Here is a 72,089-nt window from a genome sequence, read left to right as displayed (position 1 = left end):
AATCACATGTCGCATTGACAAGTTTGTCCGACATGACGACGTCGGGAGGTGTGGGTGCCGTTTGTCCCCCCCCCCTGTTCTCGAGAGGCGCCACTGATTGCTCCCCGGCCTTCTCCCTATCATCTTCCTCCAGGAAAGTCTTATACAAGTTTTCAAGGCCGGTCACTTCGGCAGACATCCCCACTGCAAACAAGAAATGAACAAATTAGTAACCAGCATACTAAGGCAAAACAAGCAACCATGCAAAAAAATAACACGACGTAGATGACTCATGAATATAATCCTGGGCGACCTCCCGGCTACCCATGAGAAGGTGGGGATTCACATGGTTTCTCCTGAAAATAGCCCATAATACGTCCGCTATTTTTCGGTCTACAGCCGACATCCCCTTGTAAGTAACCTTGACAAAAGTATAGGACCCCGCCCCGAAACTCCAATACGTCGGGATGAGGCGTTCTCCCTCCAACAATAACCAAAAAGGGTGACGACCATTAACCGGACGAACCTTAAAATACTTGTCCTTGAACCCATGGTAAGAGTCCTCGAATAAGCCGAATATCCTCCGCCCCTGGGCAGATCGGAAGGACATAAACCCCTTCCTCGCCTTCCCTTCCTTGGAAGGGTTCGTAAGGTTAAAGAAGAAAAAGAAGACGTCGACAGACACCGGCAGCTCCAAATACTCACATACCATCTCGAAACAGCGGATTGAAGCCCAACTGTTCGGATGCAGCTGCGACGGCGCCACGGAGATCCGACTAAGAAGCCCCATTTGAAAGGCAGAGAAGGGGATGCGAACCCCACTTGGGTGAACATGGCTTTGTAGAACCAAATCCAATCGGCAACGCAGGGGGCATGGAAGTTAAGCTCGTATAACCGCTCATAAGGAGCAGGAATGTAGACGTGATAATTGGCCCCCTCGTCAGTACCCCCACATAGGTACTTGGCCTGACGGAACTCGGTGAGCTCTTCATCACCCATCTGGTTTGGGGAGTCCCTAAGGTCAGAAACCACCCAAGCATATGGGTCATAACTCACGTCGGAGGTAGAAGCCTGGGCGACAACACGAGGCATACCTACAGTGGGGGCACCACTCGATTAGTCTATGAGGTCGGGAGCTCGAAAAAACCCAGAAACTACACTTAACCTATTCTACAACTCAAACTAAGCATGCCTAAAGACAAAACCCGACGAAAACCTACCCTGGAATGGCAACCCCCCTAACAATACACCTACTCGACACTAAAGAAGATCAAGCAAACAACATGCATGCGATAAGAGGCAGTAGCAGGAGCTAAAACAAATGCAAGGCAAAAACAGAAAACCAAATGTTTACCTAGATTAGTTTTAAAATATCAAGGAAGGAAGAAGAGAAGCAGATGCATAAGGAAGCAAGAACAGCCCTCTAGGAAATCTGGGAATCAAGAAGAGGGAGATGATCGAATGAGGGGGATGGAGATAATCAAACATTAGAAATAGAAGCGAATGCAAAACGGTTTTAAAACTGCTCCTCAAAGGAGCGCGAAAAGGCCAAGGGTAAATCGGTCTTTGCACGCAGGGTTTCTCAACCCATTATGAACATTTAATGATCTGTGCGAAGAACGAGGCGACGAATGATCGTCCCAACAACGAACGGGCACGCACACAAGAGGCGCGTTCCCTCCACGGACGACCGACCTGGCGACAACGAACGAGAAGAGATAACGCGCCACCAACAACCCGTGCGACTATTGCCGGCGCGTTGGGGGCACTGTTACGGCTTGGCCCAAACCACTCGCGGGCCAACCCGACCCACAGATGACCCGACCCAAACGGTCGGGCACATTCGGCTCACTTCGCGACCCGGACACGCGTCCTTGACAGCTCTCTGCTACAGCTGTGCGAGGAAGCTTCGAGGAAGGTGGACCTGTCTTTGCAGGGCCTACCTCTGACATGGTATAAATGGGGAGGGACCTATCCCTCCCCCAAGGTACGTCACACACTGCCTTACCCTCTTTTTTGGCTGCACATTCGACTGACTTGAGCGTCAGAGTGTCATTGCAGGTGACACCCCCCTCTTCGTCGAGAGCTCGGAACGTCAGTTCCCCGTCTCGTCCTCACGACCCATTCCAGATCAAGCCCCAGCTATCCACACGAGGACCACTCCGAACCGTCCGGTACCCGACCTACCGAACGTTAATTATTATAATAATTAATAAATACTAAATAAGATAAATTATAATTATTTTTTACTAATTTATTTTGATTACCAAATATTTTCATTAATCGCCCTGTTTATAACTAAACATGGTCCTTCAAATTTTTACTTTACTCGTTTTAATTCCTTAACTTTCAAATTTTCAATTGATCTAAAAGTGTTAGTCTCAAAGAAAAATCATTTTAAAAGAATTATGCAAATTAATTTTTAAAGTTTTTAAAAGTGGACATTTTAGTATTTTAAAAAAATTAATACACATATCAATTTTTATTATTTTTTTCTATTAAACATAACAATTTTCAGTTTATTTTCTGCATTACTTACTAACAAAAAATATTGAGTATAGAGTTGGTACATTAATTCACACACGTGATCGTTAAGTGTTCACATGTGCGAGTAGAACAAAGCAGTTATTGGTCTTGTAAAAAAAATTTCATTGTGACTCATAACAACTGTCGACTAGCAGTTGACTTTTTCATCTGAACCTTCTCAAACAATTGCAACGACACCAACAATAAAAAACCCCTAAAATACAATTCTCAGTTTCTAACCTAACCACGCACAAAATAACGAATAAAATCATCACCCACCTGCTTCAACCAATACAATACAAAGCTATAATTCTACGACCTAAAATCCCATCACGCAAAAAATAAAAAACAAAATCAGACATAATAAATCAATAACCTATAACTAAGTTGCGAGCTTAACAACATCGATGACAATGGCATTCTAAGGCATGGCTTCCTGCGCCTAAGCACTTCTAATATTCGGAGAACCATTGTTAAGTATGATGTCGAATACGGTACAACAGTAGTTGGTCAAGAGCTTCTTGATGTGACTCTTACACTTGGGCCTAGTGATATCCTCGTCAATGGTGATAGCGCCACGGATGGGGCGATGGACACAAGGTCAACACTGTAACAAGGTGGTCAATGGTGACGTACTTGACGACAACCTATATTTATCCTCCGGGGACAGCACAGAGGTCGAGGACGATGGAGGTAGATTCAAGAAAGTTGTACTTGACTTCTGTTACGGACCGCCATAATCCTGCCCGATGACCCGACGGGTTGGAACACCACCTTCGACCCAAGCCTCGAAACATCCTCCACAAATAGGGAGAACCCGACCTGAAGCATGCGCGACTTGCCACCAGGTGGCTCAAGTTACCAGGCCCAGCAACTGGTCGGGTCGGTATCCTCGGGACAGCACCCGAAGCCCCGACCCTGAAACCAGAATGACCTGACTCTATCTTCGTGTTGATTAGGACAGCTCACAGAAGTTTCCTGGCCAGTGGGCTAGGTCACCTACGGGCCCACCCAAGTGGCCAGCTCTCCCCCCAAGGTACGTAACATCTTACCTAATTTGTCTATCTCCTCGTACGGACACTGACTTGATCGTCGGAGTGTCCTTGCAGGTGGCCACCTGCCCCCCCCCCGGTCCACACCGCCTCCGGCGACACTAGCTCTCAGCCCGCATCTCTACACCTGCTCCAAGTCAGTCCAAGGCCTCACCCGCTCATCCTCTCATCATCACTCGACCCGTCGAGCACCCGAGGTCTCCCAGGTAACGAACATTGGCGCCATCTGTGGGGATCCTAGAGCAGACATGGAGCGACTCCCCACGTTGTAGGAACTTCGTGAAGGAGTAGGGGCCTGCCTGGGTAGGGCGAGTCCAACCGCTCGCGCCAGCGAACAACCACAACCCTCCGTTCAGCCAAACTAACCAATCTACACCAAGACCCCTGAAAGGCGTCCTTTTAGAGGGACGAGAGCCAACAGTGCCAAGATTATGCAAGAACTTAGACACAGAGTACAAAACCTTGAAAGGGAGCTAGCAGCGAGGAGTCAATCACACGGAGACGTCAGCCGATCCTGCACCCGCTCCCCCTCTTGATAATATGAGAACCGAGAAAGGAGCCCAACAAAATGCGAAGATGAAGCGCATACACAGGCGACCTCCCGACCTACCCAAGGTAGGTCCAAGAGCCACGAGGAGTCCCAAAGAGGAAGAGCCAAGAAAAGGCTCGAACCCGTCATCATGTGAGCCACTCCTTTCCACCCCTCGATCCTTAAGGTCCGGCTTTCGAGAAATTTCGACAAGCCAATGGACATGAGGTACTATGGGACTAAGGACCCCCAAGAGCACCTCACAGCATTTGAAGCGAGAATGAATTTGGAAGGGGTAGGCGATGTGGTTAGGTGCCGAGCATTTTCCGTGTTGCTAGCCGGCCCATCCATCGTGCTCCCAAGAATCCATCACGGCCTTCACGGACATCTCCCAAAGTTTCCTAGCTCGGTTCACGACACACATAGCCAAGGCAAAACACTCGATTAACTTGCTTGGGGTTACCCAAAAACCCAGAGAGCCGACCAGAAAGTTCTTGGACAGGTTCAACGACGAATGCTTAGAAATCGACGGCCTCACCGACTCGGTTGCTAGTCTCTACCTAACGAACGGCCTGCTAAACGAGGACTTTAGAAATCACCTCACCACCAAGCCTGTCTGGACCATGCAGGAAATTCAAAGCGTGGCTAAGGAATACATCAATGATGAGGAGGAAAGTCAGGTCATAGCAGCCAATAAATGGCAGCTCTCGAAACCCTCAGTTCGGTAGGCCCCCCAGGTCGACAGATATAAGAAAGCTCCCAGGGACGAAACCTTGGCCAAACAACCCAAACAACCCCTACGAGTAGGGAGGTTCACAAACTACACGCCACTCACGGCGCCCATAATGGAAGTCTACCAGCAGATTGCGGACAAGGGAATCCTATCCAGACCTAGACCATTGAAAGAGTGAACAGGAGGCAACAAAAGCCTTTACTGTGATTATCATAAGAGGTTCGGTCATAAGACCCAGGACTGCTTTGATCTCAAATATGCTTTAGAGCAAGTGTAAACCCCGCTAAAACTGGTAAATAATTAGTCAATAAATTGAATTTTAAATAGGAATATTAGAAATGTGAAACTAATATCAAAATAGGATAGATCTCGTCAAAATGAGGATTTTGATACTAATTTCGAAAATTTGGCCCAAAATCAAACCGGAAGGGCCAAACCGGTTGAACCAGGGTCCAAACTGGGCCTGTGGGTCCAACCAGACCCAAACACTTAAATGAAACAGCAGCTTTCTTCTTCCTCATTAGCTGTTGGACGCCGTAATAGAAAGGGAGAGGAGGAGAGCTCCCTAGCCCTAACCAAATACTCCAACCACCATATTTTCCTCGTTTAAGCTCCGATCGCCGCACCGTTTGCAGCCACGTACTCAGTGCGTCGAGCTCTACCTTTCTATCTGAACAATTTTACCGGTAAGCCTCATATTTGGTTTAGAATCTCTATCCCTCTTTCTTTGGTAAACTTGAAAACCTATGGTGAATCTTGTCCAATTTTTGTGTTCTAGGTTCAAGTTAGCTTCCGGGACTTGTGGGCTCAAGCTATTGAGCATATGGGTATGGTAAGAACACCCTAACCCTAGCTCAATCTTGTATTTATGATGGAAAAACTGAAATTGGAACATGCATATGTGTTAGGTGTAGATTAAGTGGGTATATAAGCATTGGAATTGACTTGGGAGTAATTGGAGGCTTGTTGGTGATCAAGCTTGGTTTGGGGTCTATTTTAATTGAGCTTGGAGGGGCTGTAATTTTGAGTTGTGAGGCTGCCTTGGGTGAACTAAGTGATCGGCGAAGGTATAGTTTAAGTTTCGCACGTTTAATATTTACGGTGTTGTGAAAACTTAGGTTAGAAGAACCATAGGATAAGTTGAATTTGTTAATGGCATTTAATGAGTAGCTTTGTATTGTTGTTGGTATAATTGTTGATGAACATATATTGGAATTATGAGACATTGAGGGTATTAATTTTATGCTCTTGGACTTGCTTATAATGGGTTGTGTTGATGTTGATGTATTGATGGATTGTTGTTGGTGTTTGATACTAAAATGTGTTATGTAAAGTTGATGGATTAATGTGTATGAAGGGTTGATTTATGTTAATGACATTTAATTGGTATATCTTGATGGAAGGTTGACAAATATATGATGAAAGTTGGTATAGGTGAAGAATTGATATGAATAAATGAAGGGTTAATGAGGTAAATGTGGATAATTATGGATAATCAAGGTTGGTTAAGTTGATTATAGATTATATTGGCAATGGTTGTTGATGAATTGGGTTGATATGGTATTGTAATTCAAGTTTAATGATAAGAAACTTAGTGAAAGTGAGGTTTTGTTAGAAATTGGTTAAAACCAAATTTTGATGAACTTTGGATGTCCATAATATTCTCCTCAAATTTTGGATTGAATTGTGGTTTGTTGCAAATAAAAGATGGTTTTAAGAGATTTTGATTGATATCAACTTTGTGGAAAATGGGATTTTGTGGAGAAAGTTATAGACGTTGAAAGTTTAGTGTTTAAATCTGTGTTCAGGATGGCCAAACAGGTTGCTACAAGCTTTCTGGGCATTCTGCCCATTTTTGAAAAACGCCCACCCACGCGTACGCATGGAATTTTGGTGACTCATGTGCGAGAGGCATGCGTACGCGTGTGTGCATATTCACGCGTACGCGTGACTTGATGTACACTCCACAGGTGCGCGTGGCCTACGCGTACGCGTGGATGCTGCCTACTGCAAAAATCGGTTTTGACTATTTTAAACTAATTTTCCACTTCTAAACCTCCATTTTCTTCCTTTAAGGTTTAAAGTATGGTTTTAGGTCCAATGGATAAAAGAAGCTAGGAAAATAAGATATCTTAAGGGTGAAGAAAGTTGTAAATGGTGGCTTTTATGAAGGAAATGATTATGTTAACGAAGTTTAACGCTAAGGCTTGATAAGTGATGATGTATTGATCATGAAATTGTCATGGCTTATGAATAATTATATCTGAGATACGAGTTTCCTTGGGTAAAAACCGTGACTCGCCACCACGTGTTCCAGGTTGAATCTCGATACTCTGTTGACCCTACGTCATAAGGGTGACTGGGCACATATAAATTCCCGGGTATGGATAGCCCCCATTGAGTGATTTATATGATGATTGAATGTGAACTCTATGCATAGACTCTAGGGGATGCGCGACGGGGGACAATCTAAGGTTTTCGGACTTGTCGGGTTGGCTAGATAACCGACAGATGGGCCCCATCAGCCATTGGACAGGCATGCATCATATGCATTTGTTTGTTTTGATTGCTATGTATTTCCTGGGTTTGCCTAATTGATATATATCACCTGCTACCTGTTATACTTGCTATTTGTACTATCTGTTCATTACTTGTGCGTGAACTTGTTTGGTTGCTTGTTTCTATTGCATTATGGTTGAAGGAGGGATGGAGGAGATGGAGAAATGGTTTGGTGTTAGATTAGAATTGAAATTGAGTAAGTTAGGTAGATTTAGAATACTTACCTCTGTTTATGGCTTCTATTTAGTAATTAAGTTGGATAATTGAATAACAAAGTTCTAGGATTGCTTATGGCATTCTCAGGACCTTATTTATTATACGCATGGCACTTTTACCATGCTGAGAACTTCCGGTTCTCATTCCATATTGTGTTGCTGTTTTCAGATGCAGGTCAAGAGGCTCCTCACTAGGCGTCTGGATCTTGAAAAGAAATAGTTCTTGGGTGTATTTTGGGTTTATGTTTGTATATATGTATATATGTATTTAGCTTACTCTCCAAGTAACTTGTGTATGCTGCTCCTCCTAGAGGTTGAGGGAGAGATAGGAGTTTATTTTGGTTTTTTGATGTATTTTGGGGATACTTATATATATATATATATATATATATATATATATATATATATATATATATATATATATATATATATCCTCTGGCCAGCCTTAGCTTCGCAGGCTGAGTCAGGGGCTAGTTGTGCTATTTCTTTGGCTTTCCTTTGCTCTTTTGCTTATCTTTATCATTTTTCGATTAGTTTTCTTAGCACGCAAGTAATCCTTTCTTTTGAGCGTTGCGCTTTTCATTTTAATGATTTTGTTTTACCCATTTTTCAAGACTCCTAGTTAAGTATTTCTTTTCCTATTATTTTATATACTTTTATTATTAGAGGTCGTAATACCTTACTATCTCAGTCTTATGACTTAAGCATAAGATTAAGTATGGTAGGGTGTTACATTATGGTATCAGAGCAGTTCATTCCTATAGAGTCTGAGGACGGACTGAGTGTGCTTTTGTACATTCTCTGTATATGTGTTTATGTGCTGTTAGGATATCTAACTGATATATGTGGCATAAACGTTCATGAGCATGCATTTGGGACTTAAAGTACTAAACTTGCAATATTGAGACTTATCAACTTGATATCACTTGTTTGGTGTGTATAGGGACCAGATGTCTACTCGTGGACGCGGACGCGGGCGGCTAGAGGCCGAATAGGCAATGCTATGCCTGAAGCATCAAGAAACACTTCTAACCCTATAGACTTCATGGCTGCATTAGGCAATATGGCAGTAGCAATGCAAGCGATAGCTGAAGCCCTGGGAAACCAAATTAATAATGGGAACAATGGCAATAATGGTGATAATGGTTCAATATCGCTCTCTTCCTTCTTGAAGGTTCACCCTCCAACTTTCAGAGGGACCTCGAATCCGACCGATGCTGATAACTGGATATAGGCCATTGAGCGAGCATTACAGGCTCAACAGGTTCCGGATGAGCAGTGGGTTGAGTTTAGAATCTACCAGTTGCATGGTGAAGTTCAGCACTAGTGGCAGGGCATGAGGCGCATTCTGCAGTCTAATGGGATTGTGATCTCTTGGGAGTTGTTCCGAGAGGAATTCTATAAGAAATATTTTCCCACCTCAGTCAAAAATGCCAAAGAGCTCGAACTACTTCAACTTAAACAGGGCCAAATGACTATTACTAAGTACATCAGTAAGTTTGAGGAATTGTGCCGCTTCTCATGCATCTGTGAGGGAGCTCCTGAGGACTTTGTTGAGTGAAAGTGTATAAATTATGAAGGAGGCCTTATGAGTGACATTCAGAGCTTTGTGGCACCTATGCAGAAGATCAATGGTTTCACGATCTCCCCGAAAACCCCCCATGGTAATCACATCAATGGTCGGAACAGGGTTAGTTAGACGAATTCTCGTCGATACCGGGGCTGACTCCAAAATCCTATTCAGGAATGTATTTGACGCCATGGGACTTAAAGAGTCTGACATCAAGAATTACCAGCACAGGGTCATGGTTTAGGCGATAACTATATAAAGCCCGACGGGACGATCTCCCTCCCAATCTGCCTAGGAACCAGAGACAACAGGAGGTCGATTATGGCGGACTTCATAGTCCTCAGAGACTCCACAACCTACAACATCATCCTGGGGAGAAATACCATCAATGAGTTCTCAGCCGTAATATGCACTAAATTTTTAACAATGAAGTTCGTAATGGACATGGGAACCGTTGGCTCCATTAGGGAAAGAATCTAAGAAGGCAGTCGGCGTGTTCTTGGCAGACCTGGACGTAAGGATGGAGGACAAGCCAAGGCCAGAACCAGAAGGAGATATGGGGAGGTTCTAGATAGGAAAATCGGCAGAGCAGTTTACCTTCGTAAGCAGGAATCTGCCTCACGAACTCAAGGTCCCCCTCATGGAGGTCGTAAGGGCGAATGGCGACCTCTTTGTATGGACACCGTCAGACATGCCGAGCTTGGATCCCGAAGTCATGTCCCACCGGCTAGCCATCAAACCAGACGCCAAACCAGTAGCCCAACGACAAAGAAAAATGTCTCAGAAAATAGCCAATAAGGTTGCCAAACAAACAGCCAGGCTACTAGAAGCCGAATTCATCAAAGAGCTCGAATACTCGACATGGCTGTCCAACGTCGTCCTAGTCAAAAAATCCAGCGGGAGGTGGAGAATGTGTGTCGACTATTCCGATCTGAACAAAGCATGCCCTAAAGACTCTTTCCCCCTCTCCAACATCGACACCTCGGTGGACTCAGCGGCAGGGTATCATTTTCTCAGCTTCAATGATGCGTACTCCGGCTATAACCAGATCCCGATGCACCGACCTGATGAAGACAAAACAGCGTTCATAACACGAGGATGCATCTATTGCTACAAGGTAATGCCGTTCGAATTGAAGAATGTAGGAGCCACCTACCAAAGGCTAATGAGCAAGGTCTTCCACGGTAGAAGTTTACATCGACGACATCTTGGTGAAAATAGCAGAACCAAGCAGCCTTATAGACGACCTCCAAGCTGTCTTCAAGGCACTAAGAAAATTCAAGATGAGGCTCAACCCACTCAAATGCGCATTTGCCATGGAAGCCGGGAAATTCATAGGCTTCATGATAACGCAAAGAGGGGTAGAGGCCAACCCAGCAAGTGCGAAGCCATCCTCAAAATGACGAGCCCAGGGTGCGTCAAAGATGTGTAGTGACTCACCGGGAAACTCACGGCTTTATCCCAGTTCCTCGGGGCCTCGGCAAAGAGGGCTATCCCATTCTTCAACCTAATGAAGAAAGGAATCGCCTTCGAGTGGACCCCGGCATGTGAAGAAGCATTCAGCCATTTCAAAAAGATACTCTCAGAACCTCCCGTGCTCAGTAAACCCAGAAAAAGAGAACCTTTGTACTTATATCTGGCGGTGACCACACAAGCCATGGCGGCAGTCCTTGTCCGAGAAGAAGACAAGACTCAATGCCCAATATACTTCATCAGCAAAATACTCCAAGGGGCAGAGTTGAAGTACACTAAGCTGGAAAATTTGGCTTACACCCTACTAACCTCATCTAAAAGGCTAAAGCAATACTTCCAAGGACACATGATCATCTTAAGAACCGACCAGGCCATTCGACAAGTCCTCTATAAACCCGACCTTGCGGGAAGAATGATGGCATGGGGTAGTAGAGCTGTCTCAATATGACTTGCAATACGAACCTAGGCAAGCAATCAAAGCCCAGGCAATGGCAAATTTCCTGGTAGAAGTCACAAGGGAGGCACCCAACATATCGAGCACACGATGGAAACTCCACATTGACGGAGCATCCAACCAAACATTCGGAGGGGCTGGAATCATTCTCGAGAACTCGGCAGGAGTAGCTTACGAACAGTCAATCAAGTTCGACTTCCCAGTCTCTAACAACCAAGCAGAGTATGAAGCACTAATAGGTAGGTTAATCCTAGCTAAGGAAGTCAGAGCATCAAGGATAGAAGTTAGCAGCGACTCCCAGATCGTCACCTCCCAAATAAACGGTAGCAACCAGCCAGGGATGCGCTTCTACAAAAATACCTAGAGAAGGTAAAAGAGCTATGCAAAAGCTTTGAGGAAGTCGTAGTTCAACATGTCCCTAGAAAGAAACGCCCGAGCAGACCTCCTCTCCAAGCTAGCAAGCACCAAACCCGAGACTGGAAATAAGTCTCTAATCCAAGGGCTAGCAACTGAACCAGTAATCATCTTGTGTGCAACCCAGACGCCGAGCCCCCCTCATGGATAGACCCCATCCTCCGATACTTGGAACACGGTGAAACTCTCGAGAACGAGAAGGAACTACAAGCTATCAGGAGGGAAGCCCTAAGTATGTGATAATACAAGAGCAGTTATACAAGCGAGGGCTCCACCAACCCATACTCAAATGCTTATGCCCCGACCAAACAGACTACGTCCTAAGCGAAGTCCATGAGGGGTGTTGTGGTCACCATATCGGTGGAAGGTCGTTGCCAAGAAATATTATCCGAGCAGGATATTACTGGCCCACAATGATGTCGGACGCTTAGAAGTTCGTCAAAAAATGCCAAGAAAACGCCAATTTCCATAAAGTTCCACCTGAAGAACTCAGTCTGCTGTTGGCACCACGACCTTTCGCCCAATGGGGAGTCAACCTCTTAGGACCATTCCCACCTGAGCCAGGACAAGTAAAATATCTAATCATAGCCATAGACTATTACACCAAATGGGTGGAAGCCGAACCAATGGCTAGCATATCTTCGGCCAATTGCCAAAAGTTCATGTGGAGACAAGTAGTCACTAGATTCAGAATTCCAGAGTCCATCTTATCAGACAATGGGTCGCAGTTCACCGACAAGAAGTTCAAAGAATTCCTCTCAGGACTAGGAATCAAGTAGAAGTTCTCCTCAGTTGAGCACTCTCAGAGCAACGGCCAGGTAGAAGCAGCCAACAAAGTCATCTTAAAAGGGCTAAAGAAACGACTTGAAGGGAAGAAGCACTCATGGGCAGACGAGCTAGCCTCAGTCTTATGGTCTTACAGAACCTCCCCCCAATCATACGGGGTTGACGCAGTCATTCCAGTCGAAATCGAGAAGCCGAGTCCAAGGTTACTCCTCAGAGGGGAAAATGAGGCAATCGAAAAAGATTTGGTTGACGAAACGAGGCAAATGGCACATCTGGCAAAGACAGCAATCAAGCAAAGGATAGCCCTAAGGTACAACAACAAAGTGCTTAAAAGAAGCCTCGGGGAAGGCAACCTGGTCCTACGACGCAATGACATAGGACCGTCAACTCCTGGAGAAGGCAAGTTTGCCGCGAACTGGGAAGGACCTTACAGGGTAAGAGAAGTCCTCGGCAAGGGAGCCTACAAGTTGGAGATGCTGGATGGAAGCGAGGTGTCGAGGACATAGAACATGGCAAAGCTAAAAAGGTTCTACTCATAAGAAGAAGCGACCACACAGCCTGACGACCTCTCTCCCTCAGCATTTTAATTTTCTTTCCATTTATTTTTCCACTTAATTATGTATTACATCATTCCTTTGTTTTAAGTTCTATATATGCATATGTAGTAACTTCATTTTTTGCAAGATATACATCAATACAACAACGCAATAAAATGGCAAAATAGCGAACGGTCGACCTAACGGAAACCTGGGACTGATCACCTTGGGAACCAAAGGGACCCAAAGTTAAAACATGCAAGTTAAAGCAACAAAGACGGTAAATACCACAAAAATGGTAAACCACACACCAAAAAAAGCCACGACGGCCCGGATAAGCAAAACAAGAAAGTAAGCAAAGCCGCGACGGCTCGAGCAAGCGAATATCAATACAAAACCACAAACGGCCTAAATTAAAAGTAAAATGTTTAAGTATTCATTACAATTCAAAGGCACCACAAACAGGCCCAAAAAGCAAAGGTAAGAAGTACAAAAAAGAATAAAGAAGGAAAGGCGAGCCATCGATCTCAGGGCATGGGGATATCCACGATCTTCCCATCCTTAACCGTCTTGAATGCCCCAATCTGGAAAAGGTCAAGGTCAGGAGCTAACACAGCCACCTAATCCTTAATCCCCTCTTCAGTAAGCTTCACGGCCTCCCGAGCCCCTTTTGCAATCTCCCTATTCTTCTTCTTCAAGGACAACACCTCCTGACGAGCAGCCTTAGCTGAGCTCTCTGCCAAAGCAAGTTTTTCCTCCAAGTCCTTAACCTTTTGCTCAGCAGCAGCAGTTTCAGCACAAGAAGCATTCAAATCTTTCATTAGGGAGAGGTCCCGCTCCACCAACCTGTTAATCTCTTTGGCATCCTCCTCTGCCTTTTTCTCCTGCTCAGCCAATTTCAACTTTAGAGACTCCTCCCGAGATCTCAAGTCCGTCAGATCCTTCTGGGAGTTCCGAAGTTTTCCCTCTAAAGCATGGACATTTCCCAAGACAGGCTCTACCTTCTTTTCAATCGCAACGGCTCGAAGAAGGCTCTGATAAATCCATCTCACCTGACCCGCGAGATCGGCATCCCGAAAGAACTCCTCGGTGCCAGGAAGCAGCTGGGACTCAATGAAACCCCCAGCATCAAAACTCTTTTCCATAACAGAATGAGTCTTTCCCGCGTCCAGTTTTCTCTTCTTCGGGTTACCAACAACCTGCAGGTCATCATCTCCAGACCCCGGTTCCTCCTTCTCAATGGGGACCTCCTTCTCAGCATTCACGGCACCAGGGTTAGTTTCAGGAAGGACTCCAGCCGACTCCACCTGACCCTGGTCAGCCCCGTCACCCCGACCACTACCCTCCCCAGCATCCTCCTGACCATGATCAGTCGAAGGAGTCACCGAAGAGTCCTCATCACTCCCTTGTATGAGGTTCATCAACTCAGCCATGGTAGTTTTTCCACCAGCCATGGAAACTGCAAACAAAAAGCAAAGACGTGAGCAAGGAAAAATAAAACACTAAGCCAAGGATACAAGTAAACAAAAAGCTCACCTATATAATACCGACCGGTCTCCTGATCCCCCATAACCATATGAGGATTAATATTTTTCTCACAAAAAATAGCCAACAAGACGTCGGTAATATTACGCTCCTTTAAGCTCAACCAGTCATAAGAATTATCAAATAATCGGATCCCGCCCCAAAACTCCAATAGGTCGAGATCCGTCTTTCCCCTCCGCGGTAAGCTAGAAAGGCTGATGGCCCTCAACCGGTCTGACCTTGAAGAAAGTTGATTTGAAGCCATGAAAAGAGTCCTCAAAAAGACCAAAGATCCTACGACCTTGTTGAGCTTTAAAAGACATATACCCTTTCTTTGTTTTTCCCTTTCGAGAAGGGTTGGTAAGGAGGAAGAGGTAGAGAAAAACATTCACAGAGACCGGGATCTCCAAGTATTCATAGACCATCTCAAAACAATGAATGGCGGCCCAACTATTCGGGTGCAACTATGACGGAGCAACGTCACACCGATTTAACAAGCCCATGACAAAAGGAGAAAAGGGTAGACGAACTCCCAAGGTGGTGAACATGGGTTTGTAAACCCACAACCAATCAACCACTCATGGAGATGCCAAGTTCTTTTAATAAATACTTTCTCGGTCAGCCGGAACGTAAACCTGGTAGAACGCCTCCTCGGGACCACCTTCGCACAAGAGCCTAGCCTGTTGAAGATCCTGGAAGCTCTCCCGGGTAACATTGGACGAGGTATCCTTCACATCGGAAGTAACCCAGGCATAGTGGTCGACAAAATCGGCCAGCGGCCATTGAGCCATGTTCGGAACCACGGGGCGCTTAGCCATACTTACAGTGGGGGCACCACTTAGTCAGCATGAGAGTTCGGGAACCCTAGTAACAGTGAAGATAAGCTACAATTCCCTGAACCACCCCCTACGCACCCTCATACTAACCCAAAACTTAAACAAGAATTAAGAAGACACCCAGTGGCATCCCCTCTAAAAGAGGACGTAGCCAAAACAAACAAAACCCAGGCATGCACAAAAGAAAACGCACGAAAATACCAAAGGAAACCAGAAAATAAGAAAAATTGTGAAAACAACATACCAGAAAAAATGTAGAATCCACGAAAGTTGAAGGAAGAATCCAAAGAAGCGAAGCAGCAGTGAAAGCAGAAAGAAGGTTGAACCAGTAGTGAAACATAGAAGAAGAACAAGAAGAAACAACGAATGAGAGAAAATAGAAGAAGAAAAGGAGAGTAAGTTACGAAATTAAAAGGGGGCATGACCAAAAGACATAACCACCAAAGGAGTGCCAAAAGACAGGGGCATAATTGTCATTTCACGTGACTTTCAAATCATGAAACGATGAGCATTTAATGCCTAGCGCAGAAGCCAAGGAGACAGCCCCAAGGGAGAAACGAGCTGACCACGCGTGGGGAACATGGACGCCATCAACGAGCTCCCGAGAAGAGAAACACGTCCCAACTCGGCGAGTAAGTCAAACGCACCCAGCCACGAGCTTCAAACCTCAAAGCTGGCGCATTGGGGGCACTGTTACGGACCACCACAATCCAACCCGATGACCCGACAGGTCGGAACACCACCTCCGACCCAAGCCCCGAAACATCCTCCATAAACAGGGAGAACCCGACGGGTTGGTCCCCAACACCCGACCCGAATCATGCGCGACTTGCCACCAGGCGGCTCAAGTCACCACGCCCAGCAACCGGTTGGGTCGGTACCCTCGGGGCAGCACCCAAAGCCCCGACCCAAAAATCGGAACGACCTGACTCTATCCCCGCGTGGATTAAGATAGCTCACAAAAGCTTCCTGGCCAGTGGGCTAGGTCACCTACGGGCCCACCCAAGCACAGTATATAAGGGGAGAGGCCAGCTCTCCCCCCTAAGGTACGTAACATCTTACCTAATTTGGCTATCTCCTCGTACAGACACTGACTTGATCGTCAGAGTGTCCTTGCAGGTGGCCACCCCCCGGTCTACACTGCCTCTGGCGACACTAGCTCTCAGCCCGCATTTCTACACTCGCTCCAAGTCAGTCCAAGGCCTCACCCACTCATCCTCTCATCATCACTCGACCCGTCGAGCACCCGAGATCTCCCAGGTAACGAACAACTTCCCTTGGCTTTCACTTTTCTCAATGTTGCTACTTCACTGAGCTTCCAAGGGTTTTGGGATCGCCAAAAAGAAAATTCCCAAGTGGTGCCGCTAGGTGATAAATGCAGCGTTTCATACCATTATTAATACCACGCCATTTTTTATTAAAAGGTTAAGGACTGTTTTGTCTTTCTCTCACACTTGGATATTTAACTACCATGTGTGTAGATTAATATGTCAACTCAACATTTTTCGTTAGTGAATCACGTTGAAAAATAGATTAAGGACTGTTATGTCTGATGAAAAAAAAAACGATATAGAAATTAATTTTTGTATTAATTTTTCTTAAAGACTAAGATCCAGTTTGGGTAAATAACTTAAATAAGTTCTTTTAGAAAAGGAGCTTCAAGTATAAGGACTTTTATTAATAGCAGCTTATAAATAAGTTATTTTGTATTTGGATTTTTAACTATATAAGTACTTATTTTAAAGTTGTAGCGTTTGGATAAATAACTCAAAAAATACAATTTTTTTTACACAAGAGAATGGATATTAAAATAACGATGATAACAAATACTTTCCATTATTGAAGGTTGATTTTACATAACCAAATCACTAAAATTACAATCGATCAGGCAATTGATTCTTTATTTGTTCTCTAATTAGTTCCATTTTTCTATCACTTCCAGCATTCGATTCTTCCCACATAATATCATTAGAAACTGGTTCTTCTACTTCACCTTCACCTTCACCTATAAGATCAAAATTTTCATGAAATTCTTCAAATTGTTCATCGCTTGTGTCATTCCGTCAAATAAAATTGTGTAAAGCCATACAAGCACCAATAATTCTAACTTGTGTGTCTAAGAAAAACGATGGCATGGCACCTAAATTTTTTATCTTGCTTTACAACATTCAAATGAGCGTTCAATTGTACATCTAAGGCTAGAATGATAGTAGTTGAATACTTCATTTCTTCCTTTTGCTCTGGGACCCAATCTAAAATGCGAAAGATGGTATCTGTGACCTTTATAAAGACCTAAGAACCCCATAAAACACGGATAGCCAAAATCTACCAAGTAGTACTTATCTAGCAAAAATTTAGTACACCAAAAAATCAGTTAATAAAAATAAAGAGTTTAATCTAATATAAATAATATCTGTCTCACATATGCTAACCTTTAGGAGGAATAGAAAAATGAAGACTTTGTCTATGCACAGCTTGATTGAAAATTTTAGTATCGTGTGCAGATCCCTCCCAACCTGCCCATACAAATGTGACACACATGTTAAAATCACATACTGCCATCACATTTATAGTTGTGATCCCCTTTCTACTAATGTATAGAATTTTCTTGTCTGCAGGAACAACAACAGGTATATGAGTTCCATCTATTACACCAATGCAATTTTTAAAATATAGATAATATCTTTCATCATTTTTAATTTCCACTAGAGTATCTGTGAATTGTGGATCAGTTGGTTGAATAATATGATGAGCAAGCTTGCAAACAGCATCCAATACACAATGAAATTGTCTAGAAATAGTTTCTCTTGAATGTTGGAATTTTTTTTTACATTACGTATTGAACCTGGTTGTCCAATGATATATAAAAATATACCTACTTGTTCATGAATTCTAATCCCTTTTGTTGTATTCAGATTGTAAGTATTTTGTAAACATCACAGAAATGAAGGAACACAAGCTTTTTCATCCTAAATTGCTGGTAGCAACGAATATGATGCCCATTTAAACGTTCATTTACCCAACTACTTCCTGTCAACCTTGAAGTTTTTCATGGATTTTTCGCAACGTACTTTAGAAAATAATCAATACAAGTTGCGATTGTTATTAAAGTCATTGTTGTCTTCTTACGTTTGGCTGCGACCTTTTGTTTGTTTTCAAATTCTTCGTCTGACACATTTGTATTTGATATCAAACTTTCAATTGACAAATTTTTAGTTGAGCTATTAGATATCCTGTTATACAAATATTTTAAACTAATATCAAATAATAAACACTAATCACACTTGTGTGTCAGCCACAATCTTCAAATAAACACTAGTTCACATCTTAAATATAAAATAGCAAACAACTATAGAAAATAATAAAAAATATAATCATAGAAAATATTTTTTGAACAATACATAAATATATTAAAAAGAGACATTCTAGCAAAAAAACTTTAAGAACCAGACACATCTGCTAAACTATAAGTTTTCAACCAACTAAGTTGTAAGGCAGAATCTTCTAGTCCCATAAAAATCTCTCTATTTGACCTTTTTGCCATTAGTCTTGTAGTTATAAAGAATATATCACTCCCCACTTCTAGCCTAGGTAATTGTTTGAGAACAGCTAAACAAGTAGATATAGTTGGTACGTTATTTCTATGAGCTATTTTGTTGGCCTTTTCTTCTTCAAACACATTAATTATACGTTCTAGTTGAGTTGAAAGTTGAGAGGCTCCAGACCCTTTTCCAACCTTTCTTCTCTTTTGTCTCATTGCACTAGGAGGCGTTGATTCATCATTTAACTCATCTTCTAAACCTTCTTCTTCATTACCATTATCTTCGTCATTATATCTATCGTTATAACTATCATTTATATTTTCAGAAGGTGCCCATGCACCTACACCAGTAGCTACAACATCTTCAAAAAGAAACTCCATTTCATCAAGATGTTTTGGACCTTCTTCTCTAAATTTTGCTACATTAGGATTTTCCTATGAGACGATAAAATTGCAATTAAAAATCTCTCGATGAAATTGATATTTCTGAAATAGTTTTAAAAAATGCAACATACCTGAATCTTAGCATCTCACCAATTATCACTTGTTTGTATAGTCTTCTTAATAGGATTCTAACCAAGACCGATCTCCTTTCCTTTTAGTTTAGCCTATAGTCCCCATTCTCTTTTCATAGCCTTCCACTTGTTTTTAAATTGTTTAGACTCATAATTTAAACCAGTCTCTTTCAAGAATTTTGTTTTCAAATTTGTCCAACCAATTTTGTTAAAATGTGTTTCAGGTCTATTTGTAGCCACCATCTCTTCTTTACATATTTTCATGAATATAACAGTATTTTGTTCATTCCAATCAACTTTAAATTTTCTTCCGGACTTGCCACTTTCATGAATTTGTTGGGGAAGAACATAAAAAAAAGAAATCAAACAAACATTTCGTACATGAAGAGATACATAAAAAGTGGAGAGAGATATATAAAAAATTTATTACTGTTTTTTATTTTTTTTACTTTTATTAGAACTCTCTCCTTCTTTATTGGAGTCAAGAACTTGTTATAACTAATTATAAAAATAATAGCACATTGTATAAAAATAAAATCACATATAAAAAATAAAATTAACACTGAGATTTCATAGCATACACAATGTTCAATACAAATTTAATAATAAAAATAGAATGATAAAATGATAAAAGAATACATGGAAGAAATATATGCTGGTTCAGATGGAACAGAAAATGGTGGTGGATGGTCAATAATTCCAATAGATGAATCATTACGTGAAAATGGTGGTGGAGGGCCAGCACTTCCAGTAGATAGAACATTTCTTGAAGATGATGGTAGAAGGTCTAGAAGATGGAACCTTGCGTAAAAATGGTGGTGGAGGGCCAGTATTTCCGGCAAAAACGGGAAACATTTTTTCACAGAATCAAGAATGAAAGTAGATTTTTTGGTTTTGAAATCAATTTTTTTCGCAGAAGTGATAAAATGACTTATCGAAAAGGAGAGAAGTCATATATTTCTACTTCTTCAAAAGGCTATAAATTAACTTTTTGAAAAATTAAAAACTTTTCTTTAAAATAGTGTTAAACACGTGTATCCTGACCTTTCATAATTCAAAAAAAAAAAAAATAGCTTCTGTCACTTCTCAGACGGGCTCTAAATTATCCACTTTTAAAATTCTTAGAGATTGATTTAGATAATTACTCATTATTTTATTTATATGACTAAATAAATCCATTTTACAAAAATAATAAATACTACACAAATGCTAAAATTTAGTTTTTAAATTAGTTATTTTATATTTGTTTATATTTATATTTTAGAGTAAATTAATAAAAATATACAAAAAAAATTTTGCAGTGGATAAAAATACGTAATAAGGATTTGTAAATATCAAAGTATTAATTTTTTTATTTTTATATTAGCTCTCTCTTGAATTTTTCTCTTTACTAGTTTTTTTGTTCTTATAATTCATTTTATATTACAAAATCTTGCTTGTGATGAAAAAATTGTTATAGTAAAATAATTAAATTTTTTTAGTAATAAAGTCAATTTTTTTATGTATACTAAATAGATGTTTTAATAATTAATATATATATATATATAAAATAATAATTTTAAGCTTAATTGATTTTTATTTTTAATTTTTCTAACTTTTAGCATTTATTATTTTTTATGACAAAATCTTAAAAATAAAAATAGATATCCATATGTTTTAACGACAACGTGACACAATTAAGAATCAATCTGTGTCACAATTCTCTCTGCAAAACTCGCCAGTTGATAAAAATGGTGGCATAACAGAGGAAACTTTAGTAGATGGAAGCATGACAGGTGCAATGTTAGGGGGTTCGAAGGTGGCAATTATTGAGGATCAGAGTGTGCCAATACCGCAGGACAAACCACCTATTGAGGTTGGTGATTCTGTTTAAAGTTTATGTTCTTATTTATTCTGTCCCTATTATTTATGGCCATTTTAAATATGATTGTTTAGAATATTAAGGGTGCTTCTAATAAATTAGTCTGGGTGCATTGTAAGGAACTTGTTAGAAAATTTAGACTTGTTTTCTTTATTGTGGTTGAAACTCACTCTCCTTTGCAGCATTTAAAATTGTTTTGGGAAAGGTTGGGGTATTACTCTGTTGGTATAGTAGAAGCAGAGGGGCATAAGGGAGGTATTTGGTTTCTATCCTCGTTGAAGGGTGTTTGTTGTAAGTTTATTGATGCTTTTGATCAGGGTGTTACTGTTGAGGTTCAATTTGATAATTTAATTTAGAGGTGTGGTAGTATTTATGGCAGTCCTCAATTTAATAAAAGGGTTCTCCTTTGGGATTATCTTGTTGCACAATCCATGGTTTTTCAAGGACCTTGGATTGTTCTTGGTGATTTTAATGAAGTTAAATTTTCTCATGAATCTAAGGGCTGTCAATTTTCTCATCAAAGAGCAGACATGTTTGCTACTTCATTAGGGGATAGTGGTTTGTTTGATCTGAAGACTATTGGGAGGCGGTTTTCTTGGTACAGAAGGGTGAAAAATTATGTTGACGTGGCAAAAAAGCTTGGTAGAGTCTGTATAAATAGTAGTTGGTTATCTATCTTTTCAGAGGCTTATGCAGAAGTTTTAAATAGGCTTCAGTCTGATCATTGTCCTATTCTGGTGCGTTGTGAAGGTCGTCCTCAGCCTAAAGAGAATCGACCTTTCTGATTTGTTGCTGCTTGGGCTACTCATCATGGGTATAGGGATATTGTGAATCAGTCATGGTGGTCTGGTAATAGAGGAATTCATGGCAAGCTTTCGAAAGTATAGAAGAATTTACTAGAGTTTAACTAGAAGGTATTTGGTAACATTTTTGTTAAGAAATGTGAATTAGAGCAGCAGATTAATTATTTACAAAAGCGTTTGGAAGTGGTGGATAATATTTATTTACGTCAGAAAGAGCAACAGTTGCTTGATGATTATAATAATACTCTAGTACAAGAAGAGCTCCTATGGTTCAAAAAGTCTAAAGAGCAGTGGGTAAGGTTCGGGGATAGGAATATAAGATTCTTTCATATTCAAACTCTTGCGCGAAGGAAGCATAATAAGATTCATGGCATTTTTCTCAAGGATGGAGTGTGGAAAACTGATCCAGAGGTTCTGAGTCAAGAAGCAAAGTCTTTCTATAAAAGCTTATTCTGTCATTTGGATGATGTTGATTTGGGTTGCCTTGGTGATGTGCCTCTTCCTTCTCTGAATGAGGAAGCTTGCAATAATCTTACGGCACCAGTTACTATGGAGGAAGTCAGAACAGCTATTTTTTACATGAACTCCTTTAAAGCTCCGGGTACTGATGGGTTTCAAGCTTTCTTCTTCAAAGAATATTGGGAGATCATTGGTCTTGATGTTTGGAAGATGGTTAAGCAGGCATTCTCCGGTGTTACTCTTGATCCGAGAATGTTGGAGACTTTACTGGTTCTTATTCCAAAGGTTGAATCACCGGTATCTATGAAAGATTTCAGGTCGATTAGTCTCTGCAATGTAGTTTACAAGATCATCACGAAGGTCCTTGTTAATAGGCTTCGTCCTCATCTTGCGGAGATTGTTGGCCCGCTTCAAGGAGGATTTATTCCGGGATGAGAAACTCCTGACAACATTATTATTGCTCAAGAAGTCCTCCACTTTATGAAGAAGATTAATCAAAGAAAGGTACACTGGCCTTTAAGATTGATCTGGAGAAAGCTTATGACAGAGTTGACTGGAGGTTTTTAGCTCATACCCTTAAGAGCTTTGGTTTTCCTATTCCTACAATTAATTTGATTATGAATTGTGTCACTGCTTCTTCCTTATCTATTCTTTGGAATGGGAATCATCTGAATGGCTTTACTCCTAGCCGAGGTCTTAGACAAGGAGACCCTATATCACCCTATCTTTTTGTGTTGTGTATGGAGCGATTGACATGCTTTATTAGTCATCAGGTTGATTTGGGCTTGTGGGAGCCGGTTGCTATTTCCAGAGAGGGACCAAGAATATCCCACTTAATATTTGCGGATGACTTGCTTCTATTCTGTAAAGCTATAAAGAGACAAGTGCAAAATGTGATGTTGGTTTTAGAGACTTTTTGCAAAGCATCTGGGATGAAGATTAATGTGGAGAAGTCTAAAGCGCTTTGCTCCAAGAATGTCTCTGCAATAAGGAAAGAGATTTTCACGGGGTATCCTCTATCAAATTTGTCCAGGACTTGGGCAAGTATCTTGGAGTTACCCTTAGCCATTCTAGGGTGACTCGTTCAGCTTTCAATGGTGTCCTGGATAAGATTCGGAGTAGGCTAGCAAACTGGAAAGGGAGTTTACTCAATCGGGCTGGTAGACTCTGCTTGGTTAATTCTGTTGCAGCCGCTATTCCCACGTACCAGATGCAGGTCTCTATTTTTTCCAAAGGAATCATTAGTAAATTGGAGTCTATGATGAGGAATTTTCTTTGGAAAGGACAAGTTGATGGAAGATGATTGAATCTTGTTAGTTGGAAGATACTGGTTACTCCAAAAAATATGGAGGTTTGAGGATTAGAGATCCTTATTGTGTAAATATTGCTCTTCTTGGGAAGCTAGTTTGCACTTTTTTTCGGCAGCCAAATAAGCTATGGGTCCAATTGTTGGATGCCAAATACCGATCATCTCTATATGACTGTTTTAGTTATCCTAAGAACAAGGACTCTCCCATTTGGAGGTGTCTTTGCAAGGCTTGGGAAGTGTTGAAGGATGGGTTTGCTTGGTGTATTGGATATTTGAAGCAGAATTTTTGGTTTTCTAGCTGGAGAAGAGAAGGACGGTTATCTAATGAGATGGATTATGTTCACATTTCTGATTCGAATCTCCAGATACAGGATATTTGGTCGATTGGTAGGTGGCATTTGGATACTCTTTATTATCCTTTATCTCAAAATCTAAAAGGTAATATTCTCTCTTACAATCTAAATGAACAAGTAGGTTTAGAAGTGGGTTGGTATTAGTGTGGGTCTGCTGCCAAAGTCTATGACTCACGCAATGGTTACTTGTGGTTGTGTAAGCAGTTGTTTGGTTGGGAGGAGCGGGAGAATCGGCTTTGGCTTTGGCGTTAGCTTGTTCCGGAAAAGCATAAGTTTTTGGCTTGGTTGTGTCTTAAGGAGGCTCTTCCTACTGCAAGTTTTCGCTTCAGAAGAGGGATGTCGTCATCGGATAGGTGTCCAAGATGTCTTTCTAACCAAGAATTGGTTTTACATTGTATTCGGAATTGTCCAAAAGCTCAGCTTGTCTGGCATAGGTTGGATATTTCTTGTCATCCTTTGGATTTGAAGAACTGGTTCTTGTATCATAACAAAGAGCATCTGTTTAAGTTCTTTTCGGGACTTTGGTGGATATGGCGAGTAAGGAATAATGACATCTTTAATCATCATGAAATTTGGCCTCCGAAAAAAGTGATTTGTCTGGCATTAACTTCAGAAAAGGAGCTTAGGAATATTTTTGAATTACAACGTATGTCCCTTCCCTATACTCTAAATGGTTTTTGGAATCCCCCATCCATTGGTACTTTTAAGATTAATTATGATGCTAGTTATTTTGGTTCGGGTGATAGTGTTGGTTTTGCTTGTGTTATTAAAGATTGTAATGGGAGTTGGCAAAGGGGGTGTTTGGGAATGATTGAGAGTAATAGTATTCTTCAAGGAGAATTGTTTGCTATTTGGAGATGATATCTCTTAGCTTGGGATTTGGGTCAATGAGATGTTATTCTTGTTACTCAAGATGGTTTTGGGTTTATTGATCCATTAGTGCTTAAAATAAGAGATATCATGCATTGGAATTGGCGTGTTGACTTTCGTTTGATTACGAGAGATACAAACACGGTGGCAGATACTATGGCAAATATGGCGATGAAGTTACAACTTTCGCATGTGGAGCTTCTTTCACCTTGAGAAGAGTTTAAGAGTAGTTTTAAACGGAACTGTCCCTTTATTTAAGCAGTTTCTTGTTTTATTTTTCTTTATTTAGTTTATTTCGGTCAGGAAAAAAAAATCTATGTCACAATTTGTGGATTAGTTGATTAATTTTTTGATATTATGAACTAAAAGGGCCAATTTTACGAGGTTTATTTAGAGTTTTACTTATTATGCATGGTATAAAAGATAAAAATTATTTATAAATGTTTAAATTGCTAGCTCTAAAAAGTAAAAAGTAAAAACCGAAGATGCTTCTCAATTGTTCTTGTTCTCAAGTCTCAACTAAAGTTTGCACTTTTGCCACTCTTACCTCCAAAGTTCAAACCACAAAAACACACAAACATACTGATTATTTTGTTGAAGCTGGTTAATTGCTGCGTCTCTGTTTTCAGTTATGGATCCTGGAACAGCTTTGGAGCTCGTTAAGCACGGCGTCACTCTTCTCTTCCTTGACGTCCCTCAGTACACTCTACTCGGCATCGATACTCAGGTTAACCTAAACCTAAACCAAAATCGACATTCCCTATTTTTTGGTTTGTTGATGTTGGGCAATTCATATAATGTGGATATTCCTAGTTCACAAGAAGTAATTTTATGGTGTATTAGGCTATTAGCTATGCTGAATTACTAGTGCTTCTTTGAGTTGGGAAATGGGGACGAGTAGAGAGATAGATGAAGTGAAATTACCAACTTTTGTGCCTTTTATTCTTTTGTCAAGATTTTTGGATTAAGCGAAGTAGGAAGTGTTGTGCAAATTGATTAGGAGGGTTTAGGAATGCAAAATTTTGCTCCGATTTTGTCACGTATAGTGCAGGAGTGTATTTAATGTTGTATTTTGTTATAGTATCTGAAAATTGAGTGAAACTCAGAAGTTTTTTTGGAAGTAAAATCTGCCTTTATTGGTGCTTTCAAGCATCAAGTCACTCATCATTTTGTTTTATTATGCTCAGATGTTCTCTGTAGGACCTTCTTTTAAGGGTATTAAGATGATTCCTCCAGGAATTCATTTTGTCTACTATAGTTCTTCAACCAGGTTTGCTCATGCTTCTTGATTATCCTGGCCTAATTCTTCTCCAAACCCACCTCTTTTATTTTGTTGGTATATGTTGTAACAATAGGGTTTCTGACACCACTCAATTCTCACCAAAATAGTAAAATACCATTATTAATTGAACCCTTTCCCATCATACTTTGTTGTTTCAAATTAGATAAATAAGAATGGCGGGTATGTCTTTGTTTGTTGATGCAATGCTTTTGTAAGAGTTCCCCCTTCTGTGTGGTTAGTGTCTTATCTTTCCAATTACAATTGTAAATAATGTCCCTTGTTTAAGACTTCTCTATATTGTTAATTTGTTATGTTTTATGACCATTAAATATTATGCATGAGATATTACTTTTTTGTATAATTTTTAGAATAAATCAATAAACGATGCTTCTTTCCTCTGACATGCTTTTTCAATTGTTCGGTGCATTGTTATCTTACTTCGATTTTTTTTTTCTTATATTTTGGCCTCTGGCAGAGAGGGAAAGGAGTTCTCACCAATCATTGGATTCTTCATTGACGTTGGTCCTTCAGAGGTCAGAAAATCAATAGTTCAATCTCAATATCTGTTAAATCATTCAGTTACATTTACATTATTTTTTTTCCATCAGTTTTGTATCAATCCTTTTTCCTTTCTTGTTTGGTCAACTGTCACTGTATCTTGATGCTATAATTTGTACTATACCTATCATTTGACAACAGAATCACTTTTGAGATGGAGCAGTGTAACGATGAATTATAACCTTTTAAAATGTGGAACATTGATTTTCTATATTGGTCTCATGGCCATGCAGGTAATTGTTCGAAAATGGGACAAACAAGAGGAAAGGCTAGTCAAAGTGTCTGAGGAAGAGGTATATGTTTGCTTGACTTTATAAAGACATCAATTCATGTCTAAATTCCGAAATGTGGCAAATAATTATGATTGATATGATTATTTTGAAAGATAGTTGCTTAGTATTTAATTTACACTTTGTTTCTCAACTAAGATCACTTTGAGAAAGTATCCGGAAAACCCATGGATCATTAGATTTACCTTCATAGAACTTCAGCATTCTTATAAAATGTTTTTATCAAATGAAAGTATGCAAACTTTGAGGCAGGTTAACAATGTTTTGAGCTGCCTCATTGATACTTCCAAATCAGTGTCTATTATCTCTATGTCTATGTTTTTTTTTCCCTTGTACTTGTTAAGTCCTACATTGCCATAATAGTCTTTATAAGTGCTTGGCCATCTTTTTTTTTATTGGGTGGAGCTGGGCTTATTATGTTAAGATTAATTTAAATTATTGGTTTGTTCTTGTCTGTTGAAGTATTGTTGAAATGAAAAATGATGGATATCATGCTACAATTTTATGCTAAGGATACTGGTATCTGTGTAAATCAGTGCAATTTTACTTTGTATGTCTTACGCCATTAAAAAGTTTGTATGGTGTTAAACAAGAAAGTAAGAAATATCGCTCAAGTGTGTCAATTCTATTTGTTGAAATCCCTGCACTTCCATGTTTGGGATTTTTTTTCAAATAAACATTTTAAATATTTTATTTACTAGTATAGGTAATTTGGACACAATTGTGTTAATTCTATTTGTTGAAATCCCTGCACTTCCATGTTTGGGATTATTTTATTTACTAGTATAGGTAATTTGGACACTATTACTAGTAAATGCAATATTTAAAATGTTTATTTAAAAAAAATCCTCTATGTTTGGTATTTATTTAACTATTATTTTGTTTTCTCTACTTTTTCTTTAGGAAGAAAGATATATCCAAGCTGTTAAAAATTTGGAGTTTGACAGGCAACTCGGGCCTTACAATCTTAGCCATTATGAAGAGTGGAAGCAATTGTCTAATTTTATTACAAAAAGTGTAATAGAACGACTTGGTATGCTATTTTCCTTACCGAGGTGTTCTTTCTATTGATAAATAGTTCTTTTATATGGTATGAATTTGTTCATTTATGAGTAGAGCCAATTGGAGGGGAAATTACTATTGAATGTGAAAATGATGTGGTAAGAAGCTCAAGTGCTCAAAAAACACCAATGGAGAATGCACTAGACAAGCAGCTTAAGGAAAGTAATTCTGCAACATCTGTTGGCGAGTCTCAGAGGAAGGGCTGTTACTATACATCTATTCCCCGTGTTGTAAAATGCAAGGGGATTAGTGGACAGGAACTTACTTCTTTGAATCTTGACAAGGTAGATATACGGAACTTCTGTTCTACGAAAGTAATTGTGAGAAAAGGGTTATCAGTAATTTAATTAACATTTTTATCCTGTCATTTGCTGACTTTTGCATATGTTTTTCTCTTGGTTTGCGATCACAGACACAATTGTTAGAAACTTTACTGGCGAAAGAATATGGATGTTCTGAAGACTTGCTTCTTGGAGAACTGCAATTTGCATTCATTGCCTTTCTGGTATTTTTATGACTAAACACAATTTCTTTGGAAGTCTAGTGATATTGTCGAAATCAAAATGACATTCTGCAATGCATGCAGATGGGTCAATCACTAGAAGCATTTTTCCAGTGGAAGTCTTTAGTTAGCCTTTTTCTTGGCTGCTCCGAAGCAGTAAGTATGATGTTCCAGTTCTACCTACTCTTAATAGCGCATGCATACACTCTTGTACTTTCTGCACAGGTCTGAAAGTTTCCAGTTCCTTTTTGTATTCCTGTGCTATTTTTCACGAGAAAATGAAATTGAACTGCTGATGCTGAAAACTGGATTTTAAATAAATATAAATGTTCAAAAAACTACGAAATGTCTGAGACTTGCCATTATAGTTTACTTCAACAAACTAGTTATAACTGGTCTTCTGCTTTAATAATTACACCAATCCCATTCTTCTGTCCTGTTTAACAATATGAACATTTAAGTCAAATTGTTCTGTGAAATGTTATATGTCTTCGGTGCCTTGTTTTTCATGTGAGCTGTGTTAGATGCCTCTTCAGTCTTTCAATTTGGGTTGAACCATTTCTTAAGGTCTTCCTTCTACCTCTGAACCCATGGCTTAACATCTGTTGCTGGCATGTTCCTCTCATATTTAGTGGCGTGTTTGAGCTACCCAGTAGATTTGTAAATGATGAGAGTAACCATTTTCTTTTGTACAAATAGTACTATGCTAGTTTTCCCGCTATGAAGATTTTTTTCTGTTTTCTTGGGGGAACACCCCCCCCCCCCCCCCCCCCCCCCGCGGGGGCCCCTTCTCTCCTCTTTTCTTCTTTTGTGGGCATTGACTTTGTGTAACTTGTTGCAGCCTTTCAAGACACGAACTCGACTATTCACAAAGGTAACCTTTATAAATGCATTTATCTTTTTTTTTTAATTAATTCCGTTTTGGTTAAACAAAAGTCCTGGAATTCTGTTAAGTTCACTCTAGATAAAAAATGTGAGATGCAACTTAAATCCGATGTCATATTATTCATCGAACTCTTGTCTATGTTGAAATCAGGACTTTTGGCTTCACATTAATTTTGGGTGTTGGAAGATGAGTGCTAGGGAAAATAAAATAAGATCTGTTGAATTGATATTGTTTATATGCATTTTTGTACTGGATCTGAGAGAGAATTGTGCAGCAAATTGAACTGGTTGTGATGCTTGTATGTATGCAGACAGCAGTCATCGGAAAAGATCTGCAAATCACATACTTAAAATAAGGGGGGGAAAAATAATGATTGGCAAAATTATTCAAGAGTGAAGTGCTCCAAATAATCCAAGTATATTATTGTCCTAATGTTCAGTACATGACAACTTGGACACCTAAATTGATATTGTTTTGGTAGATGGCATAATGTAAAATTTTATTCCATAAGTGGTACATGTTATTGCTTAACTTTTATACAAAAATTCATATAACTGTTTTTGTGTGCCTGTGTTTTTCAAGTTTTGATTTAATGATGGTGTTTAATCCTTATGCCTAACCTCATTTGATTTTTTTCTTTTTCTCACTGTACTTTTAGTTCATAAGAGTCATCTATTATCAACTGAAGTACGGACTACAGAAAGATCGCATTGATGAATCAGGACCATCATTGTTGGATGATTCTTGGCTTTCTGCTGATAGCTTTTTGCACCGTCTCTGCAAGGTATTTTGCTGATGCCACGAACTCCGAAATCTCGTTAAAATTTTGATCCATTACCTATTTATTTTTATCATGTTATACACGAACCAATCTTTCAGTTTATGCTATTTGGTCATTGTCACTCTTATCACGATACAATTTTTATATTGTATGCTTTCCTGAATTCGGTGTAACAAATGGTTTTTGTCTATATTTGGAACTGCAGGATTTCTTCTCATTGTTGGAAGATGGATCAGTCGTAGACGGGGATCTTTTATCTTGGGTATGAACATTGAAACTAGGCCTTCAACATTTTAGTTAAGCTTAACCGTTGTATTTGATTCCAAGTCAACCATATGTTTTGTCGGTCTTAAACTTCGTTCCAGCCTTCCAGCATTTGCTGCTAACTGCAATACTTTTGGTGAGACATACTGAATTATAGTCTCTCTCTCGTGTAGGCAAGAAAATTTAAGGAGCTGTTGGAGAACAATCTAGGGTGGGAGTTCCAGCATGGTAGTGCTATTGACGGAATGTATTTTGAAGAGGACGATGAGGTTAGTTTGAGTCTTGGTTTTTTGTACTCTGCATAATATGTGTAGAAAAATTCTTGAATGGACTCGAGTCTAAAAACTCGTAAAAAAGTTGGTAGGATCCACATATAAGTAAATTTGTGGGGCCCTTTTTTGACAAGATTTGTGATCATGCAAGAATGTCTTTGTCTACTGTTTTTTAATCTTGAATGGTTGTTATTTTGCAGTTTGCTCCTCAAGTTGAGATCATGGGTGATGAGGCTTGAGCTGTTTATTAAAGTGGATCATTAACTCTCAGTTTAGAATACAATGCACTTGGAAATTAAAGCATGAAGTATCATGCTTTTTGTGCCCTATGGCCAAGTTATTGTCATGGTTGATCTCATTCTCACATTGTACAGTTGAACATATGTAAATGCACTTCACCAAACAATAGAAACTCAGCTTAGAGCTTACAAGATTTCACGTGCACTTCCAGCTTCCATTGTGCCTAAAGTCAACGGCACCTAAGGTACAAAGAGAAGAACACAAGAAAATTATGGTGCGTTTTTATTTTCTGTGTTTTCTGTTTTTTGGATTTTTTAATGAAAAAAGTGAAAATAATAAAATTTTGTTTTCTGTTTTCACCTCCTATTTTTATTTTTTTCTTCACAAAATTTAAAAAATAGAAAATAGAAAATGAAAATGAAACCAAATACATTTTTAATTTTCCAGATAATTTTCTAACCGCCATAACACATTTTGCGGAGTTGAAAACCGCTGCAAATCCATAGTGATATTTTCGTTCGGCATTTTTAAATTCCTAAGATATTATATACGTATTTATTATTCTATTTATTTTAAATTTCTTGATATAATTGTAGATAATTTTAAATTGTTAATTATCTTTTGTATTTCTTTGTATATTATTTATTCTCAAATAGTAATTCACCAATTAAACCAATAGCTTGTAAGTTGTGACCTAATAATTCAACCGATTCAGTTAATCAATTTAATTCTGATAACAATGGCACCAGAATGTTGATAATCATCACACTTGCTAAATTAATCTAATTCAAATTGTACTTAAATTTTGATTGATTTAAATGTAGAAACTTGCAACTAAAAATCTTCTAAGTTCATCATACTTCCTTCGGCATATCTAACTTGCAATCCAAATTGATTTTGACATTTTCACACTTTTTAAAAAAAAATTACAGCCATGGCTTCAACCAAAACATCTGTTTATGAAGGAGACAGAACAGAGAAGGCTTTTTCTATTACACAAGTAATTTTGCCACACTTCAACTTTTTTATTAATGATACAATCCTTTATATGGGAGCAAACTTGAGAGATGTTACTATGTTTTATATTTCTCAGATATTTTTAAAGATTTATATATTTGGCTTAAATAAAATTTTGAATTAATGTTATGGGACAGGGTAATACTACTCTTTAATTAATAAATTTTATTGTAAATGTCTTTGGTATTAAGAGTAATATGTTTAAGTCTCTCAAATTATTATATGCATTAATCATTATTATATTTTTGTCATTATATATTATATTAATCAAAATAGTTAACCAAGTAATAAACACGAGTTAAATTATTTCTAAATATGAGTTAAATTTAGAAACTAATATTTGTTGAAAATAGTTATAGAAATTATTCTGATTTATTAAAACCTATACTAATCAAAGTGACTCCTATATCCAGAGATCAAACGAGTGTCAACCCATATGTCTATTGTCATTACATAAATTTTGACTTTGAACTTTGTAACTCTTATTAGATTTTAATTTTTATAAAATTTATGTTTTGATATAGTTTTATAATTCTTGTAACCACGAAAAAAATAAGATAAAGTTTCACAGAAGTTGCATAAAGGAACTCTTTCTAGGCATCCAAGTATCCAACTATAAATGATAATTAAATTTATATGTGAAGAGGATATATAACATATAAGCTTATTAAAACAAAGTTGAATAGTTGATGGATGCATATGCAGGACCCCCAAATGTTTTCAAAAAAAATTCAAATTACGAAATAGCTGCACCTAATGATAAGCTTGCACAATCTTGCAAAGATAATGAGGATTGGTTTATTTATTCATGTTAAATCAAGAAGCTTTGTTTTGAATTAATTAATAAATTAATGCTGTTACAATCATTGTGGTCTTTTCTTCTCCAATAATACAAATTATTGCAGATAAAATTTGAATTTAGTAAATTTTTGGAGTTCGAAAATATAATTATTTTTTCTAATAAGTCCCGTTATCATAATTAACCATACACACTTGAATCATGAGTTTGGTACTCCCAATAGAAAAAAAAAAAAAGAAAATAACCAAAAAAATATTTAAAATTTAGATCCATACTAGTGTATGAACAAAAGTAAAATAATTATTATTTTAAGAAATTTATAAAATTATTATCAAAATCAAAGTTTAACTTAAAAAAAAGTGAGTAATAATTATTTTATATTTTTTAAGGTAAAATAATTATACACTGATACAGAATTTAAAATAAAATTAAAATATTTACATTAGAATACTATTTTTTTAAGATTTCTCTATAAACAACATTGATGGTTAAATTTGCAGACATTCCTACGTGATTCATAAGTAAAATTTTTAAATATCTCTTACTCTTAACTCTTAAAAGTGCCATATATAGTTAGCCATATGTAAAAACTGGTTTGGGCAAGTACAATCCAACATGAGATAAAGTTTGTCTCTGAGACTTATTAATTGTCATGGCAAATGATACTATTATGGAAAATTGTCTTCGTTGGAATCTAATTGGGACGGTTTCATTTGTTGGTACCATATTCATTTTTGGAATCAAAGCAATATGACTAACATGGTTACCCGTTAAGACTTCACATTCTATGACATGATTTCCAAACTTCCTAACTTGTAGCCTTGTACCATTACAAAGACCACTGGATTGGTCAATATTCCTCAGTAATATCACCAGAACACCAACCTTGAGTATTAATTTATGTGAAGGCAAACCAGAGCAATTTATGCTATTCAGTAATTCAGGACCATAGAGATCTAGTTGACTCTCCATATTCCCTTCATCCATACAAATGGAATCCGAACTAAGATATAATTTTTTCCCTCCAGGAATGATAGCCATCAGATGGTTGTTGACCTCTTCAACGATGTCTAGTGTAGGAGCCAGTATAGTTCTTGCTTTGAAAAAATATTTTGAGGGCATGTTTTTCAAAATATTTGGATAAGAAAAATGAACCGACTCATCAAAGGCCTAGTCCAAAGAAGGAATAACAATATCTCCTGGAAGACATATCTCAGATTCACCATCCATATTGTCACCTATTAGACCATCACCAACTTTCAATAACTACTCACCAAATTGCTCTGTCTCATCTTGATCTGAAGCAGTCGTCCCTACAGAGAGTCTCATATTTTTTGTTAGTTTGAGCACCTGACAAAACTTTCAAAGGTAAGACGAATTCACGATTGAATGAACGATATCTTGTCTCGATCCTCATGGAATGACAGAAAGAATTTGTCTAAAGTCTCTACCTAGAACAACCACTTTTTCTCCAAAGGGCAAATCTTTGCTATATATTGGAGAACACCTCATGATATCACCCAAGCATTTATCAAGCGCTTCATAGCAGTACTTACTAACCATTGGAGCCTCATCCCAAATTATAAGTTTGGCTTTCAACAGCAACATTGCTTGAGGAGAACCAGGTTTGATGTTACATACAGAATCCTCAGTTATATTCAGCGGTATTTTGAACCCTGAGTGTGCCATTCTTCCATTGGGAAGAAGTAAAGATGCAATACCACTCGAAGCAACGTTTAATACTATATCACCCCTCAAGTGAATCTCAGCAGACATAAGGTTCCAGAGAAATATTTTTCCAGTACTCCCATGACCATACACAAAGAAAAAGCCCCATTCATCACAATACACAGCTATAATAATTTTATCGAATGCATATCTCTGCTCAGGTGTTGTGATGGCTAACATGTCTGAGACATTTTTATTTGAATCATCCTTATTAAAGTTTATCTCTTCCCTAATAACCCTTTCGGTTAACAAAGAACTATCAACTTCAGTTGCTAAAGGCATAGGAGGATAGTCTTTCAAGGTTTTACCATAGGAATGTAAGATCTTATCTATATCCATTAAGCACAACTGCTTAATCTCATCATTTGATATTGTTAACTCTGCATATTATACGATACTGTAAAATTCAATCAAACTAAAAATGATCAATAAGGAAAAACTTTTATCATTGTAATTAATAAAAACTCACTGCTCATGTTCATCACGGCTCTCTGTCGATACGAAATATCATCTGAGAGTTCATGTCAACATCTATCCCAGACATGTTCTGGTCTTGAGATATTGTTGGATGTTAATAGAATGACAAATAACCTCCTAATATATGATCCTAAGGTTCATGAGCTTGCTTCCTTAATTGCATCAATGAATTCTTCGTCATCTTGCAAGAGACTAAGGGCGAAGCATGCATCTCTATACGTAGCATAAATTGTTCTTCCTACTGTTCTTATATCTCGAAAACTCATACATCCTCTCTGAGTATTCAAGAGAAGTCGTTGATAATATTCTTCGGTATTTGCTGCAAAAAATTGGTTAAAATCCAACTTTTAAGTTGTTAAATGGATTAAGTTTCGCTATTTTAATTATTATGTAGCTACACATCCGCATAAGAATAATTTTCATAAAAAATATAGAAAAATAAAAAATTGTATAATCTATAGATTATAACTGTTGAAAGTTATTTGAACACTTATTTTCTAGTGTAGATAAATCGAATAAAATGGACGTGAGGTACAGGCTGTTAAGATTTTAAATTTAAATCATTAAATAAGTAAGATCAAAATTGAATATAAACTCGTCATTACCTGCAGGTACATGAGTAAACCTTCCAATTGCGAAGTCTTTCTTTCGAGGAAACCACTTTGAAGAATTGTCCTTCCAAACAAACTTGGTTGAAAACTCAGCATAAGTCAGACTTCGAGCATAGGGATATGACATGTTCGCCGCCATCCATCCCAAAAATATGGACTTATGAAATATTGCTCTTTCGACAATATCATTCACATTAGAAGTTTCACCATAAACCACAGGTTGCTCATCCTCCAAATGGAATGGAAGTCTAATCACAAATGGTTCTTTCTCTTGGATTTTGTATCCAAATAGACGTCAGACTGCCTCACATGTCGAAATATACCTATAATCGTAGTAATTCCTAATTTTGTCAACATCTTGTGTGGCTTCTGATGGATCACCAGCATTGTATAGAGTAGCTGTTATGCGGTCATTACCTTTGTGTACATACTTAAACATATACTTAATAGAACTTGCTTGGCATGTGTATTCCACATTTATGTGGCACCCGAACTTGAGCAACAATTTTGGATTATACGGAATAATGAACTTATTGTCTAGTACACATTCCCTTTCTTTCACTGTTTGACCGTTATCAGTACGCCTATATTTGAAAAATTCGGCCTCATCAATGAGTGTTCATTGTCTAAACTCTTTAGGATAGAACTTTGAACAGGATCCATTCTTCATGCAAGGTGAATTCTTATTGTACGGACCACATGGACCATGTACCATGTAATTTTGAACAGCTCCATGTAGATTTGGCCTTTCATTTTCATCAGGAATTTCAGCTGTTATATGTTTGTCTATGTCATCTGGTGTTTGTGGCTTGAAATCGTTACTTATGAATAAAAGGATATGTGCATGCGGAAGCCCTCTCTTTTGAAACTCTACAGTGCAAATGTCTGAAAATTGAAAAAGACAAATGAGCAAAGCATTATAACATAAGATTTTAATAAAGCGTTGCATAAGCACAGACTTACATCCCAAAATTTTGCCAAAGATTTTTTCCTCTTTCAGGTCATCAATCAAACCATCAAACTTGATCTTGAAAACTCAACACAATATATCAGAACGGTCTTCTGTTTTCAATCCAATGGAAGTCACTTCTCTTTTTATCTCATCCCATTCAGCGTTACAGGTCATGGTGATAAAATAGCTTGAATATCCTGCATATCTGCAAATTACAAAATGCATCTTTACAATTATTGATCATATACCTAAGTCCACCGGTAAAAGTACTGGGAAGAATGATTCTTTTGCCAAGCCTTGTAGCATCTACATCCTCGTTTATAAGATTTTCATGCAGAAATTTGTATTTATCAACCCTCAACTGTGGTTGTTTACACCTAAAGAATTGTAACCTCTCTGATTCCACCATTGTGTAGGCATCTAACAGAAACTGTTGGAATAATCTCTTTGATCTCAGAATTAACAGAGATTCACCTGTCCTTTTTTGTAGTCGAAAATCAAAGAATTGTCACAAAGTGATTGTTTTATTTTTCTTTGTAGGCCTAGCGGAGATAGAATCTGATGTTGCAATACCCAAATGAAATCCATCCTCTCCATACGGAAACAACAATGGATATTGCAAGGCTAAATAAGATGGATGAAAAACATCAATCCGCTGGAGCTTTCTAGATTGACTCTCTATAATAACATCTCTATCTTTGCTAAGTTGTTCGACATCGCCAACAATCAATGCAACCACTTCAGATATAGATGACAAGTTATATGTCCTACCATCTGTAGTCCTTTTACTAATCAACTTAAACTTTATGTTTGTGCAATTTTCCTGTTGGTACCTATCTCTTGTATAGCAAAAATTCTTTGCCAAACTATTATATTTTTCTAGCATGTTTCTTAATATTGCCACAATTTTCCTATCCCGCTCATTTATAGCTTCATTGGAACTGCAAAAAAAAATAATAAAATTTATGTTATTTTTTCTCACAGATAAGAAATAACTAAAAAATTTGACTGGTTGCATGAAAATTACCGAAGTGTGCCTATTCGATTATCAATCTCATTTTCTGTGTCATAGATATATAGCTGAGAAATATTGGTCGCAAATTATCAGGAGGAAGTAAGCTACCAATGCTATGGTAGTTTTGACCCCCCAAGCTTAAAATTGGAGGAGCAATCCCATCGGTCAATTTTTTTTGCCATTGATGTAAAACAAAACATTGAATTTAATATCCTTATATTTTTTAGGAAATAAATACTTCTTTGATCTCCTCCAGTATGAAGCTGAATGAGCTCATCAGGAGGTACAGAAAGTAGAGGAAGCTCAATCTTTCCTTCTATACAACATAATGAAAACTTTGGTTGAGGTAACTGTTTGAATTTAGCAAGCCTTTCTCCAGAACACATCCATGCATTACAGTGTTGACATTGATAAATAAGATTTCCTATATCCCAGACATTTGTCGAATGAACTCTCTTTAGATACTCAGTTGTCATACCGATGCAATTTAGTCCATGATGTACACAAAGATGCAAATAAACATACAGATAAAATTTTTACATACTGTTTAAAATTTCTGAGGATGGTATAAAATTATCTTCCATATCCACATCCAACATTGAATCATCATAACCATTCAAAACTACAATAAATAAAAATTATAAAAAATACAAACATATATGTTGATGTATTACTAATATATAATTCATATCTCTTGCAAACTACAAACTTAAATTCTTGATATAATGAGAAATTACCTTCATCATTAACAAAAGGGTCAACATTTTGGCCACTTTGTGTGTCACCGCTTGGTGGGTGCATCTTAACAGTCAATAAATTTATATCTTCATAAAGTTGTGCCAAATTAATAGCCACCGAAACAACAACAGAGGAAGATTATTTTTTTTGCACTCCAATTATAGTAAAACTTCTTTACAAAAAGTTCAACTTATATTCAATTAAATGTTAGATACTATAGGAAAGAAAAGAATATAATAATGATTATCATCTTTTCTAAATTACCTTTCTGTTAGGCACGATATGTGGAAACCGCAGTGTGATACAAGCTGATTTTGCGGAACGACTTCTGTTAGATTATTGGCGGGTTCTTGTATACTGGAGTATGCTAGAATTATAATAAATCTATGTTATATGAATGATTTCCAATGAAGTATACTTTTTGTTAAATATTGGTGTATGAATCATTTGGTAATCATTGATTATACGTACTATTTATTAACACGGACAGTGGAGTTCTTGTCAATGAGGGATCCGTCCGTAGAGTCAAAGATTTAGATCTTATCTCTGATGTAGAATGTCTTTTGTAATTAGAAGTATTTTCCTGTCCAATTCCATGCGAGGCACAGTGTGCACCATACATAAATAGTTGCTTTCTTATGAATGAGTAATGAGAAATATATAGAAAATTTTCGTCATTAAACTGATATAAATTAAATTTAGATAAATATGAGTCAATTACAATGAGAAAAATATCACCTTTATCTTCACTGGATTGTAAACTGAGAATATTAGATGAGATACCAGTTTCTCGACACACTATTCTTTGACTTGTAGTAATATAATGCACATTTTTATGTACGTCAAAATTTGTATTATTGTTGTTCTTCGACACTATTAAGTCAAGAAAAATAAATGAAAAACAAATAATAATTATTCAATTAACTAATCTCGTATTTGATTTTATACAATTTTAGTAGTATACTTTCGTAGTTAAAATTTTTTTTGTATTGGTTTAGTTTTATTGAATTTTTTTTTAAATTATTAAACTAAATCAATGAATATCTATATCATATTATTTAAAATATACCCAGTCATGACTTAAAAATAAATACAATTCAATTTAAATAATAAATAAAACTCTGAATTTAAATATAATTTTAAAATTTTAATTTATTTAAATCGAATTAAATAGATCTACACAAAAGTATCAAATTTTATATTTTTTCAATTAGTATAAAGTTTTATGTATTAATTTAGATTAAATAGTATATTATTTTAAATTATGACAGAGTATATCTTAAATAATATTAAATAATTAATTAACCTAAATAGTACATGAAGATTTAAAAATTGCATAGTTTTTATGTAATTTATAGCTTATTAAATATGAACTTAAAAAAATTATAAAGATGAATAGCTATTTACAGTTTTTCAAATTAAAATATTTAAAAAATTATGTATAGTACAAACTATTTCGTTAATATTCTCAATAATGATGATAGTTTAAACTGTATTTCTCATAAAAAAATAGAAATTAAAAAAGTTTCACAAGAATACTTATCAGAAGCACAAAAAAAAGCAGACTCATTATCATCAAGTCTTTTTTGTTTTCTTGGCAAAATTATCCTTCGTCTTAACCTTGCAACTTTGGATTGTGTGATTGGAGTGGGATACATTATCGTTGTTAAGTCACTTATCTACAATGTACTTCTCCCACAATAATGGGCTACGAATACAAATTTTCAAATTTTAATACTTATCTTGAAGTCAAATTTTAAATATCCATTAACTTACAATATTGATTATTTATTGATTAATTGATGAGGTATCATTTTTTACTTAAAAAGTAAAACATCTTAATTTTTAAATATGTAAAAATATATTAACAATGACTTTTAATTCACAAATTAATAATCTAATTAAAAGGTGTATATATATAAGCCAAACCATCTTAAATATAGCTGTCTTAAGCAAATTAATTTTTATATTATATATTATTAAATAATTAATTAAAAATATACACTCATGCACAACAATTTTTAAATTTGAATTTAGAAGTGATTAATAAATCATATTTTTTTAATCAATGTATAACAAAAAAATTAGTTAAGGACAAAATATTTAACATAGAATAATTTTAGTCATTTAAAATTTAAATATTAAAAATTGGATTACGTATTAAAAATTAAATACAACTTTGTGGTATGTTTTAATAATAATAATAATAATAATAATAATAATAATAATAATAATAATAATAATATACTTTTAAAAGGTAGTACTACATATTCTCCGTGACATGTAATTTTTAAATTTATTTTATAAATAATAAAATAATTTTTTTGGATAATTAAATTAAGTGAATAATAAAAATTAGTATCCAAATTAACAAACTTTAATTTATTTGATAAAAGAAAATAAAACTTACATAAAACATAGTGTATTGTGTAGTAACAGCACTTTTAGAAATTACATAATAGTCTTATTTTTTTTCAAATATTTAACAACTACACAAATATTATTTATTTTCAATTACTAAGCTGATAAGTTTATAACATGTGAACAGTAAAAAAAATTGTAAAGAAGTTGAACAAAATAAAATGAAAACACTAATCAATAGAAGACTAATCGACACTTAAAAAATTTATTTGAAATGAAAGAAATAAATAAAACTTATATAAAGATGTGGTGCAATGTGCACCAGTAACACCTTCAAAAAATATCTAATAATCAAATACTAAATATAATAATTATATGTAATTGTAGAGTTCTTATACAGAGCTATTGTATTTTGGAACTTTGAGTTAGGCTAAAATTTTAATATGTATATATTATAATTTGTTGGAAAGAATCAAAAAAATTATTTTATTTTAAATCAAAAGTTTTCTTTTTTGAATGAAATAAAAAAATTTTATTTACAGAGTCATAAATATAATGTAACCTACTTTATTGAGGCATAACAGTATATATACAACATCAACACCCTAATAATCACTCTCATTCAGTAACTACTCTCATTTAATAATTTTTGTTATTTGATAATTTAACGTTCAATGACTAATTAATAATAAATTAAAAGCACTTATTATTATTGTTATTATTATTATTTTATTTTGAAAAAATTCATATACTAATTTTTATTTGCGGATTTTGAGTTTTAGGTTGAAGAATTTAGAATATGAATAATATATATCGGTGTCATGTTATGATTGTTTAAAATTTGTGCCATCTTCTTCGTGAACCACTCATATTTCAACAAATCGGTGGTCATCTCATTCTTTTATTGTTGTTTTCTAAACCAGAAATCATACGCAGCAAATTTAAGATAGTTTTATCCCATTCATATGCCTTTTTTATGAGCTTAAATTATTAGAAAAAATAATTTTATAACATAGTATAATATTTTTTATAATTTAAAATTTGAGACTTTGATTTTTATTGACTCCAAAAAAATATTGCAACACAAGACAAATAAAAAAATATACAAAATTTAGACAAAATAAAAAAAATACGTGAAAACACGTATTAAAAATAGGATCAATTGTACGATAAAATTAATTATATGGGTCGCATGCAATTTGGGATTAGGGTTTTAAATTACATATATTAATCAATTAACTCATAAAAATAAAAAAAATACTGTATGAAATTTAAATTATTTTTGTATTAATTTTTATATAAAATACCCATAATCATTATAATTATTTAGGAGTTGCATATAATTTGAATCTTATGAATCAATTTATTACATATTTGTTTTGATTGAAAGAGCAACAATTTATACTGCTTTGTAAATTCTTCTATAATTTTATCTAGTATCAATAAAATTTCACTATCACCGATTTAAAAAAAAATTAAAATCTAAAACGATGGTTAAAAATAAATAAAGAGGATAGATTTAATTCTTCTATAATTATATGCGTTTTTTTTGTTTGCGTTTTTATCACAATCCACAAGTTTTATGTTTCATAAATTAACGTTAATTCATATATAGTATATAAATAAATTTAATTAGAATAAATAATAATTTATTTAGTTTATTTTAGACTTTATAAATGAAAAGACTAATTTACTAATATAACAAATTATAATTAATGTAGTATAATTAATTAAGTAATATAAATTATAATAAATTATATTAATTATATTAATATTGAAATATCTAATTAAATCAATTAGTTGATATAATTAAGTTAGTATTAAATTGTATTAAATGAGTTAAAACAATTAAATCAGGAAACACTCTCTGAAGCATGCCACGTCAGCTTTATCATTAAGTGTAGACATCCGATTTTTATATAATAGAATAGATTAGAAAGGGTAAGAGAAAGCAGTAGAAAAAAGGTTTGTGTGTATTCAAGTTGTGTAAAATGATACAATATAGAAGGGTATTTATAGGTGCTAAGAGAATCGAAATAATAAAGACGTAATATCCTATAATAAATATTTAGATATGTTAAATAATGCTAATTGATATAATTGATCTTAATTATACTCTAACAATTATATTCAATTAATTGATATACATAATATTAAATTGTGTGATACTTAAATATCTCAATTAGTTGATATAATTAATCCACCGTAATGAATTGTATTTAATGAGTTAAAAGAAATAAATCAGAAAACATTCTAAGAAACATGCCACGTCAACTTTATCATTAAGTAGAAAAATTCAATTTTTATATAATAGAATAAATAGAATAGATAGATATCTCATTATTCGTTATTTTAACTTATTTATTATTTTTTTTATATTTACCACTCAATATATTAAAATACTTATATATCTAAATAAGAATTACATAGATACTTAATTAAAAGAGCATTTAATTTTTTTAAATATAATAACAGTTTTAATTTCTTTGATTTTTTTTACATTTTTTGTTTGTTTTTTAAATAAAAGACAAGCCTATAGCAAAAAAAAGAAGAGATTGTAGTATTTATTGAAGAGGGAAAAAACAAATATAATTGAAATTCATACATTTAAAATGTGTTTAAACTTTGAAAAATGAGATGAGACATGAGAACCCACAGACACTTGGTTTCAATGAATCTGTTTACACCATTCAACTCAGTGTTCTTTAGCTTTCTATTTTCTTCTCTTCTATTTCATATGAATTTATCAGTGCCAAATATGCATCACATAGAGTATTTTTTAACTCTATCCTAATCCATATATTATCTTTGCCAAACAAAATATAAAAGAAAAAAAAGATAGTAAATAAATTAAAGTTATTATTATTTAAAGAGACAGTAAATATATTAGTATTTTTGTATTTTAAATTAATTAAGATCTAAATGAAAGATAACATTAATTTTAAAAAGTTAAATTAAAATTAACTCAAACATTGATATTTAAATTATAAAAAAATTGATTTTCATATTTTATAAAATATTATACTGGCGGTAATTGTAAATATGACGCTACTGAGAATTAAATAAAGTAACACAGATAAAATAAATAAAAAAAATAAAAAATAACTTAATTTTGTATAAAATTTACCTATGAAATTATGTACCAAAAAATGAATTTAATTTTAGTATATTAATAATAAATTTTTTTTTATATAATCATTCAATTCAATTAGATTTATCTATTTAGATCATTATTGAAAAATAAATTTAAGATACCAACATACAATTACTTTAAATTAAGCAATAATTATCAATACTATATAAGGAACACACTATTCTACTAAGAATGATTGCCATAAGGAATAATTTTCTAATTTTCTATACTAATATTAGAAAGTTTATATAATACTATATAATAATATTATCATTATAATACTATATGATATCAAAAAAAAAAAATCACTGTGCTAATATAATATTATCAATATTATATAAATCATCTTTGTATTTATTTTTCTGTGCGTATATAATATTTAATTAACACATTAAGACATATATAATATTTTGTTAATATATATAATATAAAGTGATTTACAAATTATTATTAATTCATATATAATGTATAATTAAATTTAATGAATTCAATTAGAATAAATAATAAATTATTTATTTTATTTTAAACTTTATAAATAAATTAATTAATTAACTAATATAACAAATTACAATTAATGTAGTAAAATTAATTAAGTAATATATATTATAATAAATTATATTAATATTTAAATATCTAATCAAATCAATTAGCTGATATAATTAAATCATGGTAATAAATTGTATTGAATGAATTAAAATAATTAAATCGGGAAACACTCTCCGAAACATACCACGTCAGCTCCATCATTAAGTGCAGACATCCGATTTTTATATAATAGAATAGATAGAATTAAAAGGAAAAAAAATTAAAAAAATGTCCAATTGTGCCTAAAGTCAAAGTCAAAAGCACCTAAGGTAGAAAGAAAATAAAACCAAAAAAAATTTTAGATAACCCATTTTTCTTTCTTGTGGTGTGGGACTCAGTTATGCAGTGCTTCTTAAATTGAGATATTATTTCAGGTTTTAAGCATGCATGATAAACATTTATAGTGTAGAGATTATTAAGTAGTTTGATATAACACTTCAAAAGATTTTAAAATAGATATAATTTGAACATTTTTAGTGTATTGTTATGTCCATAGATCTCCAGAAGCTAATAATGCATGCCAATGATTGATGGACAAGCACTACAAGCAATAAGCAAAAAAATAATCCTTGACTTTCCTGTGCCAGGCAATGAGTTATTGGGTATAATTAAGAGTAGCAAATTGAAATCTTGAAGCTAGTGGTAATTATTAAATGGTTAAAAAGATTTTTTTTTCTTGTCATCATGAATGGTTAAAGATTAATTCTCTATTTAGTTATCAAAAAGATCAATAAAAGGATTTTGATATGCAAGTGTCTTGTTTTAATACCAAAAAACATAAAATCTCTTTATTAGATTAAAAAAATATATTTTATATATATTTTTAATATATTAAATCTACCAAAAGTTCATTATTCTTAGTTTTTTTTTCTGAGTTAATTCTAAAAGACATACTAAATAAATAAGTCATTTTTACAACCGTTTAATCAACTTATTCTGTTTTTTTCTTATGTTTCTTTTTTTTTGTTATTAAATATTAAATTGATTAATTTAATTAAATTTAATTACTAAAATTACTTGATCATACCGAATCTAAAAAAAAGGGGACACTTCATGAATCATAAAAAGTATCTCATAATTGTACTTCTAATAATAGGCTAATGTTTGTATTTTTTCCTTTTTTTTTTGAATTTGTTTCTTGGGTCTTGATTAGTGTTTGTTCTTAATTAAATATACATATTGCCAAAGTCAAGCATGTTAAAGTGTAAATGATTCCTTCTTGATGGAATGGTAACAGCAGGGACAAATCCAAGAATCTAACTATGGAAGAGGGGTCGAAAATTAAAATTTTGTATAATCAAATATAATGTTATATATTTAATAATAGATATAATTATAATTAGTTTTTTAATTAAAAAATTAATAAATACTTGTCAAATAAAAGAATTATCTCAGTCTTTATAATTCTTTTATAATTTTTTATAATTTTACATCTAATAAAATATAAAATTATCTATTTTTAAATATTTTATTAATTAATTTACTTTAGTAAGTATTTATGTGCTGCAAATTTAATTTTTATGTTTTATATCATTATAAAATATGACATAAAATAATATAAATTAATCTCACTAATAATTTTGTTATGAAAATTTAAAATATATTAAATTATTTTTATATAATAATAAAGATAAAAAATAATAGAAAAATAATAAAGAAAAACCAAATTGTCAACTAAAAAAAATATTATTATAAATAATATTAAAGTATTTTTGTTATATGATTATAAAAGTTAAAATTAATTAAAAAAATAAATATAAAAAGAATTTTAAATTAAATAAAAAATACAAATAATATAAATATATGTAAAAAAATTTAAACTCTAATACATAAAAAAATATTTATTCTTTTTTATTATTATTACGTTATTAAATTTTATTTTATACGATACATCTCATCAGCATTTATTATAATAATATATTAGTTTAAAATTTGTTGGGAATAAGACCACCACTTATTTTTTTGAATCCGTCCCTGAATAAGAGTGATATCATTGTCTACGTCATAGAGATTTGTAGGGCATTATAAATTATCTTTATTTTTATATTTTTGTTTGTCATGATAGGCATTATAATTTTGTTTATTTATTGAATGAAAGACTATTGTATTATGAATAATTCATGTCGTACCATTCCATGCTACTATGTTTTATATTCTTCTAAACTTTCATTACTGGTCCTATATATCTTTTGCACCTTTCACACTGATAGTCAAATCCACGTGCATGTGTGACAACTTTATTTTCTTTTCAAACCTTGTATTAATTATTTTTTATTTTTAGATATAGGTCTAATATTCGGAATAATATTACATGATTAATTGAAAAATGCATGCATTTAGTTAGTTTTACATTTACGATAACTTGTAACGTAGAGATTAGAAGTGCATCATGACAATAACCTTAGTTTTACATTCATGACAATAATATTACGATTTTATATTTTGTGCATTTAATTTTTTTATTAATTTTATATAAAAGTTCAATTTATATAAATAATTACACAAAATCGGTATAAAAAACATTCTCATACATAGTTTATGAGAGGATCTTTTTTAAAAATAAAATAAAAATAATTATTTTTTTTATCTAATTTTTTAATTTTAAATTTTTAAATATGATTTTTTTTGTATTTAAGACAAATTCGCACTCTTAGCGAACTCTATAATTTATATAGAATTCACTTGATTCCCTGCGAACTTCTATATTTTTATAGAATTCGGCTTATACCTGACGAATTTTAATATGCTCTTTCAAAAATATTAGATTGGACGAGAAAAAAAAAATTAAAAGATTAACAATGACAACTATTATCACCATCTTTAGAATGTATAGGAATACAGAAGAATAAATTATTTTTTTAAATATATTTTTTTAATTTATACTTAAAAAAATTCTTGTTAAATATGACGTATTTATATATTTTTAGAGATAATAATAATAGTTATCATTATTTTATTTTAAAAGAAAATCCGTTTATGAGATATAGAGAGTAAGAGGTGTGTCATATATATCACATATGTATGTAATGATGTATTGGTGATCCGTCGTGAATAGTCTGTTTGTGATAATGTTATTAATTTGAAAACGGCACTCTTTTTATTTTTTACTTTTATTGATGTTTTGATTTATTATCCACCGACTAATATATATATATATATATATATATATATATATGAAATTGCCACGATATATAATAATGTTACGAAGATAAATTGTAGATTTTTGATAACAGAAATATTCACTAATATATACATAGAGTTATCACGATATATGGTAGTGTTATGGAGATAAATTGTAAACTTTTGATAATAGAGATATCTACTAATATATAAATGGAGTTGCCACGATATATGATAGTGTTATGAAGATAAATTGTAAATTTTCAATAACAGAAATATCCACTGATATATACATGGAGTTGCCATAATATATGATAGTGTTATGGAGATAAATTATATGGAGTTACCACTATATATGGTAGTGTTATGGAGATAAATTGTAGACTTTCGATAATAAAAATATCCACTAATATATACATAGAATTGCCATGATATATGGTAGTGCTATGGAAATAAATTATAAATTTTTTATAACAGAAATATCCACTGATATATACATAAAATTGCCACCATATATGGTAGTATTATGAAAATAAATTGTAAACTTTCAATAACAGAGATATCCACTATCCACTAATATATACATAGAATTACCACAATATATGGTAGTATTATAGAGATAAATTGTAGACTTTCGAAATATCTAAAACTCAATATAAAAATATTTTTATTCATAAAATTAAAGCAGCATTTTTATGACCCTTTATTTTTTTAAATACAAATTTTAAAAATTATTACCTGATTGAAAAGAAAATAATCTATTACTTTTGATTTTTTAAAAAGGTAGTATAATACATCAATACTCAATTTTATTTTTCTTTTTAAAAATAAAAAATAAAATAAAAGCTATTTTTCATAAAATAATTTGTCAATACATCTTTTTTAATTTTATTTTATAATTATAATTTTTTCTCTTTATTCATTTTTTATCAATATACAAGGTATTCTGCTTTTTACTCTTCATTTTATTTGTAATTAAAAAAAAACACACATTTTTTTTTCTTTTCTTGGATGAAAATAGGCTTTAAAAAAATTATTAAAAAAATTTCAACACAAACCTAAATAAAATAACATCCTCCCGTATAGGGCAGAATTACGTGTTGTTGTTGAAAAAATATATATTAATAATAGTAAATTAAATTATTTTTTATTAAATAATTTAGATGGCAGTGATCTCATTTATTATTATTATAATACTGAATTAAATAAATTATTATTATTATTAATTTAAAATTAAATAAAAATAAAATAAAAAATATTATTTTATTTAGATTTTAAAATTTAATGTGATGAGTTTGAAAAACTCTAAATTAAATTAGTGATGACTAAACATTATTAATATGATTAATTACAAATTTATTAATTTGATTTTAGTTTATATGTGTTAATTAAATAATTTTGTTGTGCAGATTTTACTATTGGGCCGAAAAATAACAAGTCCAATATGTTGAAAGAGAATTAGCCTTGGTTATAAAAATGTTAAATGTTGTGGCTGAATTATTATTACTTTTGTTGGGTCAAATTTAATTATTAGCCCAAATCAACTTTAAAGAAAAGATCCATTATCTTGGTCCAAAATCAAAGAAAAAGAAAATGACAATATTTTTTTACTCATTTAACATGATCTATTTTCTTTAAACTGTTGCATGCTTTCAACGGATTCCACATTCTTTACTTGGTGGAATTCAAATTTTTATTAAGAGGAGTTAATGCAAATATTGGAACCATGAAAGAGAAAGAGAAATTGATTTGATGGCAACTTAATGATGATCCACGCCACCCAAAGCAAGATGGAAGTAAAATTAATTCATTTTAATTCATTTGTTCAAATCCATTTAATGCTTTTCTTTCTACTCTCTCTTCTCTCTCAAACTTTCGGTCACTTCTCTGTCAGAAAGAAAAATGAAGAAACAAGCCATCAGAGAAAGAAGTGATGAAGCTAGGCACAAGTAAAGAGCTATTGTGATGATGGCATCAAGAAAAAGAAAATCTAAAGTATGGAGTGGCTAAGATCTTTACCACAAAAGGTAAGATGTGGTGAAGTAAGCTTAAGCTCTCCATAACCTAAAATGGAAGAAGATCCATTCGATCAGAGGAAGAAGATCCTTGGAGGCATGGCTCGTCTCTGCTTTTGATCAACCACCACAGGAGGTAGCTACAGTAGCTACGTGATGAAAGAGGCAGAAGTTAGAGCAGATGGAGCTATCATCATCAAGAACGCATCAAGGGCTAGAAATCCTTTTTGGAGTGCAAGTCAAGATGGAAGGCTCGGATTGATGAAGTTGGTGACAAGGGAAGACACAGAGGTAATTGCATGTTAGGTTTTATATTCGGTTATCTCTACTCTCTCTCTGGCCGAACTGGTTTTTTGGTTTGAAGAAGAAGAAGATTAGCTTAGATTAACAGTTTCAACCGTGGAGGCTTCCCCTTCTATAAATAAGGGAGAACAGCCAGGGCTTGATGCAAAGAAAAGAGTGAAAGCACAGTGTTCTCATAGCTACCTAAGCTAACAGAAGTTCTTCTCCTTCAATGTTTTTCATTTTGTATTTTTATGTTTAATTTTGTCTATCTTGAGTCTCATGGAAAAAGGCAAACAGTGAAGTTTGTAAGAAAAAGTCATAGAGCGAAAAAAGGCAGAGTGCACAAAATTAAAAGAAAAAGCCATAGATATCCTTAGAGGTCTTTTGTACATCTGTGTTGTGTTTCATGATTCTGTGAGAATCCCCTTTCAAGTTGGGTTAACACTTAGCAGTTGAAAGTTTGGTGAGTTACCAAGTCAAGTTAGTTTTGGGGCTAGATTCTGGACTTGTCCCAGATAGGAAGGGTAGTTCCTAGGGAGAATTGGTGTATGTAATCATGATTATAGTGAAATTCCATCATTGTTGTGATGGAGACTGGATGTAGGCTGCATTGCACTTAGCAGCTGAACCAGGATACATCTTGGTGTGATTTTCTGTCTCTTCTACTCCATTTCTGATTCTGTTGCATAGGAGACAAACTGAAAAATATCTCCTGACTGGTTACGAGACAAAAAGAAAAAGTCTCTTGACTAGGCACGAGACAAAAACAAAAATATCTCCTCAAGTGTTCTAAACATAGCAAGTGCTACTAAGTGAAAAGGGGCTAAGATTCAACCCCCCTTCTTTTAGACAATGATAAACCATCAATTGGTATCAAAGCCTGGTTTCAAAGAGATCAAGCTTTGCAGCTTGGAGAAAAGATCCAGATGGCAGAGAACAGTGGCTCAAACCTGGTGTCCTACAATCTAACAGAAGGACAGTCAAGCAACAAACCTCATCTTTTCAATGGAAAAAACTACACCTATTGGAAGGAGAGAATGAAGATTTTTGTGCAAGCAGTGGATTACAGATTGTGAAAGATCATCCTGGAGGGTCCCCAATATCCAACCACCACAAGTGCTGAAGGAGTAGTCTCTCTTAAAGCCGAAGCTAGTTGGACCGAATAAGACAGAAAGAAGGTGAAGCTAAATGCCAAGGCTATCAACTTGCTCAACTAGCAATCAGCTTTGAGGAGTACCGACGGATATCACGATGCACAACGGCAAAGAAAATCTGGGACAAACTTCAAGTTACTCATGAAGGAACCACCATTGTGAAAAAGACCAGGATAGATATGTTGAACATAGAGTATGAAATGTTCACAATGAAGGAAGGAGAATTCATTGATGAACTGTTCGAAAGATTCAACATCATCGTTGTTTGCTTGGATGCTATGGGATCAAGTATCCTGAATCTGTGCTTGTGAGAAGAGTGTTGAGATGTCTCACAAAAGAGTGGGAAACTAAGGCATTAATAATATCTGCGAGTAGTGGTCTTGACTCCATGACATATGATGATTTGAGAGGAAATTTACTGGCTTTTGAAAACACTTATTTGAAAAAGGATTCAAAAAGAAAAAGAATAGCTCTTACATCTATTTCTAACCCCCTGGATGATGAATCTAGTGATAATTCCTCTGAAAATGAATTTGTGTTGTTTGCCAAAAAATTCAGAAAAATGGTGAAGCTCAAGAAAAGAAGCAAAGGAAGCAGCTCAAGAAAACAAAAGAAAGATTTCAGCAAGGTGACATGTTACAACTGCAAAGAGATTAGGCATTTCAAATCCGATTGCCCTAAGTTGAAAAAGGAGGAGAAGCCAAAGAAGGGAAAGAAAAAGGGACTGATGGCTTCCTGGGAGGACTTGGAAAATGACTCAGAAGATGATGAAGAATCAGAAACCAAGTCCCAACGATGTCTCATGGCAGATCACATTGAACAGGTAGTCTTTCATAACCCTGACACTGAATATCTTCATCTTATGATAGATCACCTTTCTGAAAAAATTAGATGCTTCTTGCTTGATAACCAAGATCTTGAACAACAAATCACCATTCTTAAAGCGGAAAATGATTTTCTTAAAGATAAATTAAGGGAGGCTGAAACTGCTGTTGAACTTGTTGAAGAAAACAAGCAGTTAAGAGCCTAACTTAAAAGCTGTGAAAGTGATCATTCTGTTGTTGCATATGTAAATTATTTTAAAGAAAATAAAGAGTTGCTTAAAGAGGTCAAAAGGCTTAAAGAAGACTTAGCCAAGTTCACTCATAGTTCTAAAAATCTAAATCAAATCTTGGCTAGTCAAAAATCTCTTTATGATAAAGCTGGTTTGGGGTATCACAAGACTTTCAAATCTGTTGAAAAACCTTTTTTTGAAAACACAGCTTTATCTTCTAATGATAGAAGGTTTCAAAACCCAACAAGCTTTAACAAAATAGCAACTCCAAGATTTTGTAGACTATGCAACCAGAATGGCCACTTTCCTATTCAATGTTTCTTTGGTGAAAGAATGATTGGTGACAAAGTTTGCAAAGTTGTTTTTTACTACAATGGATTGGGACATAGAAGATGGTTTAACATGAAAGGATCCAAGAAAATTTGGATACCTAAGGTCACTTGATCTCATTTTGTAGGTATGCCTAGCATCCAAGCGGAAGGACAATATGTGGTACATGGACAGCGGATGTTCTAGGCATATGACTGGAAAGGCAACCTTCTTCATAAAGCTTGATTAGTATGATGGAGGGTTTGTCACTTTCGGTGATGATGGTAAAGGAAAAATAGTAGTCATTGGAAAAGTTGGTAAAAGTTTCTCATCCTTTATAAATGATGTTCTTCTTGTTGATAGTTTGAAACACAATTTATTAAGTGTTAGCCAATTGTGTGATCTAGGATATGAATTTATTTTTAGAAAGTTTGTGTGCTCAGTAATTTGTGAAAAATCTGGAGATATTTTGTTTGAGACTAAGAGGTGCAATAATGTGTATGGATTGACTCTTGAAGACTTAAAAGATCAAAAAGTAACATGCTTCACCTCTCTTGAATCTGAAAAATGACTATGGCATAAGAAATTGGGTCATACTAGCATGTACCAAACTTCTAAACTAGTAAAAAAAATCTAGTTAGAGAAATTCCAAATATTAAATTTGACAAGGATCTTACTTGTGATGCTTGCCAATTGGGCAAACAAGTAAAATCCTCTTTTAAAACAAAAGATGGAATTTTAACCAAAAGGCCATTAGAGATGTTACACATTGATCTTTTTGGTCTAACAAGAACTCAAAATTTAGGAGGTAAACACTATGGTTTAGTGGTGGTGGATGATTACTCTAGATTCGGTTGGGTACTTTTCCTTGCTCATAAAAATGATGCTTTTCATACTTTCTCAACCCTTTACAAAAGAATTCAAAATGAAAAAGATCAGTGATCACGGAAAGGAATTTGAAAACTAAGACTTTTGAAAAATTCTGTGATGATTTTGGAATTGCTCATAATTTTTCATGCCCTAGAACCCCTCAACAAAATGGGGTTGTTGAAAGAAGGAATAGAAGCCTTCAAGAGATGACTAGGGCTATATTATGTGAAAATGAGATTCCAAAATTTCTATGGGCTGAAGCTCTAAATACAGCTTGTTATATTTTGAATAGGACCATCATTAGAAAAGGGTTAAAGAAAACTCCTTATGAGCTATGGAAAGGAACCCCTCCTAATCTTAAGTATTTTCATGTTTTTGGATGCAAATGCTTTGTACTTAACAACAAAGAAAATCTTGGTAAATTTGATCCAAAATCCTATGAGGGGATGTTTGTTGGATATTCCACCACTAGCAAGGCTTATAGAATTTACCTTAAAGAACATAGAACCATAGAGGAATCCATACATGTATCTTTTTGTGATTCTAACTATATTCCTAGTGCTATGATAGAAGATGATACAGATTGTGAAGATGCTGTCAACAAGGAAGCCAGTGAAAAAAATCCCAAGTCTGTTCAAAATGAAGAATCTGTCCGTCCAGTTTTGTCTCATTAGGATAGAGGAGACATTTCTATTTTATCTCCTAAGCCAGTAAGAGAATCTGGAACAGAACAACCCTCTGAAGCTCATCAAAGTTCAACATCACTCTGAAAACCAAGAGAATGGAAGTCCATGAGGGGTTATCCTCATGATTTTATCATTGGTGATTCCTCAAAAGGTGTAACAATGAGATCCTCAACCAAAAAGCAATCTGAACCAAGCAATCTTGATTTCTTGTCACAAATGGAGCCTAATAATGTGAAGCAAGCTCTTTAAGATCCTTCTTGGGTCAAAGTCATGCAAGAAGAGCTAGCTCAATTTTACAAGAATGAGGTTTGGACATTAGCACCTCATTTGGATGGTAAGATGGTAACGGGTACTAAATGGGTTTTCAAAAATAAATTGGGAGAGGATGGTAAGGTTGTTCGTAACAAGGCTAGATTAGTGGCCCAAGGTTACGATCAAGAAGAAGGTATAGATTTTGATGAGTCTTTTACTCCAGTAGCAAGAATGGAAGCAATTCGGTTACTTCTTGCCTATGTTGCCCATAAGGATTTTAAAATGTTTCAAATGGATGTCAAATGTGCTTTTCTTAATGGCTTTATTGATAGAGAAGTATTTGTGGCACAACCCCCCGGTTTTGAAGATAAAGAATTTCCAAACCATGTTTTCAAACTTTCAAAGGCCCTTTATGGCCTTATGAAAGGCTTAGTGCCTTCTTGTTGGAAAATTACTTTCAAAGGGGTACCACCGATACTACTTTATTTATTAAAGCATCGAATGATGATATTCTCCTAGTTCAAGTTTATGTGGATGACATTGTATTTGGGTCGGCCAATGAATCCTTGTGTGAAGAGTTTGGAAAACTCATGACTAGTGAGTTTGAAATGAGTTTAATGGGAGAGCTAACATTCTTTCTTGGCCTCCAAATTAAACAAACTCCTAGTGGCACTTTTATTCACCAAGAAAAGTATGCTAAAGAATTAATAAAGAAATTTGGCCTAGAAAATTCAAAACCAATGGGAACACCAATGCATCCAAACACTAAACTTGAAAAGGATGATGATGGCAAAGATGTGGATGGAACACGGTATAGAGAAATGATCAGTTCGCTCATGTATCTTACTTCCTCTAGACCAGATATTTTTCAAAGTGTGAGTGTATGTTCAAGATTTAAATCTCACCCAAAAGAATCCCATCTTTCGGCCGTTAAATGCATCATTAGATACATTAAGGGGGTGTGTGGTTCAAAGATTAAACTTTATTACCAAGTAATCTCATCCCTAGGCATTATATTCCTAGGAATGAGATTACTTGGAATATATGATTCCCATATTTGGTTGTAAAATTTAATACATTGGAATATTATATAATAATCCTAGAAATGATTAAATTTTTGTTTGGTTGAGTTTAAATATCTTGGTCATATTATGTAATATGTCAAAATTACCCTTAATCATTCAAATTAAAATATTAATGACTAAAAGTTAAATATTTTTTAAATTTACTAAAATACCTCTAATAATAAATATTTTTAGTTAAAATTATTATTGATTCTAATTTTTTTAAATTTACTAAAATACCCCTAATAACAAATATGTTTAGTTAAATTATTATTGACTCTAAATTTTTTACTAAAATACCCCTAATAACAAATATGTCAAGTTAAATTATTATTGACTCTAAATTTTTTTAAATTTACTAAAATATCCCTAATAACAAATATCTTTAGTTAAAATTATTATTGATTCTAATTTTTTTTAAATTTACTAAAATACCCCTAATAACAAATATCTTTAGTTAAATTATTATTAATTATAAATTTTTTAAATTTACTAAAATATCCCTAATAACAAATATCTTTAGTTAAATTATTATTAACTCTAAATTTAAAATCTGTGATCAATTATGCACAAAGCAACAAAAATCCAAAAGTCACCATCAATTTTCAACAAACATTTCTTGGAATCAAGCAATCACCAGTTGCTGCACATTATAGTTCAAGAGGAACTTTAACTAGTTTCTATGGATCTTAAAACCTGATATAATGGCACCAGGAACTAGGGTTTTAGCTGCTTATATTCCTCAGAAAACAACAGCAACAATTGGCACAAATGTCTTCCTATCAAGTCACTATAATGTTCAATAAAAATTCAAAAATAGCAATATTTAAAGCAATTTCTTCAAAAATGGCAAAAGTTCTTCCGGTTGAAGTTGGAACACCATGTCGATCAAACTATTGTCCCTTAGAATGCTAAGGCCAGCCTTCATTCTATCATCACCGCTCAAACCAGGAACATCTCTCAACAGTGCCATTAGCTTCATTCTGCGCTCAGCTCCTTCTTTCTCATGCTTAAAACAAGAAACCATATCAACTAAAACGGCTGTATGTTCTTGATAAGCACCTTTCATATCTCTCATTGATTCTACTACTATGTCAATCACTTCCTCACTTTTGCTCCCTCTTTTTCTTTTATTTCTTTCTATATATGAAGCACTAGGAGCAGCAGAAGAACTAGGAGCAGCAGAAGCACCGGGAGCAGCAGGAACACCAGGAGTTGGAGGCTCCTAAAAAATTGAAAGCAACACTAGCAGGAACACCAGAAGATTATTCAATATTGATAGAAATAAAGAACAAGTAGCCTAACTGATTATACATGCTCTACACTTGTATATACAAGCATTATCTCTGCCTTGGCCAGCAAGACTAACAACATTAACTAACTAAACAGAACCTAATAGAATATTAACTACCCTTATTCAAATTCTGTTTGCATAATTACATTCATATATTTTTTTTCTTTGTTATTATACTCCACAGAAATGAAGATCAGTATTTCTATCTAAATGCTCAACATGATGGGAATAGTTAAAGGCTAGTCACAGGCACAAGTAAATGAACTAATGAAGAATCATTCCAAAATCCAAGAAAATACAAAGCAGCAGGATCAACAATTAGTAAATTTATATACATGAATCAGAGTCAATTGTTTACGTACTTGAGAATCAGCTTCATATTCCATTTCGATCTCTTCGAAATTTACTTGGGTGTTTTCATTCACTTGTCGATCACTCAAGGTTGCTTCGCGCTCAGCCTCCATTGTCGCAACTGCTTGAGTTACATTTTCTGCATTGCCTCCTTGAGCCCTATCTCTACCAAATGCTATTCCCAACTCTTCAAAATGTGGAAATGGTTTATTATAGAGGCCATTAGCATTAGGATGGGACTGAAATTAAAAGAAAATAAATAAGCAATTAATATTAAAAAGCTAAGATAAATAAACTTGTATTAAGAAAGTTATTTAGAATTTACACTCTTCCATTCATTGAAAATTTGTCGCTCCACCACAATCATTTTATCTTTGTCGTTCCAACCAAATCCACTCCCAGCCGTGCCCATCATCTCAACTATTGCAAAATATTGTCTTTTTAGTAATTTCACCCTTGATTCAATGTGTGGATTAGCCTAAACATAGCAAAACAATTTAGAATTATCACTACTCTGTATATGACACCACAATTCATCCAAGCATAACTAAATATAGTGAATGTATGGAGCAGTAATAATTATTCAGTTTTTGAATAACCAACTTATTATGAATAAGGTAAAGTTTATATGTAAGTTGAATATAAAATTTCTTTATTCAAACTAAATTCTTTCTGGTCCTTTCATCTCTATCCCATCATCATCTTAAAAATAAATGAGAGCACAGTAGTAAAGCATCTCAATATAGAAGCATAAATATTTTGTAAACTATACAATTATAACACAAATATAGAATTATAAACAAAGAAAACAAGTATTATGTAAAAAAAAATTGTACCTTAAGATCACATCCAGGGATCTTTTCATGCAGCATTTTTTCCAAATGTTTTTCATAACCGGATTTAAACGTGCCATTGTCACACTTCCAAGAAGTAGTTGCAAGCTCTACCAAACATTCAACTAATTTTGCATCTTCGTGTGGCGTCCATTGACGCTTAGTTTGCTTTGAATTAGATCGAGTATTCTCTTCCATTTTCTATAGAAGCAGAAGAAAAATATATCAACAAATAAGTAAAATAGAAGAAATAAATTGAAGAAGTAAGAAAAAACAATTAATCTTTAATTAAATATGCTTTACCCTGCTTAACCAGCATTCATGTCCATTACCATTTTAATCCAACAAACATTTCTTCCAAAATTATAACATAACTATGAACCAAAACCCAGACCAAAAAAAATCTAAACTAAACAATGAGATCAGACCATATATATATATATATATATATATATCACTTAACTTTCCTTTAATTTGATTTCAAAATTTCAATTTCATGAAGGGATAAGGACACACATACACATATATACAATATAGTGATGCGCCATTTAAATTGTAGCCATTCATTAATATACATGGAGGATATTTCATGCCCCATTCATTCTAGAATTAACAGCCAAGCGCCCAAGACATTCACACTATCATAATTAGTTGTAAGAAAGGATGAAGACCAAGTATATTGATGGACAAGTGCTAATGTGTCTCAAACTAAATCGTCTTAAAAAAAGTGCATCATGCATGTCTTACCAATTAATTATTCAGCAAAGAAAGAAATAAAGCAATTGGCAATAACATGAAATACCTAGTTAGATGTTCAGAAACAATCTCATCCTTCAGAAGATCTTCATTAACTGCCTTATCATTCTTCTTTCCAGCAATAGTGCAAGTCTCAAGACCTGCATGAGGCACAAAGTCCAGATGGAGAGCATGTTAAGATTATGATAATTAAACTAGGATTTAGGCAGAAACTTGTCAGGTATCAAAAGTTGTTTATTAGTGATAACATATTTATGGTTAATATATCTATTTTGATGGCACTGCAAAAGGTAAGGGTAGAATGTAATTGCGTCTTGTATAACAAGTAGTTAAAACCCTGTCCGTTCAATCCTCCAATCACCTCAAGAACTAACTCTTAATAGGAATAGCCAAATATAGCACACTATATATAAGAAGTGATCTTATGCAATGATGTTATGCATGCAGGTTATTGTTCTTTCCCCGTTTAGTAACCATGTAGTGGCAAGCATAAACATCACACTATACAGGTAAGGGAACGCATTAGAAGGGTTCAATAATCAATATATCACATATTCCACTATTCCAATTCACCCCATAACACTACATCCCAGCTTGCTCTTCAGCATTGAAAAGTAGTGACTATGTATGACTTCAACTTGCTTTACTTGCCGATATCAGGGAGCATATGATTGTAACTAAATTACTTCTTCTTTTATAGCTTTTGTAAACAACATTACATGCATTCACTTCACATGTTTAGTTCAAAGCCACTTACCATTTAACTCAGTAGCATTCTTATTATACTGCCGCACCACTTTTCTGAAAACAAAAAAAAAATATACATTCAGATTTCAGCAGCGTTCAAATAATGTTCAAGCTGGGAGGGGCTAGGAACTGGAGATACACACCTAGTAAAACAAGGAAGCTACAATCTCTTGATAAATAATACAACAGTTGTGGTTTTTAACCAACCTGAAAATTGACAGGCTCCTATGGCTCAGACTTAACAAGCTCCTCGACAGAATTTCGGTAATTAGCAATCAAGTCTCTGTAACAAGAAGAAAAATAAATACGTGTTTAGCATCAAAATTTAAAGCTGCTTTGATTTCTTCCAAATGTTACAGAGCATCTTCACAGATATGTATGCAGTTCTCAGTTGTCACACCCCACAAGAAACATATGATTAGTAAAATCAGGTTAGAGTTATCTTTTTTTAGCTCTCAGTGACATAATTGCAAATATCTGGCAGAGTAAAAGAATTGCAAGCAATTTTGGTTCTTAAAAAACAATAAAAAACAGCAAACACATGACTAGGTGATGTGCTCCAAAACTCAATCACCAATTCACCATCTAACCTTCATTTTCTCCCCTTAAATTTCAAACACCAAAACTCAAAAGCACTCACTGTGGAAAACAAATTTTCAACTTGTGACCTTATACAAACTTAACAATGATGTTAACTACCTCAGATCAGTGTCATCATCAAATCATCAGAAATTTGGTGTCAAAAACATCGTAATCATCAACTTACATACCTTATTCGGAGGGTAGCCCCTATTTCCAGCATCAATAGCAACCAATTTGCTCTTATTTAGTATCCCCTGCAACCAACAGAAGAAAGTGAAAGAGGGCAAGAGAGAGAGAGAGAGAGAGAGAGAAAGAGAAAGAGAGAGAGAGAGATCGAAAGTGAAAGAGAGACAGAGGGATAGAGAAAGAACCGTATGCGAAGCACTAGAGAACCGGTGGCAAAGCTTCCTCGTCGACGGCGAACTCGACGCCAAGCAAGAGAGTGATGGAGGAGAGAGACCAAACGCGAACACGCGACGCAGAGGATCCGGCTAGAGGCGCGGCAGCAACAACGGCAAGCATACAGTCGCGGTGAACTGATGTGAGCTGCGATGATGGAACACGAACATAAACGAACGATTGAAGTGAATTTCCTTCTAGAATAAGGTGACGGGTGGTTGTGCAAACTCAAATCGGCGGCGAGACGGTGCTGACGCCGGTGGAGCTTCCATGAATTTGGGGAAGAAGCTTGGCTAGGTTTTAGTTTCGATGGGGGAAGGGCTCTGCTAGGGTTTTGGTTTCTAATCAAATGAGGAGTAAAAATCTGAAAAGAAGGGTTGGAGTAAAATTAACAAGGGTATTTTGGTCTTTTTACTTTATTATACACATTCCATTCCCATTGGAATTAAAGATAACCAGGGGAGAGATGGGAATGAAATGGGTTGGATTTTGATTCCAGGGAATAAAACATACCCAGGAATAATTTTTTAAACCTTGAACCAAACATGGGAATAAGATATTCCCATCTCAAAATTCCTGGGAATATACTTGTATTCCCTCAACCACACACACCCTAAGGGAACTAGTGATTATGGCTTATGATATCTAAAATCTGATGATTTTTGTGCAGTGGAATTTTGTGATGCAGATTATGCAGGAGATAGGGTGGATAGAAGGAGCACATCCGGCATGTGTTACTTTCTTGGAAGCGCACTCAACATGTGGTCAAGCAAAAAATAAGCCACAGTGGCTGTATCCACAGCCGAAGCTGAATATATTTCTGTATCTGCATGTTGTTCACAATTAATTTGGTTGAAAACTCAGTTGGAAGATTACAAATTAAAAATCAATAGTATACCCTTCTTTTATGACAATATGAGTGTTATAAACATTTCTAAGAACCCTGTTCTGCACTCAAGAACCAAGCACATTGAAATCAAATATAATTTTATTAGAGAACATGTGCAAAAAGGTACTATTGATATTCAATTTGTAAAATCCGAAGAACAACTTTCTGACATTTTTACAAAACCCTTGTGTGAAGACAGATTCTGCGCTCTGAGAAATAGTTTGGGAATGATAGAATTAAATTTTGTTGATAATTTGTGAATTTTTTTATTCTGTTTGGTTTTGTCTCGTAGGGAAGCAGAAGACAAATTTCAGGTTGTGATGAACGGTCCATGATACAGGAGGAGACTGAACTGAAGTTAATTATCTTGGACCCCACCAAATCTCTTTGACCTTACCTTGACCCGTTTTTGTGTTCCTCATTTTTTTAATCATACTTTTGGGAAGTTGTCTTATCAAATCTTGTAGGAAGGAGTTGTTGTCAAATCAAATCTTTATCCTTCCCTCATCCCTTGATTCTAGGAGCTAAACTTTCAGTTTTTAATTTTAAAATCCTTCCTTGGTTAATAACCGCTCCACTTAATGGGTAATAACTCTCTCAATTCTCTCTCCACTCAACATTAAATGCTTCCATAACCTCCCTCCTCTCACCACTCTCTTCGGCCCCTTTTTCATCTTCCCTCTTCCTTCTCTATCTTTCATAACATGAAAAAGAAGGTTGCACCAAGAAGAAGCAACCGAACTCCTCTCCCCAAAAATCCTCCATTTTCTTCTACCCCAAACTCATTCCCACATTCATATACATTCCACATGTTCTTCGTTTCCCTCACCCTCCTCTAAACAAACCGAAACCATAAGAAGAAATGTTATTGCCCAGAAAACTTCATCTCGAAGGAAGATTGAAAAAGACAAAGAGCCAGTTGAAGAAGAAGAAGAAGATGATGAGTCACACACTTCCTTACCTCATTCTCCACCAAAGAAAGCAACTCCTGGCCATAGCTCTCAGAAGACAAAAGGTTACGTGTTACGTAACACAAGGGAACCACCTAATCTGGAATTCCTGGACTTCAAGAATAAATACCACAAAAATCATTCACATTTTGATCCAGGAAGATTCAATTCTTGTGCGTCTTATGAGTTTCACAAAGATGTGTTGAAGAAACGTCATCTATGTGCTTCCCACTTAGTGAACCTGGACTCTCTTGCTTCTAGAGGAATCAACTTTATCACCCTTTTTGAGAATATGAAGTGGACTCTCCTATTCAATATTCAGAAACCTGTATACCCATACTTGGTTCGAGAGTTTTATGCAAACATGAGGCTGATTGATGGTGCAATCCATTTCTATGTGAAGCAGATTTACATGACTCTGAGCAGAGAAACAATAAGCGCTGCCCTGAGTTATGTTGATAAAGGACCAGCAGCTTATATGTCAGAAAAATAGAATTCTGAAGTTAGAGTCACATATCAGATTGCTCTGCATCAAATCTGTGAGAATCTATCTAGTCTGGATGGCACAGTTTCAATTTACAAGGCCCTTGGTCCAGAAAGAGCAGTGCTGCACAAAATCATTACTCACATTCTGACTCCACAGAGTTGCTCATACAATAGAGTAACCGTTTCTGATACCTTTGTATTTTTTGCTATTATTACTTCAACTCCTATTTCCTTTGCATAACTCATGGTAAGGCATATGCAGGAATGTGTTAGAAGCACCAAAAAGGCTAACCTTTCCTATGGCATATTTCTTACTTGCATCTTTGAATAATTCAATATTGATCTAACTAATGAAGATGTAGAGAATAAAGTTTCATCAATTAAGGGAGGAGGAGTTTCAGGTACTATGAAATGCACCAAAGAAAAATGATCAATGCCCTCTGACAGTGATCTTGAGAGTCGCCCAGCCGAGCCGTTCAAGGTGGCAGAATTGATCAAGGAGGTCCTCACTGAGTTTTCTAACATGTCCAAATTGATGGTGCAATCTTACAAGGTCGCTCGTAAGCAAGCATACAAAATGAAAAAGCTTGGACAAAGTGTCAAGAAAGAGTAGGTCTGATGCTTTAGAATCTTGAAGAAGAGATGGGGGCTGCCGATAAGGATGATGAATCTGGATCTGAGTACAAACCTTTCTGATGATTGACTTATTTGTCTCTTGTTGAATTCTGGTTCTGTTTGGTTTATTTTGGTACTTTGTAGGCTGTTTGGATACTCTAGACCTCTGTTATTTTATTACACTCTTGGATATTTTGGCTTTGGTTATACTTGTGTGTGTTCCATTGTCACTTTTTGCAAGTTTTTCTTTGATGACAAAAGGGGGAGGAAAGTTAGAAAAATTAAAAAGTTAAAAGAAACAGGGGCTGAAATCTTTTGTAATTTATGATCACCCCTATGCACAAACTCCGTGTTCCAATTTGATTATGATCTGTTTTGTTGAAATTTGGAACTTAGTTATTTTGATAATTCCTTTATGATCTGATACGTGAATGAATACTGGATAATTTTTTTGTGCTCTAATATGATTATGTTGATTAAAAATATTTTTTTTTTGCTATAAACTGATAATTATTTTATTCTGATATGATGGCTGAAAAATGTTGTTTATTTAATCAAATGATTTGGCAGCAAATTTTTTGGAATTATCAAATGTGTTTTCTTTTGTTTTTATGTACCCTGTACTCAACATTTTTTATTGTTATTGAGAAAAAAATCATTTAAATAATAATAAATTAGTTTTGTTTATCACTTCACTTCTGCTCATAAATCAAGCCATTCAACATTTTAAAATTTCATATGTTGAATACATAGTTGCCTTAAACTTGATTTTAAAAGGTTAAAGGTAAAGCTTCTCTTGGTAAAATGGCATATATTTAGGGGGAGTCAAGTAACTATTGGAAAGGAGGAGGAATACTAATCTTCAAAGGGAGTACTTTTTAATCCTTATTCTTACCATTTCAATTTTTAATAATGTTTGTCATCAAAGGAGAAATTGATGAGTTTGGAAAACTCTAAATTAAATTAGTGATGACTAAACATTATTAATATGATTAATTACAAATTTATTAATTTGATTTTGGTTCATATGTGTTAATTAAATAATTTTGCTGTGCAGATTTGACTATTGGGCCAAAAAATAGCAAGCCCAATATGTTGAAGAGAATTAGCCTTGATTATAAAAATGTTAAATGTTGTGGCTGAATTGTTATTACTCTTGTTGGGCCAAATTTAATTATTAGCCCAAATCAAATTTAAAGAAAAGATCCACTAGCTTGGTCTGAAATCAAAGAAAAAGGAAATGGGGCATAATATTTTTTTACTCATTTAACATGATCCATTTTCTTTAAACTGCTGCATGTTTTCAACGGATTCCACATCCTTTACTTGGTGGAATTCAAATTTTTATTAAGAGCAGTTGATGCAGACATTGGAACCATGAAAGAGAAAGAGAAATTGATTTGAGGCAACTTAATGATGATCCACGCCACTCAAAGCAAGAGGGAAGTAAAATTAATTCATTTTAATTCATTTGTTTAAATCCATTGAATGCTTTTCTTTCTACTCTCTCTTCTCTCTCAAACTTTCTATAAATTTTCTATAAATTTGTCATCTCAAACCTCAACTTTTCTTTTAAATTATTTCTCTCACTTATTATAACATAGAGAATAAAATTTATATAACTAACCTCTTATAATTTCTCACATTAAATTCTTCAATTATATAAAAAATATATTTTAGAAAATGTTAATTCATGTACAAGGTCATGCATGATTGTATAAAACTATAAAAGAAGAAAATAAAATAATGTTATCTTGAGTTAATAATGACACCTAATTCTAAGGTTTTTTTATGTCTCATGTCAACACTAAATTTAGTTTTTAACTGCATAGAAAAAAATCTATCTATATATATAGTTATATTTATAATATAATAGAGAACATCATCTATCTAGCTTATAAGAACTAAAAAATTATTTAGATAATTTTTTAATTTTCAATTGGGCTTAAGAGGATTTAAATTGGCCAATTTAGGTTAATTGGCTAAAAATTTAAAGTTGTCAATTTAAAAGTTTGCAGATAAAATTTGAATTTAGTAAATTATTTGGAGTTTAAAAATATAATTATTTTTTTTAATAAATACCGTTATCATAATTAACTATACACACTTGAATCAGGTACTTCCAATACACAAAAAATAATAATAAAAAGAGAATAACTAAAAAAATATTTAAAATTTAAATCTCATATAGGACTAAAAGGAGAAAAAATTAAAGAAAAATGTCCCATTGTGCCTAAAGTCAAAGTCAAAGGCACCTAAGGTAGAAAGAAAATAAAACAAAAAAAAGATTTCCAGATAACCCATTTTTCTTTTTTGTGGTGTAGGACTCAGTTATGCAGTGCTTCTTAAATTGAGTTATTATTTCAGGTTTTAAGCATGCATGATAAACATTTATAATGTAGAGATTATTAAGTAGTTTGATATAACACTTCAAAAGATTTTAAAATAGATATAACTTGAACATTTTTAGTGTATTGTTATGTCCATAGATCTCCAGAAGCTAATAATGCATGCCAATGATTACAAGCAATAAGCAAATAAATAATCCTTGACTTTCCTGTGCCAGGCAATGAGTTATTGGGTATAATTAAGAGTAGCAAATTGAAATCTTGAAGCTAGTGGTAATTATTAAATGGTTAAAAAGATTTTTTTTTTCTTGTCATCATGAATGGTTAAAGATTAATTCTCTATTTAGTTATCAAAAAGATCAATAAAAGGATTTTGATATGCAAGTGTCTTGTTTTAATACCAAAAAACATAAAATCTCTTTATTAAATAAAACAATATATTATATATATATTTTTAATATATTAAATCTATCAAAAGTTTATTATTCTTAATTTTTTTCTGAGTTAATTCTAAAAATTATACTAAATAAATAAGTCATTTTTACAACTGTTTAATCAAATTATTCTGTTTTTTTTCTTATATTTCTCTTTTTTGTTATTAAATATTAAATTGATTAATTTAATTAAATTTAATTACTAAAATTACTTCATCATACCGTATCTAAGAAAGAGAGGGCACTATGAATCATAAGAAGTAGGTCATAATTGTACTTCCAATAATAAGCTAATGTTTGTTTGTTTTTTTTTTTTTTTTGAATTTGTTTCTTGGATCTTGATTAGTGTTTGTTCTTAATTAAATATACATATTGCTAAAGTCAAGCATGTTAAAGTGTAAATGATTCCTGTTAGATGGAATGGTAAGAGTGATGTCATTGTCTACGTCATAGGGGTTTGTAGGACATTGTAAATTATCTTTATTTTTATATTTTTGTTTCTCATGATAGGGCATTATAATTTTGTTTATTTATTGAATGAAAGACTATTCTATTATGAATAATTCATGTCGTACCATTCCATGCTACTGTTTTATATTCTTCTAAACTTCCATTACTGGTTCTATATATCTTTTGCAGCTTTCACACTGATGGTCAAATCCACGTGCATGTATGACAACTTTATTTTCTTTTCAAACCTTGTATTAATTATTTTTAATTTTTAGATAAGTCAGTTAGGTCTAATATTCGGAATAATATTATATGATTAATTGAAAAATGCATGCATTTAGTTTAGTTTTACATTTTCGATTACTTGTAACGTAGATATCAGAAGTGTATCATGACAATAACCTTAGTTTTACATTCATGACAATAATATTATGATTTTATATTTTGTGCATTTAAATTTTTTTTATTAATTTTATATAAAAGTTCAATTTATATAAATAATTACACAAAATCAGTATAGAAAAAAATTCCCATGCATAGTTTATGAGAGGATCTTTTTCAAAAATAAAATAAAAAATAATTATTTTTTTATATCTAATTTTTTTAATTTTAATTTTTTAAATATGATTTTTTTTGTATTTAAGAGAAATTCGCCGCACTCTCAGTAAACTCTATAATTTATATAGAATTTCCTTGATCCTGTAATTTCTATATTTTTTATAGAATTTGGTTTATACCTGGGGCGAAAAATATCAGATTGGATGAGAAAAAAAATTAAAATATTAACCATGACAACGATTATCACCATCTTTAGAGTTTATAAAAGTACATAAGAGTACATAAAAATATGTTGTATTTTTTTAAATATATATTTTTTAATTTATAATTAAAAAATCTTGATTAAATATAACGTATTTATATATTTTTAGAGACATCATGATAATAATTATCATTATTTTATTTTAAAAGAAAAACCGTTTATGAGATATAAAGAGCAAGAGGTGTGTCATATATATCACATATGTATGTAATGATGTATTGATGATGAACATCCATCGTGAATAGTCGGTTTGTGATAATGTTATTAATTTAAAAACGCTACTCTTTATTTTTTGTTTTCATTGATGTTATGATTTGTTATCCATTGTCACCACTTATTTATATATATATATATATATATATATATATATATATATAAAATTACAACGATATATGGTAGTGTTATGGAGATAAATTGTAAACTTTCGATAACAGAAATATCCACTAATATATACATGAAGTTGCCATAATATATGGAGTGTTATAGAGATAAATTATAGATTTTTGATAACAAAAATATCCACTGATATATATATGGAGTTGCACGATATATGGTAGTATTATGAAGATAAATTGTATGAAATTGACACAATATATGATAGTGTTATGGAGATAAATTGTAGACTTTCAATAACATATATATCCAATAACAGAGATATCCACTAATATATACATAGAGTTACCACGATATATAATAGTGTTATCCACTAATATATACATAGAGTTGCCACGATGTTATGGAGATAAATTGTAGATTTTTGATAACAGAGATATCTTCTGATATATACATAGAGTTGCCATAATATATGATAATATTATGAGATAAATTGTAGACTTTGATAACAGAAATATCCGGAACTCAATACGAAAATATTTTTATTCAGCAGCATTTTGATGACTCTCTATATTTTTAAATACAAATTTTAAAAATTATTACCTGATTAAAAAGAAAATAATCTATCACTTCTAATTTTTAGAGAAGTAGTGTAATACATTAATACTCAATTTTACTTTTCTTTTTAAAAATAAAAAATAAAATAAAAGCTGTTTTTCATAAAATAATTTGTCAATACATCTTTTTTATTTTTTATAATTATAATTTTTTTCTCTTATTCATTTCTTATTAATATACAAGGTATTCTGCTTTTTACTGTTCATTTTATTTGTAATTAAAAAAAAACACATTTTTTTCTTTTTCTGGATGAAAATAGGTTTTTAAAAAAATAAAAAAAAATCAACACGAACCTAAATAAAATAACATCATCCAGTATAGGGGTAGAATTACGTGTTGTTGTTGAAAAAATATATATTAATAATAATAAATTAAGTTATTTTATATTAAATAATTTAGATAACGGTATCTCATTCACAGGGTGGATCTCCAGTACTTCAGGTGAACAATGAAACAATGCATTGTTTGCTTATCCCAATCACTCTTTGTAACCATGAAAACGAGTGAAATTAAAGGGTCCGAGCAAAACTTAGCATTATAACATTGAGTCCTTTTTCCACTATGAGAAATTCCCATGGATCCTTTCCATGCCATTTTCTGATGAGCAGGATCCTCTTTTAGAGGCAAGCTCAGAGCATACTTTTATGGCACTGGATTGAGGAAGAAGGAAATAACACTAGCTAAGCTTTCAGAGAGAGAACGAGAATTTTAGAACATCTTGTAAGATAGGAAAAGTGGATATATTACAATGTTCATTCAAGTCTGATTACAACTGGGGATGAGCACCTCATTATATAGAGGTCTCTAGATAGAAGTGATATCTCACGAAATCTAAACAAACCTATCTTACAATGACAACTGGAGGATAAGGATAAGCCTTATCTTCTTTCTAACTTTTCTGAGTCATGTGACAAAAGTCACTTTATTCTAGCACACTTAATAATTATACATAGTGAGGCCACTGCTTTAGTAAAGAGACGGTTTGAAATAATCTTCTGGAAGGGTCCCATCTCCATCTGAAAAAGATGAATCAGAAGCTAGGTTGACGGTCCCGAAATCCATATCCGGGTCTTGTAGGTAGAGAAACGGGTCTTCAGTGTTTCCTTCATTTGGATCTTGGGCATCTTGCAGGTATGGATCATATGGGTCTGATTTTGGGCCTTCAACATCATCAGCTATTCCTGCATCAACTCTGGTTGGGCTTGGTGGTAAAGCATACACCCTTCCACCTAGATCTTCAGAATTCAGATCTTCTTCAGAATTTCTGTTTGGAACATGTGTAGATGTGCTGGGTTGGTCTCTTGGAGCATAAAAAGAGTATTGTCCAAATTGATTGATTATTCCTGAAGTTATGAATCTGGACTGAAACTCTTGGAGGGTTATTGGTGGAACATCTGATCGGAACGGGAGTCCCTCAATTACATCTCTTTTTCTACATAGTCCAGGCTGCCAAAGTTTGCAAAGGTATTTAGCCAAGGCATTTAGGACTGTCTTTTCATCGGTAGGCCATATGGTAGAATACCCAACAATATCACTTTGTTCATGGTGTATGCATTCGTAGTACGTGCTCTACATTCCGTGAAATAATCTCTTTGAAGGGTGACAAAGCAACAGAATTTCCGCTTTGTTTGGGAGGGTTTATCCCACAATTGGTGTTGCTCAATCATGTTATATAACATCCCTCTCCATGCCCCAAGTGGTGCATACATAGTGAATAACCGGACTAGGTGAGACTGGGCTTCAGTGCGGTTACACAGGATGTGATATACAGGGAAGAGTGGTATTATGATAGCACATGGATATAGGGAAGACAGAGCCCAGATATACCACATCATCTCTTCTGGTATAGGTCCTTGGATTATTGGTATGGTGCAAAAAGGGGTATCCATGTCAAAGTACCTTGGATTTGGACTGATTTGGGTTATAATGAGGAGCTGGTGTAGCCAGTAGAACAGAGTTTGCCTGGCTAGACAGGCTATCTGAAATCCTGTCTGGGGTTTTGCTTTGAAGGGAAAAGGACCAAGTTTCCTTCTGTATGGGTTATAGAGCAGTGGACAATCAGAAAATGGAATGGTGTATGTAGGATTGTGTGTACTCATGGTGCAAATGTAATGGATTGGTTTGGGAGGTGGTTCTATAGGCTTGGGAGGTGGTTCTTTGGTTGGCCTGGAAAGAAAATCAGCAAGTGTGTTTTGGTGGCCTTTTATGTGTCTCACCTCAAATTTATAGCGGGAGAACCAATCTTTCCATCGCAAGAGTTGAGAGTCTGGCAAGATCTTTTTCTTGATCTCCAGCATTGATGGGAAAGAGGTGTTATCCATTTCCACAGTAAAATGATAAGAACTGAGGTGGAAATTGAATTTTCTATCCCTCTTTTGACAGCAAGAATCTCTTTGTAAGTGGCATGGTAATGTTTTTCAGATTCTTTGAACTTCCCGCTAGCATGTGCACAATAGTGTCTAGTCCCATCAATCTCTTCAAGCAGCACAGCTCCCCAGAATTCATCACCAGCATCTGTCTGCAATATTCTTTTTCCTGTGCTGGGAATCTTTAAAGGAGGGGGGTCCTGTGCTATCTTCTTCAGAGTTCTGACAGCTGTGGTTTGTTCTGGTCCCCAAGGTGGGGGTTTCTTTTGCAAGAGTTTTGACAGCTGGCTGGTATGTTTAGTCACATCTGGGATAAAGTCTCTGATGTAGTTGACGATTCCAAGAATTGTTGGACTTGTTTGACTGTCATGTTCTCATCAGGGAAGTTGATTAGCCCTTTGGCAATGTGTTCTCCTGGTTGAAAAAACCCATCTTCAAAAACCATTCCAAGAAATTCAATTCTTTTCTTGGCAATAGAGCTCTTTTTTGCTGATAGCATGATTCCCCGATCTTTGATGATTTGAGTGAATTGGGCCAGAAGTGCCTTGTGGGCTTTATTGTCTTTTGAGAACAGTAATATATCATCAATATAGATAAGTGTGGAGTGTAATATGGGTTCAAAGATTTTTGTCATGGCTTTTTGGAAAAGAGACGGGGCTACTTTGAGTCCAAATGGCATTACTGTCCATTGATATTGGGCTTCAGGGATACAGAATGCTGTCTTGTATCTATCTTCAGGGTGGAGCCCAATTTGCCAAAAAACCCGCTTTTAGATCGAACTTGCTGAATATCTTTGCTCCACTTAACCTTTGTGTAGTAACTGAGATTTTGTAAGGGAAACTTGTCATCTTGTAAGAAGACATTAAGTGGCTTATAATCAATAACAAGTCTCTTCTTCCCCCTGTTCTGCTCAGCCCTTTTTTCAACATAGAATGCTTGACATGCCCAATTGGATTTGGTTGGATCAATGAGTCCTTGAACAAGGAGAGCTGCACATTCAGCTCTTGCCAGTTTTAGATCTCAGGGTTCATACCTGAATGCGTGGCTTTTGTTGGATTGATGTCTTCATTCTTCTTGAAAGGGAGACGGACATAGAATTCTGGATTTTTCCACAAAGGTGCAGGGTGGTTGAATTGGTCATGACTGTCGCAGCAAGCCTGATGAGTAGTTGCTGGATCTCCCTGTATTCTTCTGGGCTTCTTGAATTTCAAGAATGCTTTGCATCCCTAAAAAAGGCAAAAACTGCCCTTTATAAGTTAGCCGGTGGGTTTGATATGCATTCCTTGGGTTCTGAAGAATGCATCAAATCCGAACAAAACATCTTTGTCTGGGAGGTAGCTTCCCAATACTCTGAGCCAAGTGATCTGGCCTGCAAATATCTCCAATCCAATGGGCTGTTTAGAGATAAGATTGATAGTGAAGATTTCACTGTTGGCTGCTGTGAATGTCTTCGAAATAGGTGCCACATTTCCTTTGGCAAAACATGTGGCCTTAAGACAGTGGCGCAAGATCCAGTATCTAGCAATGCAACAGCCTTTGTGGGTTTGTCATAGATGGAT

At 34.3% G+C, this 72,089-nt stretch overlaps 4 protein-coding genes across 6 annotated transcripts; 1 reads left to right on the top strand and 3 right to left on the bottom strand.

Moving 5' to 3' along the window:
* Positions 1-25,381: 25,381 nt before the first annotated feature.
* Positions 25,382-31,225, top strand: LOC112702517 (uncharacterized). Its single transcript, XM_072199145.1, has 13 exons — positions 25,382-25,624; positions 26,085-26,167; positions 26,655-26,712; positions 26,971-27,030; positions 27,931-28,060; positions 28,144-28,373; positions 28,502-28,594; positions 28,676-28,747; positions 29,433-29,465; positions 30,136-30,261; positions 30,464-30,520; positions 30,696-30,791; positions 30,995-31,225. Exons 1-13 carry the CDS (start codon positions 25,529-25,531, stop codon positions 31,031-31,033), a joined length of 1,173 nt encoding a protein of 390 aa, XP_072055246.1. The 5' UTR covers positions 25,382-25,528; the 3' UTR covers positions 31,034-31,225.
* A 2,198-nt stretch (positions 31,226-33,423) lies between these two features.
* LOC140174286 (uncharacterized) lies at positions 33,424-33,972 on the bottom strand. The gene has a single exon (XM_072198698.1). The coding sequence runs from the start codon at positions 33,970-33,972 to the stop codon at positions 33,424-33,426; it is 549 nt and encodes a 182-aa protein (XP_072054799.1).
* Positions 33,973-34,263: 291 nt separating this feature from the next.
* On the bottom strand, positions 34,264-38,434 carry LOC112701149 (uncharacterized). The gene is made up of 10 exons (XM_025751947.1): positions 38,371-38,434; positions 38,178-38,255; positions 37,646-37,679; positions 37,192-37,559; positions 36,867-37,092; positions 36,723-36,823; positions 36,359-36,551; positions 35,990-36,250; positions 35,661-35,839; positions 34,264-34,958 (listed from the first exon to the last, which is right to left on the bottom strand). Exons 1-10 carry the CDS (start codon positions 38,432-38,434, stop codon positions 34,264-34,266), a joined length of 2,199 nt encoding a protein of 732 aa, XP_025607732.1.
* Positions 38,435-55,861: 17,427 nt separating this feature from the next.
* On the bottom strand, positions 55,862-60,621 carry LOC112702515 (uncharacterized). Of its 3 annotated transcripts, none has more exons than XM_072199143.1 (9): positions 60,194-60,621; positions 60,007-60,076; positions 59,448-59,523; positions 59,251-59,294; positions 58,540-58,633; positions 57,741-57,938; positions 57,230-57,382; positions 56,916-57,143; positions 55,862-56,484 (listed from the first exon to the last, which is right to left on the bottom strand). In XM_072199143.1, exons 6-9 carry the CDS (start codon positions 57,933-57,935, stop codon positions 56,086-56,088), a joined length of 975 nt encoding a protein of 324 aa, XP_072055244.1. In that variant the 5' UTR covers positions 57,936-57,938; positions 58,540-58,633; positions 59,251-59,294; positions 59,448-59,523; positions 60,007-60,076; positions 60,194-60,621; the 3' UTR covers positions 55,862-56,085. The 3 variants fall into 3 exon arrangements, with proteins under 3 accessions (XP_072055244.1, XP_072055245.1, XP_072055243.1); XM_072199144.1 differs by having other exon boundaries at positions 59,384-59,523; positions 60,011-60,076; XM_072199142.1 differs by having other exon boundaries at positions 60,011-60,076.
* Between the last annotated feature and the right edge of the window lie 11,468 nt (positions 60,622-72,089).

The sequence above is a fragment of the Arachis hypogaea genome, chromosome 7, assembly GCF_003086295.3.
Source record: "Arachis hypogaea cultivar Tifrunner chromosome 7, arahy.Tifrunner.gnm2.J5K5, whole genome shotgun sequence".
NCBI lineage: Eukaryota > Viridiplantae > Streptophyta > Magnoliopsida > Fabales > Fabaceae > Arachis > Arachis hypogaea.
Note: the sequence above shows the minus strand (reverse complement) of the source record. Positions and strands in the feature narration are given on the sequence as shown.

Coding starts and splice junctions, on each gene's coding strand:
- LOC112702515 (XM_072199143.1), bottom strand. CDS start 57,935: ATGGAAGAGAATACTCGATCTAATTCAAAGCAAACTAAGCGTCAATGG. Junction 57,383..57,740: donor TCCCTGGATGTGATCTTAAG/GTACAATTTTTT, acceptor TGCTATGTTTAG/GCTAATCCACACATTGAATC. Junction 56,485..56,915: donor AATATGAAGCTGATTCTCAA/GTACGTAAACAA, acceptor TCAATTTTTTAG/GAGCCTCCAACTCCTGGTGT.
- LOC112702517 (XM_072199145.1), top strand. CDS start 25,529: ATGGATCCTGGAACAGCTTTGGAGCTCGTTAAGCACGGCGTCACTCTT. Junction 27,031..27,930: donor TCAAAGTGTCTGAGGAAGAG/GTATATGTTTGC, acceptor CTTTTTCTTTAG/GAAGAAAGATATATCCAAGC. Junction 28,748..29,432: donor TTCTTGGCTGCTCCGAAGCA/GTAAGTATGATG, acceptor AACTTGTTGCAG/CCTTTCAAGACACGAACTCG.
- LOC112701149 (XM_025751947.1), bottom strand. CDS start 38,434: ATGCACCCACCAAGCGGTGACACACAAAGTGGCCAAAATGTTGACCCT. Junction 37,093..37,191: donor AGAGGATGGATTTCATTTGG/GTATTGCAACAT, acceptor AAAAAAGGACAG/GTGAATCTCTGTTAATTCTG. Junction 35,840..35,989: donor AGGAATTACTACGATTATAG/GTATATTTCGAC, acceptor TATTGTCGAAAG/AGCAATATTTCATAAGTCCA.
- LOC140174286 (XM_072198698.1), bottom strand. CDS start 33,972: ATGCCCTCAAAATATTTTTTCAAAGCAAGAACTATACTGGCTCCTACA.